We start from the raw sequence: 60,914 nt of genomic DNA on the forward strand, positions 1-60,914 counted from the left end.
CAGTGCAATGCTTTTACACACACACACAACTGTCTGAAAACAAACTTAAAATAAAAAATATCTACACTGTATTCTGCAATTATTAATGGTATCTTGTATTTCATGCAGTCAGGTCAACTCCTCCTGCGCTCTGGGAGTGGACAGTGTGTTGGTGAGACATGACGGTGTTTATGAAACAGTGATCACTCCCTATAAACGCAAATAACACTGCTGACTTTAATGTTAATGATAATGTGGATGTAACGTATGATATGGAGTGAAATTAAATGTGTGTGAGGTATTAATACTTACAGTTGTTCGTCTCATATTCAATTCCTACAATCTGACTTACGTTCAACACCTCACCTCACCAAGTTTGTTTTGCATGGGAAGTGGAGTACGACACTTTCAGGGCCTGAACCTAGGGTCCCAAGGGTCTCAAATGGTCTCAAATGAGACCCCTGGGGTGTCATTTAAAAAATAATGTGTAGGATCCATACAACAAAGAAGGCAGTAACAAGTGGCCCAAAGCTTCCCTTCAGGTGTTGCACAGGTTGTGGACTGAACATGGTGCATTAGTCCAGGATTTGTCAGAGGTCTTTTGAGATGACCATTCCACAGTTCCAGGTCTGTATTTGCTGATGTTTATGTGGTGCTGCTGATGTTATTCACGGTTTTGATTTAATGATTTATCTCAGTCCTCTGCAGAACTTTCGCAAGCAATTCAAGGAAATGGCCGCTGTTATAGAGACGGTATGATGGCTGCAAGCACACCTGAGTATTAAGGGAATAAGGGAGGATTTATTGCAGAGCTGCTGTGTTAGACTGCATTAGTTTTAGCTAGGTGTACCTAATAAACTGGCAACTGTATGTGCTGTATCTACACTGCTAAAAATACAAAACCATGACTAATATTAGGAGTGTTGCTGCGTTCCAAATTGCGATGGATATGAGGTCATGGGGCAGCAGTATGACAAAGTAGCACACTCCATGCAGCAGTACATATTTTGCAGTATGTACTGAATGTAAAAAGAAAAAGTATGCAACTCAGAACGTGGGGTAAATGTTTTTCTGACATACTAAATGGTATGGCATTATGGGTACTGGAACGCACAGTGTGGCTCAATTGTTACAGAACGTCTAACAATGGCATTGAGACTAAACCCAATTTATTCTAAACTTCAGCTTCCCTCTGATGTTGTACTTTGAGACTATACCGAACGATAATACATCTCTACAAAGAGTAAAGCCGCTGCTGATATTGCTGTATCTTTATCTAAGAGATTGTGATCAGCCCACAAACATCCTGTACACCATGTAGCTTCATTTAGCGACTGAAATGTCATATCAACTTTGAGGTACAGGTTCAGTTTGAGAAGCTTGTGAAGTGGAATGGTCCTCATGGACTTTTACAGTCCTCGTGCATTTTATTAAAGTCAAAGTTATGAAGACTTCTGCTGTTCATGTTTTTTCCTGGTGATGCTGAGGGCACTCTGTGTGGCTCCGAGGAGGCCTTTGCCTTTCTTCTGCTTTGGTCTGTCCTCTCTTTGATGCCACAGAAGAGTGATGCAATAAACAGTTATTAAATGTAAACTTTCATTGCTTGGTTATTTGACCCAACTTCACAGCTTCCACGAGCAAATCAAAGTAAAAGTAGTCAAAGTTGGTGGCAGTGTTTCCCTTCTAACTACTCTGCATAGAATATACAGAGACATAATTCTGACCTGCTTTTAGGTAGTTTTGTGGCCTGTAATGATGGCACGAGACTGCTTCTTAAACTTCCACGATGACAAAGTGTAAATGTTGGTGTGCCTACCTGCCCTGCTTTGACACAAAATCTTATATATGGTTATATGTGCAGGCTCCCTGTCTCAGAAAATGGTATCATCCAGGCCTTGGCTGACCCTGATCTGAGCTCAGTAATGTTTTCATTATTGAGACTGTGGGGCCACTGGCTCTCCAGCTTGTCTGTGGGGGCAGTTTGTTGAATTTTGTCTTTTTATATGAACATTTTTATATATACACAGGGCCTTTTCCATTGCTGCTCCCACCCTCTGGAACTCACTAGACTACCTCCCTATGGATTAGTTCATCTTTTTTTTAAATTTTCATTGCTGTTGTTGTTCTTTATAAAGCATCTTTGAGTATCCTAAAAAGTGCTATATAAGTCCAATGTATTGTTATTAGTATTATCATAGTATCTATTATATCATATTTTTGTACATAGACAATTGTCTATTTTTTGTGGTACGCTATGGACCTCTCTCTGTGTCCTTAATAAAGTCATTATTTATTTATTTCTTATTTTATTTAAATAATAAATCTGATTAAATGTGCATTAATTTGCATACATTTCCAAACAGGAACATGAATATTGGATACATTCATGTTTCATTTTGTTGAACTATATTAGAGTTAAAGTTTTTTACAGAGGGAATGTTGGATATCTCTTGTCAACAGCCATTACTAAAGAATCTATCTTCACCATGTTTTAAGAATGAAATGTTATATAAATCAGGCTATGAATTATATATGAACAAACGTCTCTGGAAAACAACTTCAGAATATAGAAAGTGGAAAGTCTGGTGTATGGAAGCGCTACTTAAGTGGTGAGTATGAGAAAAATTCATTTTGAGAAAATGGCCTTTAAGATATGTATTGTAAAATTCCATACACATTTAGACCAAACATAAGACACTACATGTGACTAGGGTAATTATTTTTAACTGATATCACCAAAGTAACTTTAAACCTTGATAAAATGTAAATGGATGACTCATATAAAAATTCTTCCCTTCTACAGTTATCATCAAGGTACAGTATAGAGAACAATATATATTTTTTGTATCAGGCTAAAAATATGGGGGTTTATATGGAGGTCTGTAAGGACTGGCTGGCCTCAAATGGCAATTGAAAGAACAGCAATTTTTGGCACCTTTGTGTCGAAAGCCCCAGAGGTTGCTGTTTGAGCAAGACACACACACTTTATAGTTGTTCAGCCTCTTTTTGTGTTATTGTTTTGCATATCTTTGTAGTCAGAATGCATCTTTTTGTGATAATGTGTTTCTTTGTAGTTGCTTACTGTCTCTTTGAGGTAATTTTGTCTCTTTGAAGTAAGTCAGTGTTTTATTTGGTAATTTTGTGTCTCTTTGAGATAAGTCAGTGTTTTATTTGTTTGTTTTCTTTGTCTTTGAGGTAATTTTGTGTCTCTTTGAGGTAAGTCAGTGTCTAATTTGGTCATTTTTTTGTGTCTTTGAGGTTATTTTGCGTTACTTTGAGATAAATCAGTGTCTTATTTGGTCGTTTTGTGTCTCTTTGACATAACTTTGTGTCTCCTTGAAGTAAATAAATGTCTTATTTGGTCATTTTGTGTCTCGTTGACGTACTTTTGTAGCTCTTTGAGGTAAATCTGTGTCATAAGTGGTCATTTTGTGTCTCTTTGAGGTGAATCCGTGTCTTATTTGGTCATTTTGTGCCTCTTTGAGGTAATTTGTGTCTCTTTGAGGTAAATCAATGTCTTATTTAGTCATTTTGTGTCTCTTTAATGTAATTTTGTGTCTCTTTGAAGTAAATCAATGTCTTATTTGGACATTTTGTGTCTCTTTGAGGTAATTGTATGTCTCTTTGAGGTAAATTGGTGTGTTATTTGGTCATTTTGTGTCTCTTTGAGGTAAATCAATGTCTTATTTAGTCATTTTGTGTCTCTTTAATGTAATTTTGTGTCTCTTTGAAGTAAATCAATGTCTTATTTGGACATTTTGTGTCTCTTTGAGGTAATTGTATGTCTCTTTGAGGTAAATTGGTGTGTTATTTGGTCATTTTGTGTCTCTTTGAGATAAATCAATGTCTTATTTGGTCATTTTGTGTCTCTTTGAGGTAATTGTGTGTCTCTGAGGTAAATCAATGTCTTATTTGGTCATTTTGTGTCTCTTTGATGTAATTTTGTGTCTCTTTGGGGTAAATCAATGTTTTATTTGGTCATTTTGTGTCTCTTTGATGTAATTTTGTGTCTCTTTGAGATAAATCAATGTCTTATTTGGTCATTTTGTGTCTCTTTGAGGTAATTGTGTGCCTCTGAGGTAAATCAATGTCTTATTTGGTCATTTTGTGTCTCTTTGAGGTAATTGTGTGCCTCTGAGGTAAATCAATGTCTTATTTGGTCATTTTGTGTCTCTTTGAGGTAATTTGTGTCTCTTTGAGGTGAATCTGTGTCTTATTTGGTCATTTTGTGTCTCTTTGAGGTAAATCAATGTCTTATTTAGTCATTTTGTGTCTCTTTAATGTAATTTTGTGTCTCTTTGAAGTAAATCAATGTCTTATTTGGTCATTTTGTGTCTCTTTGAGGTAATTGTATGTCTCTTTGAGGTAAATTGGTGTGTTATTTGGTCATTTTGTGTCTCTTTGAGATAAATCAATGTCTTATTTGGTCATTTTGTGTCTCTTTGAGGTAATTGTGTGTCTCTGAGGTAAATCAATGTCTTATTTGGTCATTTTGTGTCTCTTTGATGTAATTTTGTGTCTCTTTGGGGTAAATCAATGTCTTATTTGGTCATTTTGTGTCTCTTTGATGTAATTTTGTGTCTCTTTGAGATAAATCAATGTCTTATTTGGTCATTTTGTGTCTCTTTGAGGTAATTGTGTGCCTCTGAGGTAAATCAATGTCTTATTTGGTCATTTTGTGTCTCTTTGAGGTAATTTGTGTCTCTTTGAGGTGAATCCATGTCTTATTTGGTCATTTTGTGTCTCTTTGAGGTAAATCAATGTCTTATTTAGTCATTTTGTGTCTCTTTAATGTAATTTTGTGTCTCTTTGAAGTAAATCAATGTCTTATTTGGTCATTTTGTGTCTCTTTGAGGTAATTGTATGTCTCTTTGAGGTAAATTGGTGTGTTATTTGGTCTTTTGTGTCTCTTTGAGATAAATCAATGTCTTATTTGGTCATTTTGTGTCTCTTTGAGGTAATTGTGTGTCTCTGAGGTAAATCAATGTCTTATTTGGTCATTTTGTGTCTCTTTGATGTAATTTTGTGTCTCTTTGAGGTAATTGTGTGCCTCTGAGGTAAATCAATGTCTTATTTGGTCATTTTGTGTCTCTTTGAGGTAATTGTGTGTCTCTGACATAAATCAGCATCTTATTTGCTTGTTTTGTGTCTCTTTGTGGTCGTTTTGCATCTCTCTGCAGTTCTTCTGCATCGGTTTGTTGTCATTTTGAATCTCTTCCTCTTATTAATTTGAGTGACATTTTGCATGTGAGAGCCAGGGGGCCCTCTTTACACTTAAGGCCTGAGCCCAGTAGGCCTGTTAGGTAATCCTTCATGCTCACCAGTGGTGTGGAGTTGCTAGTCTGCAGAGCTCTACTGCTTCAGTCAGTGATGAGGTTAAATATGGAACAGCAACTATTTCTGGGAGAGGTGGAGTACTTGGAATTATGGCATATGGTGGTTGGGAACTCCTCTTGTGCACAAAGCACATCAGATGTGATTACAGCTTTCCAAGACTGTGTTTTAGCACCACCTGCTTGGAACTATCTCAGTGAAGTATTGCATATTGTGCTGACAACATATGGTGTTTGGCCACGTCTGGTTTTCTCAACCCTTCATTTAGCAGGTGAAAGCAGTTAGTAGGATGGATTCCAACAAACACACAGACAAACAGTTTCCACACAACCATGGAAGAAACCCCTCCAGTTATTATGCACTGTGAAGAAAGGTGGAGCCTTGTCCTGTCACGTTTCACACAGCGGCTCTGCCCTGCCCACTCCTCCAGCACATGGGCTGGCTGGGCGGGTCGTCGACGCGCACAACCCGCTCCGCCTCCAAGGCGTTGTGGAAGAAAGGATCCCAGTCAGGAGGCTGCATTAAAGGGCGATAAACAAGCATCAATGTATGTACTTTAGGAAAAAAAAATGCGACCGCGCCGGCTCAGCTTACATGGAAGAGGACTGTAGGGTTGGAGCTGTGTTTACGCGCCGCCCCGTTATGCGCTCCGGAGACACGTACAGCACGTCAAAGAAATCAGATTTCTCTGGGCGACTTGTGTTTACACAGGAGCCATCCAAAGCCACGTTTTAGCAAGTAAGCCTGGTTGGGACAGTACAGTACAGGCTTGTTTAGCATTTGAGTCAGTGCCCATGCAAACAGTGGAGCAGCAGAGCAGCAATACGTGACCATATAAGTGGATTTATCTGAGATCACAGGAGGAAAACTGTGCATCGGAGAGCTTTTGATATCATGGAGTGTTGCAGCTGATCGAGCACATGTTTTGCATGTAGCTGATCGATTCGTTGTTTGAACTTTCACTATGGCTGTGGACCGGGAAACTGTTGCAAACTAACAACAAGTACGCCTGGCCTCGGCTGCAGGGCATGGTACATAGACATCATTTCTTAAAGTAGTCTTTAGTTTCACATCGCTGTCAACGAGCTCCGGCCGACAGTGTGCTGCTGGGTAAACATGGAGAGCCAGGAGGAGAGGGAGAGCAGCCCTCCCAAGTCAGACAGGAGGTTCGCCCTGACTTACATCGGCTGGTCCTCGCTCGACAGGCGCACCACCCTGCCCATGCTGCCGTGGCTGGTGGCGGAGATCCGCAGGAAGAGTGAGAAGGGCGACTGCGGCCCCGTGGCGCAGCCGAGAGAAGTTCAGCTGGCCCTCAACCCCCCCTTCATCCGCTGCGTCCCGTCCAACAGCAACAACTCCTCAGTCTTTATCTTCGAGCACAAAGCACAGCTCATCTCTCGCTTCATCCACAACAGCAATGACCTCAGCTACTTTGCCTATCTGCTGCGGGGACAGCCCGACAACCCCGAGTCTGAGATGTCCTGTCACGTCTTCAGGGCCTCAGACCCCAACCAGGTAGGCACGTGCCAAGTGTCAGACACACCTTACACATGGGCGTAGGCTTGTTTTTGGGTGGACACATATTAGGGGTGGGGGGTTCCCCTTGAAGAAATTTTGAGTTTCAGACGCATCATATTGAAATGTTGTGGTATTTCAGCACGTTCTCATTCTGAACACTTTGCGGGTGATTTTGGTGTCAGACACTGACGAACAAAGGCACCTTTCACAGCGGTATAATACGCCGCCAAGTGTCAAACATACATTAACACATGGGTGTAGGTTTGTTTTCAACATTTGATAGTTGCCTTTGTGCGTCAGTGTCTGACACCAAAATGTTCTCATTCTGAACTCATCAATTTCCGCCACCTTGTCGGTGATTTCGGTGTCAAACACTGACGCACAAAGGCACCAGTCACAATGGTAAAATACGCCGCCAAGTGTCAAACATACCTTTACACATGGCCGTAAGTTTGTTTTCAACATTTAGGGGGACACATATTTAAGGGTGCAGTCTCCCTGAAGATATTTTATCAGACATGTCATGGAACTGTCATGATATTCCCGCACGTTCTTACTCCAAACGCATCAAATTTAGCTACTTTGTCAGTGATTTTGGTGTCAGACACGCCGGGCGGCATAATACGCCGTCAAACATACCTTTACACATGGGTGTAGGTCTGTTTTCAACATTTGAAAGGCGCCTTTCACGGCAGTATAATACACTGTTGGGCAGCATACTACGCCACCGTGTGGCATCAGTGTGTAATGCTGGCGGATTGCATCAGTTCGAAACGCTGCCCGTAACAATGAAATATAAGGTGGTGTTAAGTCCCAGCAGGGAAGGCAGAGGGGGAGGTGGATTGGTCCGACAAACCCCTGACTTTCATTGAGTGCCCCCTCGAGGGCCCGCTGTTCGTTACCGCCAAACCATGTTGTTTTTTTTAAACCTAACCACGTGCCTTTGTTGCACAGGAAGATAAACAACTCTTAGTTTTGAAAAACGCAACATCTAACAAGCATAGACTTCCACATTTCCTGTGAAATCAGAAGTGTGTTTTGAAAAGACACTGAATGTAACAAGCGTAAACTGACACCCCACCCTGGAATGTCAACAAGAGATGCAGGAGGTTACCTTGTGCATAATATTTAGGTGTGAAAAGCCACTGACAGAGCGGCAATGTTTGACGAGTTGGGGTGAGAATGCGTTGAGTATTTTCTGATTGAACTGTGCAGAGTTGCCTCATCTTCTCTCTGTCTTACGGCAGATTGCAACCACCTATTATACTGGAGGCATTGTGGCGTGTGTTTGCATCGTCTCAGTTTGTCAAAATAAAAGTCCTCTGTTACTTTGATGTTTTTAATGTGGAGGACATATGAAGGTGTTCTACATATTGTGGGGGAAATGTCCTCTACATGCCCTCCAACATCTATGCCTTCACACATCACACAACAGAAGCAGAGAAATACACCTAAAAACATTGTAAAGAAAAGAGGTTGAGAAAATGCAGATCTAAAGATAATGTAATGTAATCACTGAAATACTAAATATTATCTCTGGAGTGTTGCTATAGCTGCTTAAGAAGTGATTTTTCATTGGCCTCATTCTGCTCAAAAGTCAATTTTAATCTGTAATGCTTTCACTATATTTCACAGGGAATATAATGTGAACGTCCTGAGGTTCCTGTAACTGTAAATCTGCTCTGATGTCATTTACAGTGAGGCCCACCTGTTCAAATTTATGATCTTGCTCTGTGTAAACACGAGACAAAGGAATGTCCTGCAGAGCCTGAACTGGAATCTCCTTTAGGTGACAGTTATGTCATTTAATCTCACACAGTAGATTAGTCAATGGCCCAAACATGTTCGCTTTGGTATTAAGTATTTAGGCCAGGGCTCGGTGGGAATGATAAACAGAGCAGTGCACCATGGATTTTTGGTAAAGTTAATCCATCTCTGTACTTTTCCTCTTTAGGGGACCAGACATCTCTCTGGCGACTGTAGTGTGACAACAACTGAATAGGCACAGTATCGAGTCAGCACATTTACATGCTGATCAGCATGCCACTCTTGAGTAACAAACCGAAATGTGGTAAACAGTCCAAAATCAGGAACGTGGTAGTCCGTTTGACAATGAACACGCAATCGTGTTTTCTGGTTGTTGCTGAAATACAGTTTAGGTCATAGTGCATGTGTAAGGCACTGTGCTCAGGGGCTCACTCCATCAGCACTCATGCGTGTGAGTGAGAGTTTGCAGTAGTGGATAAGAAGTGTTTGATACATCATTTTTGTGTTGATATATGAATCATGTGGTTTCGGGTTGTGTTAACACAGTTCTTCACCTGCTGTAGGACAAACACAAGTTTTATACTCGTCCGTTTTATTCCTGTTTCCCCAACGAACAAGGAAACCTAGCAAACAATGTCCACACACAGATATCCAGTTATGCTCACGTTTGGCATTGATCTCTGCATTGTATCATGTTTCCTGTGGTATGTGCAGGCTGTTTGTCTGCTGCTGAAAGCCGAGAGCCAAAGAAGCAACACGTTCGAGAAACACTTTCCTCACTTTCGAGGTGTCTGGCCTCTCTGCTGGCATCCAAATGTTTGCAGCAGTCACTAAAGCATCTTGAACATAGCTCATTCAGCATTATTGCGCAAGGAAAAACTGGTTTGGCAGCCAGCATGCTAGCAACATGTGCAAGGTGGACCATGTGGAATGCCTGGGTTACTCTATCAGTACACTGCTGCTGTATACACCACTCCGCTCATAGTTAATGATCTGAATATTTGTCAGGTATTTCCTGTTTGTTATACAGGCATATGCCTCTTGTGCTGCTGTGGATTTTCTGTTTTTCCCAGTTATGTTTGAAGACATGATGAGTCTTTGCTTTGTTTTTCAGTGACAGGCATGCTTTTAAAAACTATTCTTAGCCGTAGACATGACACAAGGACATTGTGCAAAGCCTGAGAAAAGAACCCTGGCATCTACTAGTATGGTGTAAAAGGTCAAAATGAAATGACTCTCATGATTTCTTGAAAAATCAGGAAGCTTCAAGTGCAGTTTATTAGAGTTTGTATGCGTGGAAAACAGTTGAGTATGAAGAAATGCTAACAAAGCAGAATCTGTACATGAAGATAGTATGTCTCATTGTGTGCGTTTCTGTTGTTGGAAAGGTTGAGTACTTAAAATCAAGTTTGACTTCCTCAACTCGAAATACAACTTCTGTCCTCATTGTATGTTAAAGGTTTTGATCCAGCTGTAGTTGGTTTGCATAAGGTGGTGCAGCCATTATGGCATTTAAAGGGACAGTTCACAGGTTTTTTCTCTTAGCTGTAGTAATATTTATCAGTCAAGGTTGTGTCAGTATGACTTGCTGAGGGTTGGAGATATCAGCTGTTGAGATGTCTGTCTTCTCTTGTACGTGATGGAACAAGATGTCACAAATACATTTAAAAAACTCAACATCATTGTCCCTTTCCAGAAATCATGACACAGTTACTCAAGATAAACCACAAACCTTGTTGTGAGCAGTTTCATGTAGGAACTATTTTATTTCTACACCTGCCAACCAGATCACTGTGCAGAAGGAAGCGTGCATCTACTCATGCATAAGAGGCTCGTGCTCGTGACAGCGTGAGATGTAAACATTTATGGCATCTTCCTCAGCTGAGCTGTAACGTTAGCTAACTCGTTGGTGCTAGGTGAGCTAGCAGTAGATGCACACTTCCTTCTGCCCAGTGATACAGTTCGAGAGTGTTGTCCAGTAGAAAGAAAATAGTTCCTACATGAAACTGCTCACAACAAGGTCTGTGGATTATCTTGAGTAACTGCGTCATGATTTCTGGAAAGAGACACTCCTGTTGAGTTTTTCAAATGTTTTTTTTTTTTTTGGTGAGTTGAGTTCCACAAGCTGAGTGCCATCTAGTTGCATTATATTCAAGAAAAGGCAGACATCTCTATGGCCGATATCTCCAAGACTCCAAAACTCGGCAACTCACAACAAAACAATCGAGACTGACAAATAGCTCTACAGACGAGGAAAAATATGTGAACTGTTCCTTTAAGGCTCACTGAGTCATCTTAAGACTCGTGATTGGTGTGTCCATGACAATGTGCTCTAATATTTTGCCAGACGCTGTCACTTAGAGTTTAACTGTTACAGTTTACTTGGCTCAGAGTCTGAGATACTCATTTACTCTCATAACAGCATTTACAAATTTAGCCCTGACTCAACCCATCTCTGTCGGGCCATTATCAAACCATCAACAGACAGTCGGAGCGTGCACAGTGTAAACCTCAGGCCTGTGTGTTTACCCCACCTCTGCTCTCACTTGGATCTGGACTACAGTGGAATCTCTCACCGGGTGACCCTCTGCTGTCATGTGAACGCCGGTCATTATCAGTGACGTGTAGTGACAGTGATACACATTCGGGAGCCACGTCGGGACAAGAGTGACGTACTTCACTGTGCTGTAAAAGTCTAAATCAGCATTCAGAAAACAGAATAAGATTTATGACCAAGTAGGTTTTCACTTAGAGGGAATTTAAGGTGGTCTGTGATGCATACAATAAACATACAATTAACACATTAAGAGAAAAAAAATAAAGGAAAAGTACTGAGAGTCAGGAACATAAATATGGAATAGAAACATTACAGTAAAAATCTGAAAAAGATAAAACATAACACAGCAACATAGCATTTTGTTAGATAATAACGGCCTTACTCACTTCACCTTTCATTTTTAACGTCAACAGTTTGTATTTCCATTTATGTCGTGGTGTATCAGACTAAAAAACAGGCATGACTTTTTCCAGTCGCTGCTACTGAGAGATGTTTACAAGCCTGCAGAGTCACACCTGTGCCAGCTTTGATTTTCCAGGGCAGGTGAGGTGACCTTGAACATGATCATACCTTTTACCAAATTAGAAACCAGATATCCTTGATTGTTATTGTCATGAGACATGATAGTGTGTTTAATGTGGTCTGTTGTTGACACATCTTACATCCAAGAGAGGATGCAGTACATTGTTAAAGTAGGTTTGCATGCTTGAACATATCACCTGCCATTAGCTCAATATGAACCCTAAACACTCACAGTCAACTGTTTCTGTCATTTGCAGTTGATTCTCTTAAGTTGTACAACACACTGGTTGGACACAGGCTTTGGCAGTATCTATTTAGTCATACCTTCATACCCTCTTGACATTTCACTTGGGTGCAAATGGTAAATGGAGGTATTTGTGTAAGTAAACAAAACACATAAAAGCTGAGCAAGTGATGACAGAAGCCATTGTTGCATGTGTGTCATTGTCTCTCCTACAATGCAGTGTTTCCTAATAAGTATTTAGCCAGCTTAGAGAAGTCTTGCTGGGTGCCAGAGGACCCGATGACACTTTTTTAGGTGTTGAATCAAATCATGTGGCTAATAAAGTGTCGTGGTAGATGAAAAAAGTCCTCTTAAGATAAAGGTATATGTAGCAATACGAGGGCTGCCCCCAACTAAGAATTTTCTAGTCCACCAATAGTCATCATTTAGGGCCATTTGTCGACTAGTCGCCCACATGTTTACGATATTAATTCTATTATTAAGTGATATATTTTGGGCGGGGCAACACAATGGTTTGAGTTGAAGGTGTGAGAAAGTATAGTATCAGTAACATTGTTAACACTGTGCTGCATTACAGAGAAATACAAAACTGTACTAATGAACCTTCATTAATATAGGCCTATATTTTATCTACAAATACAAGTCACACACGGAGCCTGTTAATGACGCTGTGGGCTAAAGCAGCCTTCACATGATAAGAACAACACGCTTCGCTCACCGCCAGGTGTGGCACAGAGGCGTGGTCAAAGTTCAAATAATTTCAACTCTGAGCACAGCGCTCGGGCGGAAAATCCGAGCGGTGCACGATGCCAAGGGTAGCGGTGACCACTTTGTCAGGCGTTGCCGCCCTCTCCATAGACAAACAATGGGACAGCCAGTGCAAAGCGGTTTTACAGCTGATCATGTGTAGAGGCCTTAATGGGCATGCAGCTACTTCCATGTTTCAGATGATACGTCATGTTTGTAGTCGACCAATGAAGATGAGTTTACATATCACCTTGGCTTCGTCCTTCACCTTCTCAAAATGATCCCACACTTTGGATTTCCTGCCCGACATGTTATTAACTAGCCTGTAGAATAACCGCAGGTACCAGCCCTGGAAATTAGGGGCCGTACACATGCTGCATCTTTAGTCACCTGGAAAACCCGAGGTCCAGGGCTGGGCGGTACTCTTGTGACTTTTTTGTGCCAGCTTTCAAGAGCACAGCAGCAAGTTGCATCTGAGGTTGCTAAGCAACTTTAACAAGCATCGTAGCCTGTGTACCTGAAATCCAGAGTGCAGAGCTGATCTTCTTTCAGACGCTGTTAAGTGTGTAGGCGTATCGTTGGTGGGACAGATGTAAAGCTCGGGGTAGCCCTGCACTAACATAATCAACTTTTCCATATTTATCAGACTGAATATTTACAGAAGAAGGGAAAGATATCTGTCGGCTGAGATTGGTTTGTTACCTGCCTCCTGTCTGACTGCTGAGCATGGCCACTTCCTGTGTCTGTCCTTTCAAATTAAATTCCCACATGGTCCAGTCATATAGGTTTTGATTTATTTTGACAAGGTGCAGCTGGTTGTTTTTTTTTTGTTTTTTTTTCAACAACAAAGTGACCAATAAAATCTTGCCGACCAATGACCTTTCTGGTCAACTAACATTTGGTTGACTATTAGGGGGCGGCCCTAGGCAATACTTCCAAACATGGGCAGAGGTATTTTTCTGTTTTACTTGTCCTATAATGTTATCCCCACCACTCACAGTCGCCATCTTTCTCAGTTCAGCTGCCTGACCTCTAGTGGTGTGTAATGTGCACTACAGCACATCGCCTCAATACAGCATCTCCTTATCAGTTAATAGAAAGAGGAGCATTTCCTTCGGGATTTCGAAGTACCCTGCTATACTGCAATACCTTGATACCTCTCAAGCCTAGTTTTACACTGCAAATTGTGATGTATCTGTTTAATTGTAGGCATGATGTGAGAGTAAACTTGTATGAATAGAGAACTGACTGCCTCTGAGTATTTCATAACTGAATTGTATGAATTAGATTAATGATAATCAGTCTTGTACTGACTGAATTGTACTGTAATGACACACTAAAGACAAACAAGTGCACAAGAGGGTGCGAAGTAACGGAAAAGTCGGTGATCAGTTATAATATGAGCTTCTCAGTCCAGGTTAAGGTGACATAGGAGCCTTTGTGTTGCTTTGTTTTGAGTTAGGACATGAACTTTGTACGGTGCCCAGTTTGTCCTCAGGCAGATGGAAAAGCACTGGGCACGTCATAGCTGCAGTGAGAACAGTAAGGTGCCTTTAGAGCTAACTCTCGCAGAGCTGCAGCCACACAAAGACAGATATGTTTCAAGCAACAGTGTTTATACGGGTTTGAAGTTATATTAACAAGCAGCAGTCTTATGTGACTTGTTGGGTTGAGCAGTTTTTAAGTCGATATTTGAAGGATTTTCTTGTCTTGTATTTATTTTGAGTCATTTTTGAAGTACTGACATTGATTGCTTTTTAAAAGGTAATCTTGGATTGCTTCTGTTCTGACATGGGAATCGATCCTGCATGTCTTTGTCTGCTTTCATCCTTATCTTGTATTGACACAGTGATAACCTGTGTGTCTCTAAAAGAAGCCTAATTAGGCCTAATTGCTGATGGTGTGGGGAAGTGTGTTGGTTTGGCTTAATGGTGCCGATAAGGGCAACAAAACTGTGTGCCAGCTACTGTTTGATGATATATTATTGGGGCCTGTTGCAGGGAGGTTCGACATTACACGAGCCGTGCACTGAGAGTGTTCAGGACTCCACCAGCTCAGAGGGGACAATCCTCCTGTTTGTATTCTCCTAAGCTCTAAAGCTGCTGGCGTTTATGTAGGCAGGCTTTGGATCACAGCCAGTGTCACTGATATTGTTTGATAAAGCCAGGCAATGATGGGTGAAGGTTAGATGTAACAACCAGTTGAAGGACCGTCACAGTGGGAGGAAATATTTTAATGGATCTTCTGTGGAAAAGACCAGAGCTTTCCTCTGTTCCCTTGCAGCTTTTTGCCTGTCCATGCCTGTCTCCACCCAAGGAACGAGCACCTTTACCAGCACTATTGGGTTGACTACAAATAATTAATCAGATCAAATGGTGCTGTGGGGTCATCTTACTCATGTATAATCCAGCAGTGTCTTTAAATGTTAAGACGGCACTGTCATTTTTTTCCTACGCAGGCCCGGTTGCATGACAGATCAGACAGCACAGCTCTGATTCTCAGCCACCGAGTCGTTTGAATTACCCTGACCTCGTGGCGTCAGCACTGCTTTTGCCAGTTCTCTTTTCCCACGAAGGCAAGGTTGTTGTCATGTGCTGTTCTTGCCACACTTGATAAATTAAGGTGACATGTGTCAGGCTATGTTTAGACACTGGTCTCTCCAGCTTCAAGTTTTTATCTCAAAAGTAGAGCTGCAGCAATGAATTGATTAATTGCTGTGCTGTCAACCATTAAATTAATTGCCCTTCAATACACCGCCTTTGCATTTTTACACAGAACCACACTAAAGTAACAACATGCTGTACAGGTGTATGATTTTACATAGCATGTATGTGTCCCAGAAGCAAAAGAGCCACGACAAGTGTGACATATATACAGGCCCGACATACCAAACTGACATCAAAAACTAGCCGTGACGAAAGCAAACTGTTTGGTCGCCTGAGTCTCAGCCAAAAAGTTACACATGAACACTGCAAAGACTACAGCTGACGGCCAACCAGCATGTACGTTCTGCACCTGCGTGAGAGGAAATAACTCTCCATACTAGCAGATGGCGGTAGTCTGTACCCGTCAACAGGGAAACTAGAAGACTGTCATGATGCTAGTTAGCCAGTTAGCACATTAACCACACAATCCAATGTTGAAAGGACAGAGGATATTTATCGTGCTCGGTTTTGGTAAAGAGCTCATGGTTAAAGAAATATAATCTTATCTTGTATAACAAGTTTCGATCTCACGCACTCTTTACTTTAGCTATTTGTTTACTTTCCTCGCTTCAGTTTCTCCTCTTGTGCGCTGAGCTAAACTACCAATCAGAGTGATTTCATTTACCAACAAACTCTGCCATCTCTGATGTCAATTCAACACGCTGAATCAGCAAAAAAAAAAAAAAAGCCAACGTGGGCCAACGAGAGCCAACGGTGAGGGACGCACTAGGGCGGCAGATGCTCACTAACGGCCCAACACTGACCGACGGCTGACCGTCCCTTGGTGTGTCAGGGCCTTAACACAACAGCATCTGCGTGATCCACCCACTAGCTTCATGACTTGCCCACGTACCTACCTGATCAGCTCCATGGTCAGGAAGCGGAAGCCCTAAAGAAAATGCTAAGTTAGCATTTAGCTAGCTGTAGGGGCATGTTCTGTAGGCTTCAAATGAAATGTGGCTGCAGCTACACATGTCTCATAACAATGGCATAACTTGGCAATAACAGTCATCTACTGTCCCTGGCATATGGTGGTTGATCTCACCCTCTCCTCAGAGATTGAAGCTCCACGACCCTGCTTGCCCCTTTTACACAGCCTGTTCAAGGCAGGGATGTTGCGCCATTATTCTGCCTCACCATCTTTTATTTTTTGTAACTCTTTTTGTTAATTAAGAAACACACAACAAGAGGTCGTCATGGGTAGATCATAGTACATGTTTCACTTACATCCTGGCATACAGTGTCACACTTTTCTCAACGGCGTATATACACAATCCAATTCTCATATTTTGTAAATTTTTCCATGTCAGGTCTTAGATTAAAGTAAGTCTTTCCATACAGTGTATTTCATTTATAATCCCCAACCATCGGGCCAATGTTGGAGGATCAACTTGCAACCATGTGCGTTATAGCTTTCCTGCAACTTGCCAAAAGTATCTTTGATAAATGTTTATCTTTGTTTGGGACAGTTTCAGGTATTTTTCCTTAGTATAACGTGACACATGAGTAGACTCAACTCAACATTGCCTCCAACAAAAGCCCTGGCTCTGTAGACCTGTTCCCAGTCCTGTCAGTCTAGGGGTGATAAAGAATCACACAAGGTTTCCAATCGAACTCCATCAGGGACCTTGAGTTTGCAGTAGGAAACTCAAATATCTCTGTCAAGTCCTCCTCTGTTCTGTGTATGTCTGATTCTTTCTCCCATTTTTGTTTAATATATTTTGTAGAATGATTCTTTGAAATTTGAATGCTGCCGTCCAATCTCTGAACTAACCTTTTAATGTCTCCCATTATGTATGCATTAGCCTCGCCGTCTTTAAAGATACAGTTGTGAAACAGGGGGACAGAGTTGTCTCACCTTGAAGATGGCAGCTGAGGTAGGAGCAGCGCTGAATGGATGTTTGTGAAGAGGGGACAGTCGACAGCACGGGACTATGGAGGGGATGATTGTGACGACCTGCCACTGGGAGATTTAAAAAGCAGCTAGTAGCAGTTAACAGCTAACTCAAAGAGGAAAAGCAGCTGACGATGTCCACAAATTAGGAAAACAATGACCCATTTACACAACTCTGTCTCTCAGTTCCGCAGGCATACCCTTTAGAAAGAACACTTAGTTGCAGTAACGGCACAGCAGCCTTAAACAGGCAGTGTAAAAGGGGCAAACAACAGTAAACTGAATATCTTTGGGTTGTGGGCAGAGCAATCTTGGACTTTGGGAAACACTGATGGACTTATGTCACCATTTTCTAACATTTCATAGACCAAACAATTAATAGATTAGTCAAGAAAATAATCAACAGATTAATCGACAATAAATATTGTTAGCTGCAGCCCCACTTCAAAGATCCTTTGGAAGTTTTATTCCATAAAAACAAACCAGCTAACCAGCTAGAAAATCAATGCCACAGGTCAGGTTTGTTGGTGTGAACAGATGGCTGAGTATATACGACCAAACACCCACCACCTGCCTTCTTTCTCATTTCAATGCAGCCCTCAGTCACCGTCAACCCTTGGGAAGGCAGGCGCTTGGAAAATGGGACTTTTAAAATAGCTCATGTAGCCACAGGAGCAATATGGCAGACAAGTATTTTGATCTCTGCGTCTCATACATAAAACTGGCCTCCAGTGAAAGCAGGGACACACTTTCTCAGGATGTTTTGTTTTATTCACAATCATTGCTTTCCTGTTTGCCCGCCCTCCTGCTCCTGCCCTGTTGTTCTGGTCACGCCTCTGAAGTTAGACTGATGCGTTATGTTGCATCATTTCTCTCCCCTAGTCTGCATAATACGTATATTTGCTCAACAGTCAGCAGGCAACTCTTATCAGATACAGTTGGATTTGTATGCAGTGTGTGGAGCCACTGTTTGTTTTAGCGCTCAGTGCTGTCTTAAACGCGGTATTTGGCCGACCTTGGCTGCAGACCTGGTTTTCAGAGCTGCAACTCTTGTCCCAGTGTGCCTGCCAAAATGATTGTATTCTCAACTGTAAAAGTGTCTCATGACTGAGTGATGCATTGGCTTTAAATTCCCAAGTATTGCGTAAGAGCACGCTCCGAAAGAGTTACATTTTCTGTCTTGACTTGTTTGGGTTTTTTCCTGGATACAAGTTACCAAGACAGACTTCCTGCTCGGATGACACAAGCCATTCCTGCGGGAGTTGAACAAGGTGCACGTGCCAAGCACAGTGGAGCAGGAACAGGCTCAGCGACCTTCAAGTCTCTGATTTCCTCCAGGCCTGTTGTTGTGTCTTCTGTCCGATAGAGTGTGGGTGTTTCCTGTTCCCTCCTCTACTTTTGTGACCAGTGTAGTGTTTGGTGTGTCTGTTGTTGTCTGGCCTTACTGGTGCAAGTCTTGTCTTTTTTCTTTTTTTTTAGCCTTGAGTTATTTAAAGTCGCAGCATGCAGTCAGGTCACATTATTTGTTAATCAAAACGAGTTCTTGTGTGGACTGCAACTTTCAGGGCAGTGCAGTTTTACTTGTTCCTGCATTGAGTCTGCATATACAAATAATGTCTTTTGAGGGTTATTGCAGTTCATATTGCTGATGCAGTGTCCATTCAAAACATGCCTGTGTGCAGTGGGTGTGTGGTAGTGCTGCTTGCAGCGTTCTCGAAAACCACTCATATAAAGGACCACAAACAAAAATAAAGGTGATGTTATGAATGTTATGTTAAGAATTGAAAGCAAGGTGTTCGAACCCAGGGTGGGGGAGCCCCCCTGCATCATCGTGGGCCCCCTTTGGTTACCCCGGCTCCCTCCAGGACAAAGTGTGAATGTGAGCATGAATAGTTGTCTGTCTCTATGTGTCAGCCCTGTGATAGCATGGTGACCTGTCCAGGGTGTACGCTGCCTCTTGCCCAGTGTCAGCTGGGACCCCTAACAGGATAAGCAGCTATGGAAATTGAATGAATAAATGACAAAATTATGTTGCTGTTCTAACTCATTGACCCAAAATATGTACAATAGGCCCCAAATCATTTTAAAATATGCAACTCAGCAGCTGTGTACGCATACTCTCACTTCAGATGAAAACATTATACTGCTTGATATACCAGACAAAGGCATTTTAATGATTACGTGCAGATTCAGATTTGAATCACAAAATATAACAGACTATGATGCATTGTTATTTATTTAACTGTCCAGCATTATATCAAAACTGTAAGCTTCACTTTAAACAGACATTAAAGAGGCAACAGATAGCATCTTTTCCTAAATATATCATTATGAAAATAATGTAGGTTGCACAGGGTAGTGGCCACAGTAAAATCAGACTATCAGCGTTTACATAGGTTACTTAGTGGCTTTGCAATCTTTGCAATAAGCTTCTGCCACCGGTGCCGAAATTTCGCGGAAAGAATCTGCTATACGGCAGGAAACGCATCATGTATTGCGAAATTGGTCAGTCAGCCAATCAGGGACTGGAGTGAGTCCTTATGAGGAGCTGGGCATGAGATAGTTGAGTCACAAGCACAATGGCAGGTGGATAAAGTTTGGAAACAAGTGAAAAATGGCCTAGCGAAAGAAAACGAATCCGATCTGTTGCTTCTTTAAGTAAATGTAAAGACATTGTGCTGATAATGCCAGTGTTGCCAACTCTTCTCCAATGAAAGAAGCTAGCATTAGCTCTGAAGTCACTTAAAGTCGCCAGATAATGTCACACACTCATTTGCATGTTGGTGCCATCATCACGCATTTACTGACTTAGATTCATTTCAAACATCCTCATCACAATGTTTGAATAAAATAAGAGCTATGGCGCTTATACTATCGTGCACCGCTTTGTCACACTTTCAATCCAGAGAGCAAGAGTGTCAAGGTAACCATAGAAACTCACTACAACTGAACTCCCAGGGCGAGCGCCGCATGCTTTCCTCCTGCCTGTCCCACACCTACTGCAAGGGGGAGAGGTGTACCCGCAGTGATGGCAGAAGAACCGTAGACTGTTACTACTCTGAGCAGCATGCTTGGGAATGAATTATAATATATTTCTGTCTTAGTTTTACCAATGGTCTGAATAAGTCGCCAAATTTATTGCTAGTCGCTTTTTAGAAATATTTTTTATTTTATTTTATTTTACTTACTCACTATTTAATTTAATTTAATTTAATTTACAGTTAAAACTGTCCTGACTCACTTAAGAACCGGTTTTCAGCAGATTCCTGTTGTGCAACAAAAACACATTACAGTACAAAATATAAAACAGAAACAAACAATTCAACCCTTACTTCAAATAAAAGTTGAATGCAGGACTTTAACTGTGCGGTATTAATAGTTAGTGTTAATAGTTAGTAATTTTACTGCAGAAAAAAAAGTTTTGAGCATTTCTGCTACCACTGCTAAAAATAACATTTCCAGTTAGAGCACAGGTGAGAACTAAAGCAAAGTGGCGTTTGCCTGGGCCTCCAAATTACTAAAATCACCCCTGAATAAGAGACCTGTCATGGCTACTTATGGTCAGAAACATGGGTAAAAATAACACTTAGCAGATGTGTCAGTGTCCAAACACATTAGTTGCTTGCTTTGACATACGCTCTTCTGTTGTAAGTAGAGCATGGATTTAAATAACAAAGTGTGGCTGCTTATTTTAAAAACAATGGTGAGATACACTTAGTGAGACACGCTGGACTCCCTGCAGACCCCTGAGGTCCTGCCCCTGCTGCTGCATGTGCCAACAGAGCTCTGTATGTCCTTCAGTCCCAAGCATTACACCCAACAAGTGTGAAGTAGGTCGGATGAGCCACCCCTGAGATGTGTTAGGGACAGACAGACAGACAGACAGAGATTCCTTGCTTCTGTTTCAGTTGTGTTATTCTCATGTTGCAGGAAGTGCTGCAGAGAAAAGCTGCTGTTTGTTTCCAGTCGACCTCCCTTTCTCTTTTGTCACGGTTTCCCTCCTCCTATTCATCACATTCCTTTATTCCACTCTCCTTTCTCACAGGTCCCTGAGGTGATCAGCAGCATTCGCCAGGTGTCCAAATCAGCCCTGAAGGAAGACGCCAAGCCAAAACAGGAAACTGATGAGGCCTTCTACAACTCCCAGAAGTTTGAAGTGCTTTACTGTGGCAAGGTAGGAATGAACGTGCCTCTGAAAAAGTGTTTTTATTTCATTAAACAATTGTCTCACAGTTAATTCTGCTGAATTAAAAAAAACTCCAGGTGACGGTTCTGCACAAAAAGGCTCCAGTCACCCTCATTGACGACTGCATCAACAAGTTTCGTCAGCATGAGGTTGAGCGCAAGCGCCTGCGACTGCTCAACGGCCAGAGAGGGTCCACAGAGAGTGCTCCTGTGGAGTTTCTCCTTGGAGGAGAGGGAGACCCACTGTCCTCCGCTCTGAATGAGAGTATAGAAGAGCCTGAAGGTCTCGTATTGGACGAATTAGCTGGAGCTATAGGTAAGAGCCGATGTGCAGATTGAGGATTAGCATTAGCTGTTTTAATGAAATAATGTGGGTGAACACAGTCAGAACGAATAAAAGGTCAAAGCTGAACCTGCAAGTAGCTTTGCTCAGATTTTTAAAGCACACAGTTGACCATTCGCACCCTTTTATAGCTGTTGTTACACATGTTTGGCGTTCTGTACTTGCACAGCACATATGACAGCTGCAGATTTATCTCTTGAAATTCTCTTCTTCAGTTTGAACAGCTCTCATTTATCCCAAAAATTCTAATGTGAACTGACCAGGGTTCCCACAGATTCTTGAAATCCCTCAAGTTTGTGAATTTGCGGTGATAAAAATCAACGTCTTGAAAGCTTTTTCAAGTAGACGTAAATAGACATGGGTCATTGAACGTGCCTTTATTTATGTGTTTTGTGCCAGAATAGAAATTCTCTCTGTTTATCGCTCAACTCGCTGTGCTTAGAGAAGGCAGGAGACCACATAGTCTGCCATCACTGGAACACAGCACAGTTGAGAAGTGTGTGAGTTTCTGTAAAGCCTGCTAGTTGTCATTATAAAATGTATCAGTGTTTTGACATTGATCCATGTCTCATGTTTTGCTGTGGTGGGTCCTTGAATTTGAGGGAATGGGGCCCAGGAAAGTCCTTGAAAAGTACTCAGATTTGATGGTTAAGGCTGCTGTTACACCTGCCCTGATTGATTCGATTGACTGGACTCAAGTTCGTTTGCCCCCTAAGTGCGGTTCATTTGTTTAGGCAGGTGTGAACACAGCAATCACACTCAGGTGTGCACCAAATCAACCAGACCGAGACCTTCTTGAAGAGGTGGTCTCGGTCTGGTTACAAACGAACTCTGGTGCGGTTCGTTTGTGGTGAGAATGTGTTCCGACCTGGATGTGAACCAACTGCAGTCACATGACACATTGTTTGGGTTAAACATGAGCATGTTACAGTCCTGGAGGATTATTAATGTGCACCTCCTCCTGTACTGCCTTAATATGCACATTCAGCACATCCAATGCATCAAAACATTGTTTTCTAGTTGGAGCCGCGCCTCGTTTTCAAACTGTATGCTTTGACTAAAATGAACAATGACAGCAATATAGTCCACGATGAGCAGCGCTAAAATCAACCTGTGTAGTTGTCCCTCCATTGTGACATTAGAAAGTGTCACATTTATCTTGCAAGTGTACTCTTCTTCAACGTTTGCTTTACTTCCTGGATTTATCCCACATGGAAATTCTGACCAATCAAGAGCAGCTTTCTCACACAAGGCATTTGATCTGGTCCTCTTGTAAATGCTGCCGTGAGAACACGAACCAACTCTAGACAATTATACAACTTTGTAACAAAATTAGTCCCTGATTCAGACCAAAGCAAGACAACTCTAGGTCTGAAAGCACCCTAAGAAGGTGTGGGAACCCTGACTTTGATGTAACTTGTTTGAATTCATTTAAACACAACCAGTTTAGCGTCATCTCTGAGATGCTATGAGCTCTGACTGTCATATAAGCATGTGTGGCCAGCAATGTCCATCAGTCATTGGTCCTTAAGTGTAGTTTTATTTTCCTGTATCATGTCAAACAACCACACTATGTGTTTTGAGAAGGCAGTCAGACGTTAGACAGTTGACATTGGCTGTTCACTGAGTTGGCTTAGAACATTGTCTCCGTGTGCATTTTAATCTCTCCAGCTGACCTATATGTGATGTTGTGTTCCAAGAGTAAAGCTGAAGCTACATTTTCCAGGCAGTCAACATCCTCATCATGTGATCATTCATGCTAAATAAAGAAGCAGCACTGTTCTTGTATCGCAGTTTAGACACAGTTAGTATATATTATGATTTTATTATTATCACCATTGTATAATTTAATATTTTAAGTATGATAAGGGAAAGTAGAAGATTAGATGATGCCAGAGTCCTGCACAGGTTTGATTTCAAGACCCAACTGCCCCGACACGCAATGTGCAGTACCATACCCGCCCCGGCACCCACACACATGATCAGTTTCACAACCCGACCCGTGGACACAAGGTCTGTGGCATGACCCGAAACCACAAATCCTATAATGCCAAGCACTGTTTGAATAATTTGGTGAGGCAGCAGGTTTAAAGGGATCATTTTGGGCCATTTCATACACTTGAAACTATTATAATATATTTTGAAATAAAGGTAATTCAGGAAATACAAAGTCAAACTGTACACCAATAAGAATAGTGGCTTTAAGTATCAGGTATGCTTATCAGCTGACTGTATCCTTGCTGTCTGTGTTTCAGGTAAAGGCCTGTGCAGCAGCACCAGTCAGAGCAGCCTGCGAGGAACGTTCCCCGAGTGCATCCTGGAGGATTCTGGCTTCGAGGAGCCTCAGGAGTTTCGGACGCGCTGCAGCAGCCTGGCGGGGAGTCTGCAGAGAAAGCCGGGGGAGGGAGTCATCATAGGTCCCACACGCCGCAGACACTCAAGCGCACCGAACCACGTTCAGCCATCTGATTCAGACAAGAACCGTACCATGCTCTTCCAGGTAGAGGACGTTTAATAACGCTGATGACTTCCGGGAAAAGTAATCATGAGCTGCACTTTTGCTGATGTCTTGGTTTCAGAATGAGTGTAGCAGCTTAGTGGTTTCTTATCTCTGTGCTCTGAGTGCAGACGCTCGGTCTGTTGGTGGAACACAGCACTGAGGAGCTTTATTATAACAGCATTGTTCTGTTAGGTGTATGGACAGATCTCTACATATTCTCCCTTTGTCAATGAGATGGATAGATGTTTTTCTTTCTCTTGACTCCACCTGTCACACAAGAAAACCAAATACTTCCTTGCCTCACACCGTTTGTCACCGACACCCTCTCTGTATTTAGTCCTGAGCTCCTTGCTCCTGCAAATCATTTTTATGTGCATGTGCCTGGCAGTTACAGCGCACAGACCAACTCGGCCCATGCTGCCGCTTCAGTTAAAGAGGCTGTAACTCCTGAGGAGTATTTGTGAGCGCGGCGCTACTCTTGTGAAAACGTGAGGCAACTGTTTTGTGAAAAAAGCATGCGGGGCTGTAGAGTGAGCCAGCTGCCACTCCTCGCACGCCAGGCCCATTTCCTCATGAGGCTAATTTTAAAAACTAGAGCACAACGCTCAATATGATACACCACATAGCAGTCGATTATGGGAAAAATCATTGGGGCAGACATGTTGACCTTGATTTTGAGAGTGGGCGAGTATGTTTATGTGTGTCAATAATCAGAGTCCTTGTCATGAGATACTTGACACTAAGATTGTCTTTGCCTTAAGTTACATTGTGTGAATACTTTTTTGTATATGTTCTTGCATTAATCCGTGACCATATTACATGTCTGTGTTTCACAGGTCGGGCGTTTTGAAGTAAATCTCATAAGTCCAGACACGAAAACAGTGGTGTTGGAGAAGAACTTCAAAGATATCTCATCCTGCTGTCAGGTTGGTTTATTTTTACCTGCTGTATTAACACTAAAAGCCTCTCTTCTCTGTCTCTGCTGCAGTCTGAGCAACAAACTCAGACTAATTTATGCATTTTTTTTCTAGATATTGAATACATCAAAGGCCTTTTATTATTTTCAAACCTTAATTTGATGGCAAATGATGGAATATGTTCTTTTATATTGCCTCATGCAGTCCAGTTTCTGTAAATAGACATCCTGCATTAAATGGTAATTTTAGTATTTTTCAACCTGGACTCTTTTTTCCCATGTTTTTGTTTCTAAGTGACTAATGGAGACTTCAATTTTCGATACTGGTCAAGAGGGCACGTGTGCACTGTCAATTTACGTCCACCAAAGTGCTTGTTTTTGCCACTGACAGGCTCAGATTGTTATTATAAGTGCCTGACAACATTATAGAAAGGATCCCTACAGAGATAGACCTTTTTGTTAAAGGATAAGATCCTTTTCGTTTAACCGATACAGCCCAGGAATCAGCATCACCATTCCATTTAAATAAACAGTAATTTTAGCATGTATAGAGCCAGTGCATTTTCACATCTAACTGTGTGAATTAGGGGTTTATTTCAACCAAACCAGAGTTGGTGATTGTTGGAGTAGTGAAAAGACTTATCTAGATGGTGGAGTTGGAGTTTTATTTTGTTTCTGTCAGCTTTGAATTAAGTGTGTTTCATGGTGTTAAAATTACTGTTTTATTTTAATGGAGTCTGGTGGGCCGTTTCTAGTTAAATAAATAGGATCTTACTCTTTAACAAAAAAGTCTATCTCTGTAGGGATCCTTTCCATGATGTTGCCAGACATTTAGAATAGTTGTGGCAGTGGAAAAAACTAGCACTTTTAGTGGATGGAAATTGAGTCAATTAGATGTAAAAACATGGGGAAAAGGGGTCAAATTTCTCTTTTAATGGTCTGTTTAGTGTGAGTAAAGTGGTCATATTGCTAATTGAAAAAATGGAAATGGAGAAAGTCAAGAGCTGTTATGGTTTCAATGACTTGTGCTGTTGTGCAGGGTGCTTTCAGACCTAGAGTTGTCTTGCTTTGGTCTGAATCAGGGACTAATTTTATTCCAAAGTTGTATAATTGCCTAGAGTTGGTTCGTGTTCTCACGGCAACATTTACAAGAGGACCAGATCAAATGCCTTGTGTGAGAAAGCTGCTCTTGATGGGTCAGAATTTCCATGTGAGAAAAATCCAGGAAGTAAAGCAATCGTTGAAGAAGAGTACACTTGCAAGATAAATGTGACACTTTCTAATGTCACAATGGAGGGACAACTACGCAGGTTGATTTTAGCGCTGCTCATCGTGGACTATATTGCTGTCATTGTTCATTTTAGTCAAAGCATACAGTTTGAAAACGAGGCGCGGCTCCAACTAGAAAACAATGTTTTGATGCATTGGATGTGCTGAATGTGCATATTAAGGCAGTACAGGAGGAGGTGCACATTAATAATCCTCCAGGACTGTAACATGATCATGTTTAACCCAAACAATGTGTCATGTGACTGCAGTTGGTTCAGATCCAGGTCGGAACACGTTCTCACCACAAACGAACCGCACCAGAGTTCGTTTGTAACCAAACTGAGACCACCTCTTCAAGAAGGTCTCGGTCTGGTTGTTTTGGTGCACACCTGAGTGTGATTGCTGTGTTCACACCTGCCTAAACAAATCACACTTAGGGGGCAAATGAACTTGAGTTCGATTGAGCCGAACCAAACAGGGCAGGTGTGAAAGCACCCTAAGTTGCAATTTTATGATTTGTATTGCTGGACTGAATCCAAAGTACGGTCCTCACTTGCTGTTTTTTACTCTAGTTTCCTGTTTGTCTTGAATTTGGTGCAGGGTGTCAAGCAGTCCGACCATTTTGGATTCATCTGTCGTGACCAATCAGAGTCTGGTCCTGGTCAGTATGTGTGCTTCGTTTTCCAGTGTGCCAGTGAGTCCCTGGTGAGTCACACAAGATGTGCATTCACATGACGTCAGCTTTTGCTCTTAGACTCCTTTATTTTGACCTGTGTTGTCTCTCTGTGTGTATTCGCGTCTTGTCCCCTCGCAGGTGGATGAGGTGATGCTGACCCTGAAGCAGGCCTTCACCACAGCAGCAGCCTTACAGAGCAACAAGACCCAGATCCAGCTATGTGAAGCCTGCCCCATGCATGACCTGCACAAGCTCTGTGAGCGGATTGAAGGTAGGCCACGTACACTCAGTCCCTCTCTGTAGCTTGACTCATAAATATATTGATGCATGCTGTGTTTCTCAGAGTTAACACAACATGAAAGAGCATTCTTATTTCCGCTTCGGTTTCCAGGTCTCTACCCACCGAGAGCAAAGCTGGCCGTCCAAAAATATCTCTCCCAGCTGACTGACAATGAGCAGGCTGAGATTTTCGAGCGAGTTCAGGTGAGGTTTGCCTCTGCTGTGAGACAGTAGACTTTATTAACTGAAAAATGAGTCACATATTGACAGTTTCTCTGTGATTGATTTTTAGAGACAGTTTAATTTTTTACAGATGCTGCATCTGTTAGAAAACAGTTTTGAGTGTTTGTGTGTCCATGTGTCTGCAGAGATTGAAGCCTGGGTCAGACCAAGAGGAAAATGAGCTGGTGATTCTCCAGCTGAGGCAGCTCTGTGGAACCAAACAGAAGTCCCACCTCCACATCGGAGAGGCCCCGCAGGTGAATACTTAATCTTAAACACGCTGAAAAAAGTCACAGTCAGTGACAGATTTGATTCCTGAGATTTTACTTTAAAGGGTCACGTCAGTATTTTTTAACCTGGCCCCCATTTTCTCATGTTTTTGTGTCTAAGTGACCAATGGAGACAAAGATTTATGATTTTTTTTTGCCACTGACAGGATCAAATTCTTATTATAAATGTCTGACAACATTATGGAAAGTGTCCCTACAGAGATACACCCTTTTTGTTAAAGATTAAAATCCCTGTTTCCACCGAGCAGTACGGTACAGTTCAGTACGGTATGCATTTTTTCTGTTTCCACTCTGAAAAGTTGTGGATGGTACCAATGGAACCGTACCATTCCCATTTTTGGTCCCCCCTCTGTTGGGGTACCTAGCACACAGATCTGGCACTAAAAGGTGGAGCTGTGAACACTGCAGTCTGATTGGACAATAGAGGACGGTCACTCTGCTCAGGGTTCTCTGTCGGATTTTGAGTTGATGCAGCAGCAGTTTTGAATAGACAGAAAAAATAAAGATTGTTTTCCTCAAAACAATCCTTGAATTCTGCAAAAGAATCAAACTGGATTTCTGTTGGTGATGCAACGTTTGTGTGAGTGTTTGTAAGGTTGCAGAGAATGCTTTAGGATTTTAGCTGCTAACGATGCTAAAAGCTCAGTTTTTCAGCTCTTTGCTGCCGTCTGAAATGTAAAATTCATTCCCTCCCATCTGCAAATGTTTCTAGAAAAAACTTATCAATTGAATCACTGTTATATTTCATAAGTTGCTGCAGGAACAGCCTGACATTAAGTATGAATGCGCGGAGGATTATTACTGTAGCATGATCTAGCCTTAGGGATTGTGTGTTGAATATTATCACTCAAATGGCACAACAACAACAGACCCAGTATTATTCTTGGCAGTGCGGCTTGTTTACAGTGTTTGTGTGCCGATGGCTCACAGTGAAAGTCACAGTTTACTCATTATTTCTGTGTTTTTTTTTTTTCTTTATTTTCCTCTGCCCATTGTTATCATCTGACAGAATGCAGTGAACAGCCCATCAGCAGGAGACGGCGCCGCCACCAGCAGCCGCTTCAAACTCGATGTTCTTAAGAATAAAGCACGCACATCCCTCACCAACTCCCTGGAGAACATCTTTGCAAGGGTGGGTCACAAGAAAGGTTGTTTTTTTCTTATAACATATTTTATTTTCTGCCCCCTCCTCTATCTGATCACGCTGTTATTTTATCTGTCACTTTCTCTAAGTTTAATCCCTGTCGCTGTCTCTTATTTCTCTTCCCCAGACAGACACAGCCACTATGTTGTGTACCTTTATGTGTGTCTGCGCACTCTTTGTATCAGTTGCTGTTTCTGTGTCATTGTCATCCAGGGGATTTGGATTGACCCATATCTGCCAGTGAGACGGCAGAATAATTCCTTAGTAGAGCGATCCAGGCAATCTGAGACCTCTGCTGCCATCTGTTATTGTCTCAGAGCCTCAGCTGAACAATGACACTGTTAATGTTATCGAGTCAGGAAATATCAGGCCTGTTTCTGAGTCATTGCTCGTCTTTTTGTCTTGAGCAGCTGGTACACTTTTTGAAAAAGGACTGTGTAAATATGTTTTTCTGAATTTTATTTGTTGTTTTATTTCATTTTGTATAATCACCTCTGTCACCAGGGTGCCAGCCGGATGCGGGGCCGTTTGGGAAGCATGGGAAGCATCAGCGGTTTTGAAAGGGTAAGTGTCCTTGAGGGGGAACACGAGAATTCCCAGAACTTCAGTGGAGGGACTCTGGGAATTCTCACTTTTTACCCAGAGGCTTTTAAAAGCACGTTATATTCAGTCTCTGTCCTCGGAAAAGGACGAGCGTGACAGGCATGCTTTCACGTTCATCAGGGTGAGTCGCTGGAAGCTGCAGACACTTCTCACATGGAGTCATGTTTCTGCACTGTATTATTGCAACATCGTTTCATGATGCAGCTGCATTGGCCAAAAGACAGAACAGGACAGCATTAACAGAGCTGCCAGAGAACCATTTGGGGTTGTTGCTGGCTTCACTGTGTCACTGCTGTGCAGAATGTAGAGTCAGTGTGTGATGTAGTCCCCCTGACTCCAGTCAATCAGTCAAAAGGTTAAGAGATTCCTAGAACATTGCTGGACTCAGGGTGGACAGTTTAAAAGCAAAGGATCAATTCAAATCAAACTTTATTGATAGAGCACTTTTCATACAATCGTGCAGCCCAAAGTGCTTCATAGAGCAAGAATACAAGAGCACAGAAAAAGAATAGCTAGACACCACAACATTAAACAGTAAACAAAACTGATGCAGCAGAACCACAGATATCGGCCCAGTCCTACTTCATATTTTTACCCCTACGCCTCATTTTGAGTGCAACCATGCTCGTCAGAACAAAGTTACAAGCTGTAGTGGTTGAAAACTTCCTCTATGAAATGGGTCAACCCTGATATATCATATGCTGACATCTACATAAACAGGTGCGATGAGTGTTTCCCTATAGTGTGGCTATGCCGTCTTCTGCAGTGGTGATTTCTCTTGTGTGGGCTACAGGCAGCCTTTTGCAGTTAAATGGTAAATGTACTTTTCTAGTCTTCTGACCACTCAAAGCGTTTTTTACACTACATGTCACGTTCATGCACTCACACACAGTTGGCCGAGGCTACCGCACATGGTGCTACCTGCTTCTCTGTAACCATTCATACGCAATCACACACACACAGATGCAGCACTTTGGGGTTCAATGTCTTGCCCAAGGACACTTCAACATGGCTGTAGGAGCCAGGAATCGAACTGCTGATCTTGTGATCAATGGACAACCCTTGGCTGCCCTAAGTCTGTTACCCGACAGTCGTTGTGAGGACAGCTTAAATTGAATGCCATCAATGGATCAAACAAGTCATCAAATGAAAAAGAAAACCGCTACATTACCAGGCTACTTGCGGTGCTCTGAAGGCTAACATTAGCAACCTGTGCGCCAACATTTCTGCTGGGCTTTAATTAAATTTCGGGTGTCATGTACCATCAAACGGGGGGAGAATGCCATGTTGAAATGTGTCCAGATGCAGGACGGTCAGGCTTAAATCAGCAATAACAATATAATATTAGCTAGCTAGCTAGTTAGCTACCGAGACATCAGCATGCTAGCGATTTCTTTTGTTATGCTTGTTATAAGAAAAGGTCCATACTATCTTGAAACAACATTAAACTAAGCTAATACAATTAATTCATTCATTTTCCAAAACCGCTATCCTGCTGGGGGTCGCAGGGGGGCTGGAGTCTATCCCAGCTGACATTGGGCGAGAGGCAGGGTACACCCTGGACAGGTCGCCAGACTATCACAGGGCTGACACATAGAGACAGACAACCATTCACACTCACATTCACACCTACGGACAATTTAGAGTCACCAATTAACCTATATGTCTTTGGACTGTGGGAGGAAGCTGGAGTACCTGGAGAAAACCCACGCTGACACAGGGAGAACATGTAAACTCTGCATAGTAGGGCTCCCCCACCCTGGGGCTCAAACCAGGAAGCCTCTTGCTGTGACAATGCTAACCACTGCACCACCATGCCGCCCAAGATAATGTTTATTTATTTTTTTGTTTTGTTTTTTGGCTTGTGCAGCTATCTTGTCAATGATTGAAGTGTGCCTCTGAAAAACCTCCATTTGGAGGGCCATGATGCAGCCCTTACACTTCACCATACCCCTCTATCCCAACAAGAATCAGGATGCCCTTAGACATGAACGCGCAAAGGAGGGCAAAGGGCTAAGTTGTAGAGGCACTTGGTGTATTGAGATCGGGCCATTGTGTTTGTATTCATTGCATTCTTTTTCCTTGTCAAAATCTGCCGCCTACAGTACCCACAAATCAACTTAACCACCAACAGTTCAGTCAAGTGTTTTATGTTAGTAGCACCTCGAGCTGCTAGCCTGAAGCAGGGATGATGAGTGGTCTCAAGAGTTCTGATAATCTCCCTTCTGTTTAACTTCGGACTTGACCAGCTCTGACTCTAGTGACATCACTTGAGGAATTCTATCAGATTTCACAAAGCTCCCTCTGGAGCTACAAAGGCTGTACACAACTTTTTTCACATATGCAGCACTACTCCCCAAGACTTTGACAAACAGACATGATGTGTAAAATAAGTGGAATTCTGCTTTTAGGATGTGTTGCTCATAGTGTTTAACACTCAGAGACATGAAATAGACGCTCAGTGCAGCTGTCGTATGACTCACTTGTTGCATCAATCATGGCACGATAGATTTACTGGAAATATGAAATGTCAAGTGAGGTAAATTATTCACATCTGCCTTCAAGTTGCAGCTCAGAGTGATGGGATTTTATTAAGCTGCTATACTTATCTTTTACTTCACCCAATCCACCAAGAAACTTTGATGGAGTATAGCAGTGATCCACAGCAGGAACAGGACAGCAGCTCACATTCCCTGTCATATCAGTCCTTAGTCACCATGTGTATATTCTGCATGTCTTCTCTCTCAAGGCTCACCTGTGCCCGTCTGTTATATCAGTAACGGTCAAAAGAATGTTGTTTGCCATGTGGTTCAGTGAATAAGTAGTCATCTGGGGATTATGTCAGGATACCGATGTGGAGCAGGAAATTCAAGTCAGGATGTCCAGTTGTGGGTCTGCTGAGCCATGCCTGCCCTGGCTTCCTCCTGCGTAGCCCTGTCATGGGACACAGCGCCACACAAGTGTTGGATCCACTGAGTCACTTTATCTTATCAGTGTTTCCTAAAAACTACAAATCACAATTAAGCGTTTCAGCTGACTGTGACATTCAGTGATTTACACATGTGCAGCAGACAAACAGACATTTTGCAAACTGCAGTTTGATCAGCAGTACGAGGACTTTTGAGATTTCTCATTTCATGTCACATCTTAGAGAGGGAGGTCTGTGTAAAGCACGGAGGGAGGAGATTGGAGCATTTTCATGTGGAGTTGAGGCGCTGAGGTTCCTCCCCACCAGTAGTGTGTGATGCCGTGAGTCACAGGACATTGTCCATTAGAATACAATAGATGTGGGAGTTGTGCTGCCAGGCGTGAGACAACGCTGAGTCCAGGAGTGTTAAGTGGAAAGTTAAACCTGGAGTGAGTCTTGCTGTTGGGTTACGTTGGCTAGGTGAGTGCAGACCTGTAACTTGAGTAACTGAGGTGGTGTTTTATTTGGCTTTGGTTACGAGCTGTGTGAGTGTTGACTTCCAAAGACGTTTAATGTGATTAATACCGTTTGATTTTAGCCTGCTTGTACCTATTGACGTGTGCAACATAGAGATTATTGGATATTGTGTTTATCTTGTCATCATTCACCAATCTCTCTGTGTTTCACTCAGTTGAACAGTCAGATACATCAGAAAATCCAGCCATGTTTAACCCTTTGAATTCTGCCAGTGCCTTTGGTATGGCATTGGTAGTTTTGATTATCGTTTCATTTCTTGGAAAATATTCAAGTGCTTCATATCCCTAAAATCTGTACAACCTAAGGTAAAAGGTTATGTAAGTCAATAATAATTTATTAAAGTATTGAAATTGTCATTAAATAAATACAAGAATCTGACATGTTTTCATAGTTTAAAAATAAATAAATAAATAAACCCACAAAATATATTGATCCAATGAATGTGGAAATGTAGTTTTTTAGAACTCCATAGATTATTTTAACTATGTACTTTAGTTGCTTTTAAGGTATGCTTAAATCATTTTTCTTAAATTTTTATTCTTATTTTTTTTTATTCTTAAATTATTTTTCTGCAAAGTCATTGTGATCATCTGGCACCTCTGCGTACTTCTGCGTGGTGTTGCACCACATTTAACGCAGTGTGTGATGTTATCACGAGCTAAACTCATGAAGACACGGAACACAGAAACCTTAGCTTTCTGCTGCAAAAAGACTGAATGGTCTAGCTATTATGGCTTTTATTTTAGATCGATATATACAGGATTATGCAAACAACGATTCTCGCGGACATTAAGGGGAAATACCAATGTAATTATGGCAAAATACCACGTTTGCGCCACACGTAAGGTAAGGTAACGTAAGGTAATGATGTGATTACAGAAGACCGAAGCCTTAGCTCTTTGCTACAAATAGAAAGAATGTTCTGACTGTTGTGGTATTTATTTTAGATGAGTTTAAACAGGATGCAAACAACATTAGTTCTTATGCCTCCACGCTGGCGACAGCCCTGGCGGGAGGCATGGTTTTATTGGGTTGTCCATCCGTCCATCTCTCCCATTTTTGTAATATCTCAGGAATGCCTTAAACTTGGCACAGATGTGCTTTTGGACCCAACAATAAACTGATAAGAGTCAAGGTCAATATCACTGTGTATCACTGTGGCCTTGCATCTGTCTCATTTTTGTGAATACAACATCTCACAAAGGCCTTGAGGGAGTCTACTCAAATTTGTCACAAACATCCACTCGGAATCAAGAACGAACTGATTAGAAGCTAGTGGTCAAAGGTCAAGGTCACTGTGACCTCACAAAACATGTTTTTGGCCATAACTCAAGAATTCTTACCTTCTTGTAGTGAAGGGGTTGAAATCTAGATATATCTCTCAAAGCTCTTGAATGTGCACTACTGCTAAAGGTTTTCACGTGTGCACTGACATCTTTTCCCCTTTCACATTTTGTCCTCTTCAGCAGGATGAGGAATCTCCCGGTCACTCCCCTCCTGGATCGCCTCCTGCTTTCTCTGATGATGACCCGGAAGCTGGCATGCAGTTCCGTCGGCGTGCCCACACCTTCAGCCATCCACCTGTGAAGAAACGCATCTCCTTTGAAGGGCAGCCGTCCACCCAACACAGACAGCCTCCACTGCGCAGACAACAGTCTATTAACCCTGAGCTGCTGCAGAGCAGGTAACCTACACTCATCAGTCACTGCCCTCTTAATTTAAACCTCTTGCATCTCTTAAGTAATGTTGCAGGAGTGGATATATTGCACGGAGTTGTACTGAAATGTTTCAATAGGAGTTAACGTTTGTTTCTTGCTTAGAAAATCAGAACCTGTCGCTCTTTTTTTAATCGTTGCAACACTAACTAAATATTTAGTTAACCTTTGCTGTACACACAGACACTGTAATCTATTTCCAGCGCTTTGATCAGTCCTGAATCTCTCCACCTCCTGCTCCGCTATCCTTGAACAATAGCTTCAGCAGTTTCCTGTTACTGTTTTGATCCCTCATGTGTTCCTCTGTGTTTTTCTTTGCTCTGACCAGACGCTCTTTTCTTTTGTTTAACGTGTTTGTTTTGTTTTTTAATTCATGGGCATTTCATGTTTGGCTTCGTCCAGTCCTGTGGTTGTCTCGAGAACGCGCAGCGTTTCGGAGAGCGAGTCCACCTTCAGCCTCCCCTCCTCCTTCTCCGCCCCCACTTTCCTGAAAAGCATTTACCAGGGCTCACTGGGCTCCCTGAGCTCCCTGGCAGACAGTGGGAGCCTCAAGAGGTGAGAGGGGGTGCTAAGGCAACCCCCCCTGTACTTAGATCCAAACGCATCGGCCAGGGACAGAGAGGATGAAATGGGTGGGAGGGATAGAGTGCTCTTTGCTGGGATGGCAGTAGCCGCGTACTTGTTGGCTGTCCAAACCTTTTAACACCCAGCTTTCTTTGTCCCTGTATCTTCATACCTTCTCCCTGTCTGTCCAAGGCAACCTCTTTAATGGTAAAAACAATTTCCAGTCCATTGTGTCTTCAGCTGGACCCACCCCCTTTCTGTTTCTCTCAGAAGTAGAAGGGGATGCTGATACACCCCTCTCTTGTTGTATTTGCATGTGAATTTGATGCTTTTTTTTTGCACGGCACAACTGTATTTAACTTGGATGTATAGCTTTTATTAACCGCCCTTCACACTATCCATGATGCCTTAGGAGCTCAACTCAAATTTATTCGCAAAGCACATTTAAAAACAACTTGCGTTAACCAAAGTGCAGTAAAAAAGGAATAAAATGCAAATATGCATTGTAGATGCATACAGAGGAGGCAACATGACTGTCACAACACACACAGGCACGCACCAGGGAAAGCCACATCAAGGGTGGGACTCAAACGCTAATGAATAAAAGTAGGTTTTGAGCCTGGACTTAAACGAGTCAATGGTGTGGGGAGATCTGATTGGGAGGGGGACGCAGTTCCATAGTTTGAGGGCAGACACAGCAAAGGCACGATCACCCCTGAGCTTAAGTCTGGAGCATGGGACAACCAGGAGCCCCAGGTCAATAGGGGGTTAGGAGGTCTTCGATGTAGGATGGGCCCAGACCAGTAAAGGCTTTGTGCACAAACAGGAGAACCTTAAAGTCTGAAGTTTACAGACAGCCAGTGGAGAGAGGCCAAAACAGGTGTGATATGGTCTCTCCTCCGGGTACCTGTGTGGCAGCAGTATTCTGAACCAGCTGGAGGAGGGACAGAGAGGACTGACTAATACCAGTGTACAGAGAGTTACAGTAGTCTAAACAGGGGGAGATGGGAGCATGGGTGAAAAATGGAAATGGCTTTTACTACTGCATTTATTTGTTTGTCAAACTTAAAGGCAGAGTTAAGGAATCTTCACCTCCAACATATGGACATTGGATCAAGGATGTTATGTATCATTTACAACTGGAGAAAACCTGTTGTTTTATTAAAGGATCAACTGCAAACTTCTTTGTCACCTGGCAACCATTTTTAACTTTTGTAGCAAATATGGAAGCTCAAAAATTGTAATGAGACATGCAATAGTTTCGCTACTTATGTCACACGTTTTTTTTAATTTATTTACTTAGTTTTTTTTATATTATTATTATTATTATTATTTTATATTCTTAAAATTATTTTCCTTTTTTTAATTAAATTTTTTAAATATTTGTATATATTTTTTATTATTAATATTATTAATTTTTTTTTTACTTATTTATTTTTTGTTTTTGTCTTTAATGTCCTTTCGCTGGTCTGGCTTTCTCTGTTTTTGGGTTGGTGGATGGGGTTAATTTTTGTCCTTGTTGATGCCTTGTGCATCTCTTTGAATAATCAATAAAAATACCTTGTTTAAAAAAACAACAACTTAAAGGCGGAGTCAAATATCACACCAAGATTTTTGACACAGAGGTTTTACATAGTCAGAAAAGCTGCCGAGCTGGTCAGAAATCCCTTTAACGCTCTAAGCATCATGTGATCAGTGATGTGTCTATTTTGAAAGGTTGCTGCACTGATCAATCAGCTATTATGGTGTGTTCAAGGACATACCGCTGTGTGCCTGAGAGTCTCCTGCCTCTGTGCTGCCTTGTCAGGATCTACTCGGTGCAGAAAGCAAAGGTTAACATTTCCATTATGAATGAGATTCAGCAGCATTTCCACAGGATGCAGTTCTCTGACAGCAGCTGAATCCTTCGAGCATTTTAGTTGACAATGCAGCAAAAGCAGCACATTGCCCCTGACGATGAATAAAAGCAGGTTAAAAGACAACTTGCTGAAAAGCCTTGAACTGCCAGGTATTTAAATCTGAATGTGCCCTCGTGTTCCCAGCCAGGTTTGCGTTATCTGCTCCTGTGTGAGATAATTTAACCCCCTCGCTGCCTTTTATGTGACTTTCTTTATGACTTTTACTGGCAGAGAATCATAATAAGAGGGAATCTGTCAAGTGAGGAATTTTAGCCTGTGAAAAAAGCGATGTGCAGAAGAGCTGTCAGAGTGAAGCCATGGCCTACGTAACATTTGTCTCAGTAAAGGTCACTTCCTGTTTTTCACTGTCCACATGTTCAGACGGGCGCTTGTGTGCTGACCAAGCTTACTGTAGCTATCAAGTGATCCTCCAAGAGAAACCTAAAAAGCTTGTTCTTTTTTGACTGAATGAAAAAGTTAATTTGAGTTTGTCCTTTCTGAAATCTCTTTCATTCTTGAGATTTTCACTTTCAGCAGCTTTGGTTTATACAGGGGTGTTCAATGGTTTGCAGGCCAAGGACCTCTTAGCTGAAAGACAGATGGAGCAGGTACCTCCTACGACATGTAGTGTATAAACTAAGCTGCATATTAAACTGGGCCTACAGTAATGTGTTGGGCGACGGAAAGTGCTGTGAATAAACATGCTTTTTATGATGCATACAGTACCAAGCTATTAAAATAATATTTATGAACAGAGTCATATATTTAATCATCATATTTGAATGTTAAAGATACACGCGGAAGGCACAGTGAAGCCTTAAGCTTTACTGTATTAGTGGACGGCTTCCTCCTTAGTAATGGTTTGAGTTGAAGGTGTGAGAAAGAATAGTATCAGTAACATTGTTAACACTGTGCTACATAACAGAGAAATACAAAACTGTACTAATGAACCTTCATTAATATAGGCCTATATTTTATCTACAAGTGCACGTCACACACTGAGCGAGCCGCCTGTTAATGACACTGTGGGCTAATGGGCATGTAGCTACTTCCATGTTTCAGATGATACGTCATGTTTGTAGTCGACCAATGAAGATGAGTTTACATATCACCTTGGGTTCGTCCTTCACCTTCTCAAAATGATTCCACACTTTGGATTTCCTGCCCGACATGTTATTAACTAGCCTGTGGAATAACCGCAGGTACCAGCCCTGGAAATTAACCTGACTCCTGTCTGATTGCTGAGCGTGGACACTTCCTGTGTCTGTCCTTTCAAATTAAACTCCCACATGGTCCAGTCATATAGGTTTTGATTTATTTTGACAAGGCGCAGCTCCTAACGGAGTTGTATGTTTTGTTTTTTTTCTGCAGCTAAGCGACTAATGAAATCTTGCTGACTAATGACCTTTCTGGTCGACTCATATTAAGGGGGCAGCCCTACTTTAAACGTCACAGAGACTAGTTGTTAGGAACATCCTTATGTCTGACTCTGGTGAGCAGCACATAACTTGCATATCCTGGGGTGAATGGAGGGTGTCAGGCAGAGGGCTATATTAGCCTCAGGCTGCAGTCTTGACCTGTTTATTTTAGGTAGGTGAGGAAGGAAAATCCACTTCCACAAACTCAAGTTGCAAAAGGTAAAAAATGTGGATTCATACTACATTTGTATTTTCAGACATATTTCAATTTAAAAGTTAAATTATCAAACAATGGGGTGTTGGTGGCTTAGTGGATAGAGCAGGCGCCCCATGTACAAGGCTGTTGCCGCCTGTTGCCCTTTGCTGCATGTCATTACCTCTCTCTCCCCCTTTCACGCTTGACTGTCATATCGATTAAAGGCAAAAAATGCCCCAAAAAATATCTTGGAAAAAAAAATAAATCAAACAATAATTTGTGAATGGATTTACCATTCACTCTGAATTTTCATTTGCAAAACTGTTGTCTTTAAAAACAAACGAACAAACAATAAAGATAAAAAAGAAATTATTGGTGCCAGGATTATTTGTACAAATGCATCATATACTAAATGCATAACATGTAAACTGCAGGCAGAATGCACTAAAATGAAATAATCCTAATGAATAACAAGACAGAGAACTGCAAGAGAGACGGAAAACCGTAAAAATGGTTTAGCACAATGGTTCCCAATGGCTGTTCCCTTCAAATTAAAAGCTTCGTGCCGGAACATTTACTTGAATTCTGCTGCTATTTTACTACTAATGTTGTGGTACGTAGTTGGTAACTGCATGCTGCATCATCATTATGCATGTAAAGAGAAGAAAGAAAACTGATATATTGAGACCAATTTCCTACTTGGAGAGGCTCTCAGAGAAGCTGGACTGCTGTCTTTTCTCCATTTCACATCCCGTTCTCATATGTTAACTTTGCTTCATATGACGAAGCCCTTTATTTTGGTTGTTGCAATTGCACCTTATAGGATTTGGTTAAGCTCCTGCCAAGTTCGCAAAACTGTCTGCATTGTTGTGTTGGCAGTTGTGGATTTCAAGGCCTGGATATTATGGAACAGAAAATGTTACCATGTACTTAGAAAATTCCCCCGGGTGCTCTTAATGTCATCTCTAACAGCTTTCCCAATTCATTCTCTATGGAGCAGCTCCAGACTTGGTACTTAACGGCATCATAAATTTGAGGTTTATCCCTCTCATTTTTGTTTATGGAAATAATTGCTTATGTTGTCTGGACTGTGTTATACCATAGGAAAATGGGTGTAGTTCCCCTTTAAGTTTTTCGGTACCTGCAGCAGCTCAGTAACTAAGTTTTCTCCTCCACTAACAAACTTCTTTTCCAGAAAATGAAGCACGCATGCCCCTCAGCTGTGGCTGATGTTTGTTGTCATTAACACAACACTGCCCTCTGCCTTATTAACATGGACACTGGGGACCAGTCGATGCCTGGTACATGTTTTTCATCACTGTGTTTAAAGCTCACCTTAACCATTTCTCATCACCTCCCAGTGTGATGATGAGAGGCTTGTATTGGGTTTCAGATTGAAGAGGTTACATGTTTGTGCGGTTGTGTATTGGCGGATGTCTGTGTGTGTGCCTGCGTTCTTAAAAGCTGCTGAAAGAATGCCGGTGCAAGATGAAACCTGACTCATTAATCGGGTGTCTGTGACGCTGCCGTCTTCTCTCGCAGCAATGGGGAAGGCAGGAAGAGGACCCTGTCTGGCTGCAGCAGCGACTCAGTGAGCGGAGGTCTCCCCCCGACCCCACGCAGGGTCTCCTGGAGACAGAAGATCTTCCTGAGGGTCGCCTCGCCCATGATCAAGCCGTCTGCATCCATGCAGCACACAGGTTTGGTAACATAATCCCTCAAGCTGTTGGGGCAAGGAACAACACGATGCACAGTGAATACGCTCTGAATAATCCACAAGTGCATAGAAAATGAGTCGAAGGCAGGGAGGACATTTGATTCTTGTGGAGAGACTCTCAGATTGCGTGCATATATGGGGAAAGGAGCAAGGGTGAAAAGGAAAGAGGAATTTAGCCACTTCATCTTTGTCAGATAAACACTGATAATGAAGCTTGTGTAAATGATCCTCCTACACAGCATGGTCCTAGCTTTAAAATATAGTCTATATCTTCACCAACAAGCACCAAGAACTCTGATAGCACACGTAGTCATTAGATTTATTGCTCATATAGAATACTGTGACATATTTCTTCACATACTTCCTGCTGATGTTTTGGATGCTGTGTTCCAGACGGCTCTGATGGCAGGGAGCTGTTGCCTCTCTCCCCTCGTGGCTTGGATTCAAGTCTGGATCCCCTGGAGCTTCTGTTGCCAAAGGCAGGTGACCCCCTGTCTGGGGAGAGGCCCAAAAAGACGGGGGCTGACTACCGGGCCCTCTGGAAGACTGCCATCCACCAGCAGATACTACTGCTGCGCATGGAAAAGGAGAACCAGAGGCTGGAGGGTGAGTTTCAGTTACTACTGTGCACATAAACTACAATACACACCCTGAAGCCATTCCTCCATCGGTCACATGAATGACACAAAGGAGGAATGTTTAGTGTGTTTGTTTCTCTGCAGACACTGGTGGTATTAATGATCAGTCACGGCAATGTTCTTATTGAAATCAGCACACAATGGGTTCCACTGTTAAAGGGCAACAGCACCTAAACTAGTCATTTCCATGACCTAGGAAAGTTCAGTTGATATTTGTGAACATGAGCTACTCTCTCTCCCAAAGCCTGAAACCAGAAGATGAAGTAGAAGTCTCAATCGGCTCCGTAGACAATGAACGGGAGCCTGTAGTGTTCTCCGTTTTGAAAAAAAAAATGTGCCCATACACGCGCAAAAGTCCCGTGGTTGCTTTCAGTGTCATCTAGAACAGTGGTTCTCAACCAGGGGTCATTATGGGAGTTCCAGGGGTCCCGGAAAAATGGGGAATAGTCCATTTTCACTGTTTTAACTACAGAAGTGAACCAAATATGAATAAGAGTCATAAATGTGACTATTCAGATCGAGGTTTTATCTCCTCAGTTGTTGATAACAGGGCAACCAACAATTATTTCAATCAGGAGAGACAGAAGAATGAAATAAAGATTATGTTTAATACAGAATATGAGTGTACAGATTAACAGATGATTTGTGCTGATTAAGATTTAACAGAAGTCTTAAGCGCTTAGACACCAGAGGGAGATTATTTGTGATTGTGGGACATCTGAGCGACAGATAGATAGAGATAAATCCCCACATGGAGTCCAGACACTGGTGGAGGTGGCTGTTGATGACTTTGAGGCTGCACCAGAGAAGGCTAGGTGGTGAATGGGAGGTGGAGGAACTGTGGGCAGAAAAAGAACCATACTTTTGCCAGAGCTTCATTTTCATTTGTGATTAATCTGCTCCTTATTATCTCAATTAATGGGTTCATCATTTTGTCAGTAAAATGTCAGAAAGTAGTGTACCATGCCCTGTGTACTTTTCCAGAGCCTGAGGTGACGTCTTCAAATGGTGTGTTTTATCCAGCCAACAGTTCAGAAATCCAGAACAGTTTCCTTGTTTCCCTTCACTGGTTCCTGTACAGCAGGGTCGGTCTTTGTTTCACTGTTCTAATCATTACAAGCAAAAGCAGCATGTGTATACATTCAGTAGGCTATATCTTCAGTAGCTAGCTAGCTAACCCTACACTTTTCAGGGTTTGATTTTGGTTTTGGAACAGGGAAGAAACGTATATCTTTTTCCAACCTCTCCAGGTAACGAGTATCATTAATACACGACGTGCCCCAGACACAACATTTAGCTCCAAATCCACAAAACCAGCCTGAAAATGAAGGAAATCTGAAACGACTGCATTAGAGTCAATGGAGCACAGCTGTGTTGTTGTCAGACCCTGGTCTGAGCCGGCCCGATGCTATGCTATAATTGGCCAGTCTGTGTCAGGGGGTGGGACTTAGCGAAGTGTCAATTCATTTATCAAAATAGTTGCCAATTAATTTTCCATGACCTAGTGTGTATCAATTTAGGGCCCTTAACATGAAAAAAGGTCGAGAACCACTGATCTAGAACATCTTTTCTGATTCATTGTCCACGGAGCAGCTCCAGACTTTATACTTTGACATCACAAATCTGAGTGTCAACACTCTAGTTTTTGGATTTGGGAGAGAGCCATTCATGTTAACTAATATATTTGGATTGTCTTTAGAACACAAGAATAACGTGTATGAATTTTGAAAATGGGTGTAGTTCCCCTTTAAGGTTGTGAAGCCATTTATCACAGTGGTGACTTCCACTCCTCTCCCTTTTTACTCTCCTACCATTAAAAGCTCTACACTGAGGAGTCCTCACCACACACTCTCACAATTAACATTTTGTCATTCCTAACCAAAGCTTTATGAGACAGGCAGAGAACGCTGTTTATTTTGAGACGTCAAGTGCTGCCATCTCGGCTTGAGATTCTGGAGCACGGCTATATTTAGAGCAAAATGTTTTGGTGTTGCATACACACACACACACACACACACACACACACACACACACACACACACATGCACATGTGAGCGCATGCAGATTTGCAAACACACTTGAACAAACACTCAGTAGGTACATGTTATCAGGGGACAAACAACAACAGTAAATAGTTAAAATAACAGGATGTAGCGTTTGGAAATGTCGCCCTCTAATGGCCGAGGTTATAAAGGGTGCAAAGTTTATTTTAGCACTCCTTTTCTCCTCTCCTCCCCTCACAGCCACTTGTCTCCAAACAGGAAGTTAACAGGCAGGAGGAGGATGGAGTGGAGAGGAAGTGGAGGCCATTTGGGACACTTAATTAGCAGCTTTATTATCAGACATGCACCTTTAAAGTGAAGTGAAGTAAACTCAGCATTGTAAAAGATATTGGCATTAAAGAAGATCGTAATATGTGTCAGTTTTATGCACGTCTAGCTCAAATATTTGCTCTCAGAGAAAAAGAGAAGAGATTTTTTTTTCAGCTTTGGGATGCTGCAAACTGTAGCTTTCACATTACATTATACCAACACATCTCTTTCCTTTTGTTTGCTATGACACCAATGCTGGTCTGAGGACCTAACTGTGAATAACCCTTTTCCATAGAAGGTAAGAGATATAAAAGCAGTCCTTGGGATCAAGGCAGATGGATGTTTTGCATGACTGCGGGTGTTGATCATCATGTTCATTCACTTCAGCTCCCTTTGTTTGCATGCTCAGGGACGATCGTACTTTTATGGTGGTGTTGTTGTTTCTTTTGTCCGTCATGCCTCTCCTCACTATCTTGATGGAGCTTCTCTATGCCTCCGACACAATGAGGATGGATCTGTAGTGTTAATGTGGGTATTGTGGCTTGTGTTTAGGCTTTCAATGGTAACTGGTGACAAAAGGCGAGGCGCTGTAGCCACACTTGCTCTCCCATCTGGTGTCTTTTAATCGGCTACGTCCTGTTTCACAAAGGCAAAAAGACAGAACGGTTTTTCTTTTTTTAAATTCCCTCTTTTATTGGCCTTTGCTCTTGATTTTCTGATGCAACAACAGAAGCGTAACTGGCAAACTGATGGCGAGCATGTTATCTTTTCATCCTGGTGATCGTATTACAGCGAGCAGGGACGAGCTGCACATCCGCAAGATGAAGCTGAACTACCAGGAAGTGGGCCAGTGCTCCAAAGAGGCGCAGGCATTGTGGGAGAGAAAACTGACAGCCCCGGGCAGAACGACAGTCCCACAAGACAAGGAGGAGATGTATCGTGCACTCTGCCAAGGTGAGAGATGTGTGTGTGTGTGTGGTATTTTTAAGGTTAGGCTTTCATTGCCTTTATTATAAGGCAGCTAGAAAGTGACAGGAAAGGGGACGACATGCAGCAAAAGGCCTGCAGGTCGGAAGGGCAAGGGCTCCAGGTGTCTACTAGGTATGTGTGTGTTTTTGTGTGTTAGAAAGTCAGAGAAACTGGTTGTGAAGACATCCTCACAAAGGCTATTTGTGTATCTATAAACATACAGTGTGACCATGATCACATGCAGTCTCCATCTTCTGTGTGCAGGTGTTCCCAAGAGCAGGCGCGGGGAGGTCTGGTTGCTCCTCTCCCATCAGCACCGGCTGCGTCACAGGCTGCCCCAGCGTCAGCAAGCCCCGGACACCCACTACCACGACCTGCTCAAGCAGCTCACCGCACAGCAGCATTCTATCCTGGTGGATCTAGGTGAGCACGCTGTTGTAACAGTCACAGAGAGGGTGTGTTCACTTGGTCCTTTTGAGCCCTCTAAGTGGACTCGGATTCCCTGATCAATTTTCTGTGTGGGAAAAAAGTGAGGCCACACAGGTTTTCAGCATCAATGCAAAGGTGACACTCGTTCACCCACACTTCGCATCGTTCGTGTCATCATTAAAGTAGATGAAATGACGGAATATTTCTCCAGCATTCTTTTTTATTCAAGTTTTTCTAGTCAAAGACAAATTCTGCTGAGCCTGTGTGGCGCTAATTTGATTACAACAGGACATATTGGTCGTGCTGCTCAGTTGAAGCGGTGGCACTCATGTGTAGAGTGTAAAACGCATTGCATTCCTGCCTGTGTTGCACAGAAAGATGTTTCAGCATATTGCAGGTGTTTCCACCCCGACTTAAAATGATAATTTCACAGACATAACAAGCAGCACTAAAGTCATTTGTCTTTGTGAAATGAAGCTTTGAACTGTTGGTGTTTCTCAAAGTCAAGGATCCTTCCATGGTAGGATGAAGGATCCTACAGAGGCAAGGCAAGAGTCCTTCCTAGCATTCAGTGAACACACATTAGAACAGGCTAACGAGTGCGTCACTAACCCTCCGCAGACTGAGGGGGTTTCAGGGTACGGTGGTAATTTTGGCACTCTCTAATGTATTTTAAGAGTCACATGACTTTTAGGGAGAATATATTTCTGGATTGTACTTGTACTGTAAAAAAAAAAAAAAGCAGGTAGGCTAAATGAAACTTTTGTGGCACTTAGCACTCTATCACTGCTGTAAATGATTAATTTAAACACTTTAATGTTTTATCTAAATCACAATATTTAAAAAAAATCTCATTATTTAGCAGTGGACACATTGGAAAGTGTAAATTATGAGTATTTTATATGCTTGTAAAATAAAAACTCCTGGAGATATTAATCCAAATTATGGATGGGTTGGGTCCGGGCATTTTTAGGCAATTCTGAGCAACCTCTGGAACCTAAGACGGTCATCTACTGCTCTGAGCTAATTGGCAAGTAGCAACTCAACAGTGGCTTCACAAATTGAGTAAGCCATTCACTGTTGTATAGGAAAGCAGCCATCTGTGCATGGAAAGGCAGATTTGAAACCACTGTAAAAAAAAGTTATTAAGACAAAAATCTGAAAATACACATATTGCATCTAGACAGCATGGAGATGTTGGAAATTTGTTTGTAACAATGATTGATTTGCTCCATAAGTGAAAAACTGATGTTTAAAATTGCCATTTTTACATTGACTCCAATTGTTCACATTAGAGCAAAATTCAAAATGCTGTCAAAAATTCAGTTTTTGAGATAAAATTCTGAAATTTGCCACACATCATCTACCATGACTCCATGAGAATTGTCATTTTTTCATGAACATTGAAGATTTATATAGCAAGAATTTGCATGTATATGTTTACAGTACCGTTTACAGTCAAACATTTTGATGCACTGTAGGACAGTCTGAAGATGCTCTGTAGCAAGTTTGGTGTCAATTGAGCAAAAATTGTGGGAGGAGATAGGTTTAAGAAGTTTTACAGTTTTTGAAAAAAACAGTGATGAACTTCATAATTTTTAATAGGTTTAAGTGTACAAAAGTTTCTTCAGTATTGGGGCTACAGTTTGATGAAAGTTGTAAAGTTTTAGCACATATGATTGATTTGTTATGAACTTCAGACGCTTGCTGTAGCGCCACCATCAGAACTATTGGCTTGAGTTTACAGCTGAGGATATCTGGCATGAGACGGGACCTTTGTGCAAAGTTTGGTGAGTTTTCACCCATGGGAAGTATGATTTCCTTGGAAGAAGAAAGAAGAAGAATACCTAGGATTACAATAGTGTCCTGGCAGCTTAGCTGCCTGGACCCTAATAAATGACATATGTATCCAAATCCTGCCAAGCTCTGCTGGCGCAGGTTTCATTGAAGAGGCCTCGCCATCACTTCCAGTAAATCATGCACAAAGAATTGTGGGTACTTTATACCCACCGAGGATACACATAAACACCCTTGTAAATTTTCTGAATGAAGGCTTCTGTCCTGAAGGATCCTTGACATTGGAACAGTCCGGATTTGTTGACATAGCATCCTTGAGATTCAGCCATTCAAGGATCCTTCTTTGACTTTGAGAAACACCCTGTGTCTTCCTCTCTGCCATGACCCTCACTATAAATTTCCAGCTGCGTAGACGTAGGAGTTTGATGCAGTTGTTTTGCAATAGGCAACTGTCAAAACATGCGGGCATCGATAAAGGGAATTGTAAGAAAAGTAACTGAATTTGACTGCTTTATATTTCAGGCATGGGAAGTGGTAGTAGCTGTCTTTAGCAGGAAAACAAACTGTAAATATTTGGATGTAACTTCATCTCTCCCTCCCTGCTCAGGCCGGACCTTCCCCACCCACCAGTACTTCTCAGCCCAGCTGGGCGCAGGGCAGCTTTCCCTCTACAACCTCCTGAAAGCCTACTCTCTGCTGGATACAGAGGTATGTGCTCTTATCTTGGTTCTTTTCCCCACAGTGCATCGCTGTCCTGCCACTGGTGGTATGTACAGTATAATGTGCGCTCTCTTTTTGTGCCACTCAGGTCGGCTATTGTCAGGGTATCAGCTTTGTGGCCGGAGTGCTGCTGCTGCACATGAGTGAAGAACAGGCCTTTGACATGCTGAAGTTCCTCATGTATGACCTCGGCATCAGGCAGCAGTACAGACCTGACATGGTCTCTCTACAGGTCAGTGCACGGATGGCTGCATGAACCACTAGAACATGGTATAAGTATATGAGCAATTTAGCTACAGAATCCAGTACATTTAATTCCTGCAAGGTCACTGAGGGTTCAGCATCAGACATAATTACGTGTTGCACCAACATTCAGCTTCAAAAAGGTCAATTAGAGCCATATTACAGCTTTGGATTTGGTACTGTGGGAAAAAAAAATCCTCTGGATGTTAAAGGGGACCTATCATGCCATTTCTTATTTTCTGGAATACATACTCAGTTTTCAACATTTCTTTCTACTTTCAAAACGAGCTGCCGTCAGCTTAAGACAGATTTCTTTGTGGTCATCTGCTCCAGGCACACTACTGCAGGTCTTTGCATTACGTAGCCTATGCTGCTACATGAAGCTACATGCTAACGTCAAAGAAACGCATCATCTTGGTTGCTCATGTTAATTTCTCCCCTGATTTCAGCACCAGTTGTGTTGGCACTTTTGATTGGTGATTTTATCAGGAGAAAGTGCCACTATTCTCCTTAACAGTCATTCCCCCAGCTGCAAGTACACTGCTACATGTAGCCACATGCTAACATCAGGCAAACCTGTTATCTTGGATGTTTATCTTGTTAGTTTCTCCTCCATGTCAAGTTGTGTTTAGAAGCTTTTCCAGTGCCACTGTTTCCCGTTATTTACAATGGCCGTGCAAATATGCCGAGATACAGAACACCCAGAAACAACGACCAATCAGAGCAGACTGGGCTTTTCTGAGAGGGGGACTTAAAGAGACAGGTACTAAAACAGAGCGTCTCAGACAGAGGGTGAATACAGGTGTCCCAGCACAGACAGTGTGAGGAAAAGAAAGTGTTTCTTGAACATTAAAACATGTAAATATGTTCTGGTAGAAACTCACAATACAAGTATGAACCTGAAAATGAGCATTACAGGTCGAATATTTAAATTCGGGTGCTTCCGCCTAGTCGTATCAAAAAAGATGCTGTGGTAGATGGTAATACAAGCTAATATCTCCCTACTAGCCTGACGTCGCCAGACCAAATTGCAAATGTGATTTTCTTCCAGAACATGTAAACCAGGGGTGCACACACTTTTTCAGCCTGAGAGCTACTTATGACATGACCGAGTCAAAATGATCTACCACCTACTAAAAATGCAAAACACATTATTTATAAATATATTGAGAATTATTTTTATATGTACAGTATATGCTGGTGTACCTTGCATTACTGCATCAACCTATATTGCACAATACAACTCTGTACATTTTTTTTGTCATTACCTTACTCTGATGACTTGCACTGAATGGAATCAGCCAGGGATGCATAGTCCGGACAGTAGCTGCTGATAGCCAGCCTCAAGCAGACTTCCAGATGCTCATCAGTCATGGTGGAACGGTACTTGGACTTAATGATCTTCATGTGGGAAAAGGCTGACTCACATAAATAAGTGGAGCCAAATAATGCAGTCAAGAAGGTAGCACATTTCCTGATGTTGGGGTACTTGTCCTCTGTGAGTAAGTTCCAGAATTGTCCATGAGCTCTGGCCTTCAGCTGAATGTCGGCTTGAAGTGTCAGAATCTCATCCTCCACTCCAGAAGAGTTCAGGTGAAACAGTGTTGCAACTTTTGATGCCAGTGAAACAACCTCAGCATCTTCCTGGAAAGGGTAGCACATGAATGTAGCGACTGGCTCGAGTAAAGCAAAGTCTTGAAAGCGTCTGTCGAACTCTGACAGACAATTGTCAATTTGCTTTATGTAGCGTGCACTGTCAAGCTGCGCACATGACTGCTCTTGTGTCTCCAGCTCTGCCGCGAGGTTCTGGAAGTTTGCCAAATCATGGCGGTGGAGCTTTGAGGAGAGATGTTGCATTTTTCGTTTGAAAGCATTAACTGAGCTGATCATATTGATCAGTTTTGTCTTTTCCTTGCAGCTCTAGATTAAGGTCATTCAACATGTTGGTCAGATCAGTTAAAAATGCCAAGTCCAGCAGCCACTGATGGTCATTTAGTTGGTTATAATCTGCATGTTTACCTTCACGGAAAAACTCCTTAATCTCCGGCAAGAGCTCTCGAAATCTTTGCAGGAATTTCCCTCGACTTAGCCATCTCACGTCGGTGTGCAACAACAACTCAGAGTGGTCGCACTCAGCCTTCTCCAGGTGTGCACGGAACAGCCGTCTTTGAAGAGATCTGGCCCGAATAGAACAGGCGATCTTTGTTGCCACATCCATTATCTCTTTCATGTTGAGCATTTTTGCACATAATGCTTGTTGGTGTATAATACAGTGGTAATTGAGGAAGTCCGGAAAATCATCGTCCTCCCTGCACTTGGCGATAAATCCATTCGAGTGGCCAACCATGGCGGGTGCGCCATCCGTGGTGATGGACACCAATTTGCAGACTGGGAGCTGGGTTTTCTCGATAAAGTTTTTGAAAGACTGAAATATGTCCTCTCCTCGCGTGTGTTCTTTCATGGGCAGTACTGTTAACAGCTCCTCTTTTGCAGTCATGTCAGTAAACACCATCCGAATAAAAATGCACAATTGTGCTGTGTCACTCACGTCTGTAGACTCGTCCAACTGCAGTGAGAAACACTCACAATCTGCGATGTCCTTCCAAAGTTGCTGGGTCAAATCCTCAGCCATGGCTTCACTGCGCCGTGTTACTGTACTTCTTGATAGCTGGAGAGCTTTGATCGAAGCTAGTATTTCTGGTTTGTTTTTAAAGTCTCGGAACAACGAGTCGGCTGCTTCAACAAATGCTTCTTTTACCATCTCTTCATCTTGGAAGGATTTCTTGTTTTTAACGATGAAGTGACTCACCCGGAACGATGCTTCAGTGGCTGCCCTTGCCTTTGAAGTTAGCTGTGAGAAAAATGACTGCTGTCCGGACAGCTGGGATTTTAGTTCCTTCACCTTTCTCCTTCTCAGCTCGCTTTTCGGAGGGAACTCGGTGTCGTAGTTTTTATGAACAGTCCGAAAATGGCGCTCCACATTGCCCTTCTTCGGTAAAGCAATTGTAGACTGACAGATGAGGCAAACGCACTTCGAAAATGCCATTGTGAAAAAGAAGTCCTCCTCCCACTCCGTATGGTAGTGGTAGGTCTTCGGCTTTTTACTTGGTCCAGCTTTTCCACTCATTTTTATCCCCTTTCTTACTCGCTAGCTTGCTAGAGTTTTGCAGCACTTAGCGCAGTTGTATGCGCATGCGCAGTGACGCGTGTGTCAGAGAAAGGTCAGGTCAGATGTCATTGTGAGGACGGATGATAGGCTGGCGCCAACTTTTTTTTTCAATGCCATGCGATCTACCCACAATGCCTTTGCGATCGACCAGTCGATCGCGATCGACGTAATGGGCACCCCTGATGTAAAGGGTAAGTCCGCAGATTCATCAGTTTCCCAGGCTACCTCACTGCAGCTCCCCTAACACATCTGACCAAGGGACACTGAGATAGTACACCAACACACAGACTGCTGCAGTTATCACCAGTGTTACTCGAAAGCCGCAACGTAAGGAGGGGCATGACACTGAGTTGAATGCATCAGAATAATATTTTATTGTTTATTTAGTAAGGGCACATTTATACTTCCTTTTACGTACAACCATAGATATATCCGTTTCAAACAATGTAAACTCCACCGCCCTCATACTTCCATGCGTCTTATGTTGGCACAGATACAGCCAACAGATGGCACCAGAGGGCAGAGTAAAAACTTTCTGACAACAACAAATGAGGTGACGGTGAGGAGGTCGTAATATTGTACCTTTTAAGAGGCGACTATAGATGCTGGTTGTCTGAGGACATTAAATACATCATGACATGAACGGAAAACTCTTCGCTATATTACTGATTTGTTCCGTTCAACCATTTTTTAAATGTCTTCTTCATCTCCTATGTTTGTGTCTGTATCGGTAAGCTTCCAGAAAATGTGCACAAATACGGATGAAATGAACTCAGACCATGAACAGAAGGCTCTGTCTATCTGTATTTACACATCTAAAAAAGGCCCAGACACACCAAACCGACATCAAACAAATAGAGCCAACTGTTGTGTCGCCTCACGTCACGTGTGTCACGGCTAAGAAAAAAAAAAAAAAAACACACCACAAAGACTAAAGCTGACGGCCATCTAGCATGTGTGCCCTGCGCCTGCGTGAGAAGATAGAACTCCCCATACTAGCAGGCAGCAGTGGTCTGAAACTGTCATTCAAAAAGGGAAACCAGAAGACTGCCATGATGCTAGTTAGCCAGTTAGCACACTGACAACACAATCCAATGTTGAAAGAACAGAGTATATTTACCGAACGCCAGTGAACAATGACACAAACCATCACGAAATGTTTCTGCTAATGAGCTTAATGGCTAAAGAAAACTCTTACCTTATCTATCAAATTGTTTTGCTCTCACTCCCTCCTGTCTCTCGCCATTTATCTACTTTTATCACTTCTGTTTCTCTTCTGCACTGAGCTGAACTGAAAAAAACCCAACAAGGGCTGACAGTGTGGGATACACCACAAAGAATAGTGTAACAGACGCCTTACTGTTGAGAATAAATGAGCCTTTAGGAGCCACTGATGAAGACCCAGCCCACACCTTCACACAGGTGTCCTCAATCAGTCATCAGTGAGCTGCACCTGGAGCACACAGAGCGGAGACACAAACACACACACAGAAGTAGGACAGAATGACATGTAACACCAAGATAACATGTAACACTCAGAATAATTAGATATAATGAGAAACAGTGTCATAAAAACTCTACACAAAGTGCCCTTAAATGTAAATTATGAAACATTATGTGAACAACAAGCATGTTGGACTTTAAGATTCATGTTTCAGCCATCATCATCCGCCTGCTGTGAAAGCTCTCGTGTGGGTAATTAGTTAGCAACAGCAAACAGTAGCCAAGTGTCTCCACCTCTTATTTAAACCACACCTGCATGCCTGCTCTGTTAGTCTCTGTTAAACATCAGCTGACCTCACGGGGGTGACAGCATCAGCAGATGTGGTAATGTTTAATCTACATCAGGTAACCATTCAGCAAAGCAGTTCCCTCTTGCCTCTCTCTACACGGCAGCTCTGCTCTTTAAAGACTAACCCAAAGGTTTCAAAGCGAGGAGGAATCTATGCCGTTTTCTGTGTGCGGTGGTTCAGAACGCAGAGGTAAAGGTGTCACTTGTCTTCTTTGTAACGGTCAGGAAGCTGCAAGACTGATAACAGTCTAATTTTAGCCCGAGCTAACTTCTGCTTCTCTTTTCTGTCTGCTGTGCTTTTCACCGTAGCACTTATCAGGATCACTGCATTACATTGTTGAAGAGTTAGTACAGCTCATCAAATGCTTGGCCTTGATGCGTGTCTGAGCGAGTCTCGACAAGAACACTGGTGATACTTAAGGAGCTCCCTGCGTGGGTAAATGTTCATTTGCCAGCTAATAATTCTCAGATTTCTCTGTGGTACTCTGCCCCCTGCAGATCCAGACAGACCAGTTTGTTTGGGCACAGCATGTTTTGTCCTGCGTGTTTATTATCTGTTTAAATGTGTGTGCTAATGCCCATGCACTCTGTCTGTCTGTGTTTGTGTGTGTTATCCCAGGTTCAGATGTACCAGCTCTCCAGGCTCTTACACGACTACCACCGCGAGTTGTACAATCACCTGGAGGAGCACGAGATCTGCCCCAGTCTCTACGCAGCGCCGTGGTTCCTCACTCTCTTTGCCTCACAGTTCCCCCTCAACTTTGTGTCTCGCATCTTTGGTATATTCCAGCAGAATGCTTTTTTTTCAAATGACATTTAAACCACCTTAAAATAATTAAGTTAAATGTTTGTCTTTTATTCGCTGTGTTTGTTTCTCTTCAGATTTTGTATTCGTCCAAGGGACCGGGGTGATCTTCAAAGTGGCCCTCTGTCTGCTGAGCAGCCATGAGGGGGAGATAGTAGAGTGCGACAGCTTTGAGAGCATCGTGGACTACCTGAAAACTACACTTCCCGCCCTCACTCAGACACAGATGGAGCAGACCATTGCAAAGGTAAACAGTGGGAAGTTGACACTGCATGAAATACAGTCCCCGGCTTCCACACAATTAAGCTCAATGACACATGTAAACTTAACTTAGTGGCCACTTAACCCCGGCTTTATTACAGGGCTTTGTTGAATGCTAGTTTCTGATTGGTTAATTACAGCAGTCTGTTATTTCTGAATAGCAACAGACCACTCTGTGCTAGAGAGGCGGTAGGCTTAGAGAGCCAGTAATCACACTAACCAGAAAGCAGGACATAATCTCAGTGAGACCTCGTGCTTAAATACAGTGTTAGATAAATCTGGAGAGGAGAACAAATCAAAATTACATATAAAAAGTGAAGTTTTTATTTTCAGATTTACTGCTAAGCAGCAGTATTTTTTTTATTTAATGTGTATTTGCATTATATAGAGGAATAATTGTTTAGTTGCAGTCTTTCAGAGAGCTGTATGCAACATTCAGAGCATTAATTTAGCAGCAAACAACTGTTTGATATGTAAAGATGTAGTAGAGTAATGACGTCCTGAGTGGAGAGTGAAGTCACTCTACTTCTCTGTGTGATGTAATCTGAGCTCCTCTGTTTGTTGCTGTGGTAGAGGGTCTGGCTGCACATGCATATAAGTGCATATGAGTCCCTGTGTCCTGCTTGCTAGCTAATTGCCGCCGATCTGCACTCATACAGCTGCTGAATTACATTGTCTTGACCCGCAGTGGCGAAACAGTGTCTTTGCAGAAGCATAACGCCCCCCACGTTAACACTATTAGCTCTGTCATCCCTGTTGCATTGCTAGCACTGTTAGTGTGACCTGTGTGTGACCTCTTCTGCTTTAATGAACCACTTAGAGCTGGTAGATGGTGGTAACAGCCAGAGTTATTCACCTCATGGAAAACCCTTCATAAGTGAGGGATAAATAGCAAAGGACAGCGGTGTTGAGTGACCTCGTGTGGACAACCTGCTCATTTTCTACCTGGAGAGATGGCATCATGCTAGTGTTAGCTAACAGCACATAGACGATGTTTACTGGCGGCAAAAATAATAAAAACGAATATTTATCTTAATAAAAACATGGCGAACTTTACGACAGACAATGAATATACAAACAGATAAAGCCAGTAAGTTGTCCACGGACATCGACAAGCCAGTTACGTAGCCTCTGTCGCTCTGAAAATGACCCGCAATCCTCCACTATTTACCACCTCACGCAGATACTGAGTTTTGACAACAGGGGGCACTGTCGCTTCCTCAAACTGAATATATTCTGAACTTTAAGCATCTCAACAGCATAGATAGACACACAAAATGAATAGAAAAAGTGCACACATAACGGCACTATTATTAAATTTAGCTGGATTTAACCTAGACTATTAGTTATGTTACATTTGCGCTGTTAGCACTGTTAGCTGCTAGCTCAATTTTGCATACAGCACCTTTAAGATAATACCTTGCACTTGCATGTTCTCTGTTACAGTCTCTCCCTGCAGAAGTACTGTTGCTGTGTGTTTAGCCAAACTTTCACTCTTTGAAAATAGTAGAGATGTGGTTGTCATTTTTCTTGATGTGACTGTGAGTAAACTGTGCTAATATTATGTTGGGGATATTGCATGTTTTTGTTTTGTTAACAAATCCAATGAAAACACCAGAACCAACAGTGTGTTATCCCATCTTTCAGGACTTTCCAACTTTCCCAGTCAGTATGTGGCACTCAAACCAAATTCCATTTGCTCCTACTGAAGATGTAATTATCTCAGATCACTGACTTATCCTTTAAACTCTCTATATGTAGTGACTTTGCTGGACATTAGGCTGCATTCACACCAGTCAGGTACTATATGAAAACACCAGTCATTCCATTTATTTGAATACGGCAGTGCGTCTAGACTGCGGTGGTGGGGCCTGTAGAAAAAAGTTGAAACACCACCAGGACCCTTGCAGTCCACAGGAACGAGTAATACGCCCACAGTCTCCTTCTTTCGTTAAATATTACAGTGAGTAAAAGAAACAAAGTATGTTTTAACAGCTCGTGTGTACCATCCTAGAGAGCACTCTCTTTTTGGCAGTAAAGATACTACAGTAGCCAACATAAACAAACTCACTGACAACAAGTACTCAGTTGCTGAGATGGGGAGATTAGATTTTCATAACTGGTGTCCACCCTCCACTCCCAACAAATAGGCAGTAATTAAATACAAGTTGGATTTAGCAGCGGCAGCACAGGTTGCTGATGGGGGCTGCTTTTAAATATGCCAGGATGTGTCGTATTGACAAACTTGTTAAAGCTCGTACTCCAGACCAGACTGGCAAAACTGGACATCGACCTAACTTGCTGCATCGCCTGATTTGGTGTGAACGCAGCCTTACTCTTGGTTTTCGTACCAGTATAAGTATACTATAATACCTTGTCAGTTATTAGCATCTGTCTCACTGTGTAACCTGTTGTTTGCCAGGTGATGGAGATGGACATCTCCAAGCAGCTGCATGCGTACGAGGTGGAGTACCACGTCCTGCAGGACGAGCTGTTAGAGTCTGGACCGTTGTCTGATGACTCGGAGCGGCTCGACAAACTAGAAAAGACAAATGTGCAGTTGAAGAAACAGAACATGGACCTGCTGGAAAAACTTCAGGTAAAAGGGAGAAGAATCAAACCCCTGTATCCCTTCATCCATGTCTGCAGCATCATTTAGGGAATTGATGTGTTATTATGGGAGATATTTAATTTATTATTCCTACCTTTGACAGATGTGAGCAGCTTGTTCATATCTGCTTTAAAGCTCCACACTGATGCCACTGACAGTGCCTCTTTTTACCCACAGATGGCACTAAAACACAAGTTAAAACCCCAGTGAAAATGATAGCAAGACAAAGGGACTGAACACTGAATGTTCTCCAAATGCTCTTAACATTTTGATAAGTAGTTTGTGAATCTGTCAGGCAGGACTGGTAAAGTCACACATGATAGTCCTCATGTTAATGAGGGTCAAAGAGGTATTGAGCTGCTCTCATGTCTGACGTGACAAAGAAAGATTAGTGGACTCTCAGACTGTAAGGTTACTGTTTGTACATTTAACAAGTGAATTGCCTGATTTCTGTATGAATGACAGTCATATTTGTTCGCACTGTTGTTGAGATTTTGTGCTTTATTTCTGGTAAAAGTCATAAATTCTAGTGGAGTCCTCAGGGTGTGAAGCGTCTGTGCTTTTTGTTCCCCCCTCTGTCTTTGTTTTGTGCCTTGTCTTTACTGAGGTACATTCTGTGTCCTCCAGGCTGCGCGGCAGAAGATCCAGACACTGGAGACGAGCGTGGAGAACTTCCTTTCTCGGGAGAGCAAAATGAAGCACATGATTCGCTCTCTGGAGCAGGAGAGGGCAGCTTACCAGAAGACCATTGAACGCATGCGCTCATGCCTTCCCCCTGACGCCCTGACAGATGTGGAGATGACCCAGATCAAAACAGGACCCAACGGGAAAGCCAAAACTGCAGCCAAGAAGCCCTGATGGCAACCAGGGGGCTGGCTGCTGTGGGCAGACGCACAGGCAGAGACTGAAGTGAACAAATGGAGACTTGCTTTTAGTGGAAGGCTGCTGAGCTCCACTGCTATTGTTGAACTGCTGCACAAGGGCAGCAAGGTTTTTGTAAATGTGTGATGGCTGGACTTGAGACGTGCAGACTGTATGGGAAATATATACATGGTGTTTGTCAGCATATAATAGAGCAGTGGGAGGATGGTTTCAGTTATATTAGCAAACAGGCTGCTCCATCAGTGCATCAAAGCTGCTGTTCTGTCTGGTCTGTTTCACTGCCAGTTTGAAGGTGAGATCCGTCCTTGTCTGCTCAGATCTTTTTTGGTAATCACAGGGGGATTTTTTTTAGATTGACACAAGTGAGAAATGTGTCTGCCTCTGCAAATCTTTTCGAGCACTGCCTTGATGCATTTTGCTACCAGTCTCAGTAGCACCACAGAGGCAGTAAACAGAAGTCGACAAACAATCTTTTGGACCTCAGGTTCAACTTAAAGCCATTACCAGTGTGTATGATCTTGGCTTTGATGCCTCTCTGTTATTTGTTGTTCTGTGATCACATTGCTTTGTCATTTCCTCGTGTTCACTTGAATTTTGTGAATGTAATTTCCCTCCAAAGATCACAGTGATAACATCCGAGCGCACGTCTGCCATATTAGGCTTTAAATTTCTGCAGACACATATGGCAGCTCGTTGCTCAGCCCTCAGCGCTGCACCACTGCCTTCACGTGAGACATCTTTAGTACGTGCACTTGCTGCTTCTAAGGAGGAAGTGTTTCTTCCAAAGCTCAGGCAGGATGTGAGGTTGTCTGCCTTCTCAGTTTCCTGTGTGACTGACCGCGGTGTCGCCTCGTTTTAGCACCACGTTCAGACGACTAAGGCAGAGTTCATGCACCCCAGGAAGCACCGAAAAAAACAGACAGATGCGGAGGAGTGATCTGAATGTACATCACATGCTCCTGTTTTAAAAAGTCTGTGTGGCATTTTTTGTTTTTGTCTGCTGGAGGTTTGACAAAACTAGCAACACCCTCTCTTCCTGTAGTTGTCGAAGGTGGGTCTACAAACACCTCGAGTTGTTTGGCTCAAGATTTTCAACACAGCATATCTGCAGTTGCAATACTGCTGGTCACACATCCGATTTTATGTTTGCAGTGAAACTCAAGTGTTTAGGTGAGTAGGGAGACTGCAAAGGAAATAAAAAAGACTTAATTCAGTTTCCTTTTGAGTGGGGAAAGAGTCTCTCCTGAAGCTAATATATACAGTATATGTACACACACACATTCGCATGCAAACAGTCTGTGCGGTGAATCGTCTGACTGTAAGGGCAGACGGTTCGGATGAGTTCAAAGCGTGTCCCTGGCTGTCTCCTCAGTTTTGTTTTATCCCACCTCCGTGTCTGACTCAGCATCACCAGTACTGATTGAAAGCAAAACAGTCTTGGGCTTGACTCCGCTTTCATAAAACACCGTTATATTAAAATCAAGGTGATGTCTATCATGAGAAAAGCACTTGCTAACAGTGTCTACCAGCCTGCCTGTCCTTGGTTACATGTGGCGACACATTTGTCTGTTTCAGTGTAAAGTTTTTATTCTCAAACTTCAGTCCAGGCAGACATATCCTTTGGCGTACAATGTTTTTATGTTGAAGCAATTCTGTGTGGTTGCATATACCCAGAGCACTTGCTACAGGAGCTACAGTTATGCACATCGAGTTTGATAAATCCGCCCTAACGTTTGCTATCATGGTAAAATGTTCTTTTGGTAGTTGTAAAGGTTTGCACCAAATTTCTCATTAATAATACCTAAATCATCACCTCTGAACAACAGGGACTCTCAACAGTTCAGATAATTAAACATATCAAAATCGTAATCTGTTGAAGGACACGTAGGATACAGTCCTACACCGCTTCCTGCCTCTTTATGCCTGTATTTTTTTGCTCTAATACAGTATTTGTGCATCATATAAATTGACCTTTGAACCAAAGATGTGGTTGCTTTTCGAAAACGAATGAATGCAAAGTGAATGAATCCATCCACACTGCTGTGGTGTATATGTTAAATGTTTTAACTTTTTTGTCACTCCACTTTTTCTGCTTTCTGTAGGTTTGTACTCAGACAAAAGCTTGAAAAAATACCAAATACTGGCAGAAAAACTTGACACTTAAAAGAAAAGACCATTGGTTGACTTGTTTACTTGTCGTCCACATCGTATTCCTTTGTGCCAAAAATAAATAATGGCCTTTATTCTCCATTAATCGGAGATACAAGACCGTTTTGTCAATATCTAATATCAAGCACATCCGAGTGGTCAGCAAAGGGTTGTAATTTTACATCAGGTGCTCCGACTCCTGACTACTAAATAGTGCTTGTAACACTGTGTTGAAAGGAAAGACGCTCAACAATAGATGGATTGTTTTTCTGTCAACATGAGGGCTACACATAAACAAAGACACTGTCATGAATTCTTCAATAAACTTCACCTTGCCTTGTTTTCTGTCTACTCATGTCTGAATGTCTTTCCTGCTCAGTAAGCCTCTCATAAAGAAATCATGTTCCTTTCTCTGCTCTACAAGGTAGCACTTCAAGTGTAGGACGTAGCCTCCAGCTGAAATGGTCTCTGTGTGTAGACGTATTATTGCGTAAAAGGCCAAGGAAGGCTTCGACAGTTTTAGAGAGTCTATTTAAAGACCTTCAAATAGTTGTACTTTTGTTAACGCCTTGGGCAAAGAGAACTACAGGTCTCCAGTGGGGGAAAAAATCCTCTGTGAAATTGTACCTTTACAAAGTATCTGAAACATTCAACCAACTGTAGGCTATATTTCTGAATTAGCCATAATGTAGTGAATTAAATAAATATTCCTCACATGCTTGACTTCTGATGAAAAGTGCAGTGTTAGTTGAATAAAATAAAGACACTTATTTGATGAAATCACTTTGATATAGACAAGGTATTCTCAACAAGGGGTTCCCTACTTAGCTACTGTGTATTGTATTGCTCTAAAGAGTGCATGAAATAAGTCAGCGAGGGATTTAGCACATCATAACACTTAGCTAAAAACAATGGATGAATGAAAATAGATAAAATTATATGAATAAATTGAAATACAATTCATTCACAAAGTATTTTTGATAAACTGATGAAATAGTTAGTTTATAATAATGGATTAATTCTTAAAATCTATGGCTAAAAGTAATGTAAAAAGTTGGAATTGTCAGTTAAGGGTAAACAAATTGTCATGGATAAATTGTTAAATAGCAAAAAGGAGTGGATCATTTATTCTTTCAATAGTGCTGCAATGGATAAACAGTTTAAATGGGTAGCTAATAAAAGTACTGGATAGTGAAAAATAGTGAAATAGCTTCAATTGAATAAATGTAGAAATATAGCAAAAAAGTAGGCCCAATTGATAAACAGTTGAAATATGAAAAATATTGGATGAATGATGAATAAAAGTAATTGATAAATGTCTATGGACAAATACGATTAGCTAATTCTTAAAAGTATTGGATACATAGTAAAAAAAAAAAAAGTTAATAGTGATGAGTTATTGAATTATATAATTATTATAATTATATTATTATTGAAATATATGGTATAAGTAATGGTTAAACAGCTTAAATAGTTAGCACAGGTTGGATA

The 60,914-nt window shown here is 42.1% G+C and overlaps 1 protein-coding gene across 9 annotated transcripts; it reads left to right on the forward strand.

Moving 5' to 3' along the window:
- The first annotated feature begins 5,741 nt into the window (after positions 1-5,741).
- Positions 5,742-59,765, forward strand: tbc1d4 (TBC1 domain family, member 4). Of its 9 annotated transcripts, none has more exons than XM_033617215.2 (23): positions 5,742-6,828; positions 21,313-21,441; positions 21,531-21,768; positions 24,051-24,295; positions 25,132-25,221; positions 27,081-27,185; positions 27,295-27,427; positions 27,548-27,639; positions 27,804-27,914; positions 28,957-29,079; positions 29,596-29,655; positions 34,606-34,823; positions 35,257-35,409; positions 40,473-40,630; positions 41,041-41,253; positions 44,390-44,551; positions 44,831-44,989; positions 47,400-47,500; positions 47,601-47,744; positions 53,336-53,495; positions 53,599-53,768; positions 56,205-56,381; positions 57,021-59,765. In XM_033617215.2, exons 1-23 carry the CDS (start codon positions 6,430-6,432, stop codon positions 57,249-57,251), a joined length of 3,771 nt encoding a protein of 1,256 aa, XP_033473106.1. In that variant the 5' UTR covers positions 5,742-6,429; the 3' UTR covers positions 57,252-59,765. The 9 variants fall into 9 exon arrangements, with proteins under 9 accessions (XP_033473106.1, XP_078030745.1, XP_033473110.1 ...); XM_078174619.1 differs by having other exon boundaries at positions 34,609-34,823; XM_033617219.2 differs by lacking the exon at positions 35,257-35,409.
- Positions 59,766-60,914: the final 1,149 nt, after the last annotated feature.

Source organism: Epinephelus lanceolatus, chromosome 14, assembly GCF_041903045.1.
Source record: "Epinephelus lanceolatus isolate andai-2023 chromosome 14, ASM4190304v1, whole genome shotgun sequence".
NCBI classification, from domain to species: domain Eukaryota; kingdom Metazoa; phylum Chordata; class Actinopteri; order Perciformes; family Serranidae; genus Epinephelus; species Epinephelus lanceolatus.

Excerpts from the sequence above, each read along its gene's own strand:
- tbc1d4 (XM_033617215.2), top strand. The coding sequence starts at position 6,430 with ATGGAGAGCCAGGAGGAGAGGGAGAGCAGCCCTCCCAAGTCAGACAGG. Across the intron at positions 25,222-27,080 it reads ATATCTCATCCTGCTGTCAG|GGTGTCAAGCAGTCCGACCA; the intron begins GTTGGTTTATTT and ends AATTTGGTGCAG. Across the intron at positions 53,769-56,204 it reads TGGAGCAGACCATTGCAAAG|GTGATGGAGATGGACATCTC; the intron begins GTAAACAGTGGG and ends GTTGTTTGCCAG.